The 60,948-nt window shown below is 43.1% G+C and overlaps 2 protein-coding genes and 1 long non-coding RNA gene across 10 annotated transcripts; 2 read left to right on the top strand and 1 right to left on the bottom strand.

Annotated features, from left to right (window-relative positions):
• The first annotated feature begins 635 nt into the window (after positions 1-635).
• Positions 636-30,428, top strand: dot1l (DOT1-like histone H3K79 methyltransferase). 4 transcript variants are annotated; one of them, XM_035779676.2, is made up of 29 exons: positions 636-1,159; positions 10,758-10,801; positions 10,921-10,995; positions 11,398-11,461; positions 11,650-11,878; positions 12,019-12,113; positions 12,221-12,283; positions 12,382-12,437; positions 12,577-12,659; positions 13,056-13,124; positions 16,249-16,355; positions 17,186-17,227; positions 17,397-17,483; positions 17,589-17,811; positions 17,951-18,064; positions 18,170-18,261; positions 18,535-18,636; positions 18,748-18,885; positions 19,017-19,142; positions 19,314-19,723; positions 21,002-21,107; positions 21,233-21,382; positions 21,737-21,779; positions 21,880-22,439; positions 23,425-23,627; positions 23,731-23,804; positions 23,927-24,598; positions 25,328-26,030; positions 26,318-30,428. In XM_035779676.2, exons 1-28 carry the CDS (start codon positions 1,079-1,081, stop codon positions 25,885-25,887), a joined length of 4,668 nt encoding a protein of 1,555 aa, XP_035635569.1. In that variant the 5' UTR covers positions 636-1,078; the 3' UTR covers positions 25,888-26,030; positions 26,318-30,428. The 4 variants fall into 4 exon arrangements, with proteins under 4 accessions (XP_035635569.1, XP_035635576.1, XP_035635601.1 ...); XM_035779683.2 differs by having other exon boundaries at positions 638-1,159; positions 12,580-12,659; XM_035779692.2 differs by lacking the exon at positions 636-1,159 and adding an exon at positions 9,827-10,653.
• A 1,480-nt stretch (positions 30,429-31,908) lies between these two features.
• amh (anti-Mullerian hormone) lies at positions 31,909-35,284 on the top strand. 2 transcript variants are annotated; one of them, XM_035779733.2, is made up of 7 exons: positions 31,909-32,103; positions 32,469-32,792; positions 32,896-33,065; positions 33,403-33,514; positions 33,602-33,710; positions 33,817-34,250; positions 34,341-35,284. In XM_035779733.2, the coding sequence occupies exons 1-7, from the start codon at positions 31,962-31,964 to the stop codon at positions 34,760-34,762; spliced, it is 1,713 nt and encodes a 570-aa protein (XP_035635626.1). In that variant the 5' UTR covers positions 31,909-31,961; the 3' UTR covers positions 34,763-35,284. The 2 variants fall into 2 exon arrangements, with proteins under 2 accessions (XP_035635626.1, XP_035635615.1); XM_035779722.2 differs by having other exon boundaries at positions 31,910-32,103; positions 32,466-32,792.
• Positions 35,192-37,089, bottom strand: LOC118389841 (uncharacterized). Of its 4 annotated transcripts, XR_004826851.2 has the most exons (7): positions 37,035-37,049; positions 36,876-36,950; positions 36,449-36,569; positions 36,017-36,058; positions 35,786-35,920; positions 35,621-35,706; positions 35,192-35,500 (listed from the first exon to the last, which is right to left on the bottom strand). It is a non-coding gene; the product is annotated as an uncharacterized LOC118389841 (long non-coding RNA). The 4 variants fall into 4 exon arrangements; XR_004826849.2 differs by having other exon boundaries at positions 36,876-37,089; XR_004826855.2 differs by lacking the exons at positions 36,876-36,950; positions 37,035-37,049 and adding an exon at positions 37,056-37,070.
• Between the last annotated feature and the right edge of the window lie 23,859 nt (positions 37,090-60,948).

Here is a 60,948-nt window from a genome sequence, read left to right as displayed (position 1 = left end):
AGAGACTTTGGTCTCAGCTTTGACTTTTAAAATAAAATATCAAATAAAATGGCAATGGTGGTAAATGGCACAGCTTAAGTTAAAAAGAAGTCAAGATTCACAGCTATGAAACTGAACATTTCTCTTGGGTAAAATGTGTAGAATTGTAATAAGTTAGCTGTTTTCCCCAACAACAACTTGTGCGTGTGTGGGGGGGGGGTCCCTGAACTACAGCATTCCCTCTCTCTACATTGGTTGGCTACACTGGTGGCAGCAGAGGGATGCCTATAGGCATTTGTGTAGAACCTTACAATGCCTAAAGTCAAGCAACATCAAGAGGTTTGGACCTCTTAGCATAATTTGCAGTGACAGCACAGATACAGTAATCTTTGGTGACAGGGACCATGGTTGAGCCTTCCCCACCACCACCACCCACCCTGAATTTGAAACACTGGTGTAAGAAGTGGGATTAGCACCCAATTGAGTGTGTCTCTTGTACAAGATCCATCACCACCTCTGAACCTGAAATAAGGAACGCAAACTACTTCGAGGTCTGCCTCTCTGCTCCATAACAAAAATATTACTTTCGAAATTCACTGTCACAGTGAGTAATCAAGTAAAATTGTATTTCCCGCCAGTTGGCCGTTATTGCTCCCGGGAAATCCCAGTCTTACATAAGACTCGTTGTTTTCGTCATGGCCACTGTTCGAAATGTAACAATCCGGTTGTACACTCCCGATAACCGTATACTTCCCCTGCTCTGAGTCCCCCCTCCCTGGCGATTGTCACTTTGGTAGAGGCCGTTTTGCCTTTTTTTCACGCCGAGCGGAGCAAGATGGCGGCTGTACTGCCGAGGACGAGGTGTAGTAGCCGCTCGGCATGAACATTTATTTTTGAAATAAATGTATTAAAACCAGACGGAAATATTTGAACGTCGGACTACAGGGGTCGTGTACTACTTCACTTCATTACAATAATCGCCATTTTTTATATTGTGTTAAGAATTTTCTGACAACATGAACACATTGTAGTAGCTAGCTCACTAAACTAGCAAGCATAGCCAGCCTACCACCGTAGCAAACGCAGGAGAAAGTGTAGAATGGGAGAAAAGCTAGAACTCAAGCTGAAGTCGCCGGTTGGAGCTGAAGCTGCTGGTTATCCGTGGCCGTTACCAGTATATGTAAGTATTTCATCAGACAACAATTTGCCAGTTAACGTATAATTTGGGCAACTAAGTCAGCACTGGAATTATTAATCTACAAACGATAATTCGCTAACGGTAGCTACTAGCTAATGATCCGCTTGCTAGCTAAGGTTACTTACGAAGCCACGGCAAGACATGCAGGTCAGACAGACGGCCCACCAGTGTACCACCACTGAGTTAGCAATACAGTGTAGATAATACATTTTCGGAGCTATCCAGAAGCGACAAATGGGCACTTGGAGTGAAAGTAGATATTGCATTACGGTATAACGTTATCCATCCACTAAGTGGGATAGGCACCTATAATGTGGCTACAGACTGAACCTAAAACCAAAAGGCTAATTAACGTTGCTGTAGTAGTGTACACAAATTAGATAGGAGGATTTCACAAGTCACACGAGAAACATTGCACACTTAGCTAACTACATCGGTTCCTCCTTTTCATAAGTCTAGCTGACATTCCACGATAGGTCATTAAGTTAGCTTTAACAGTTTTATTTGACTCGCGTTATAATTCTGTCTAACATGCTGACCAGACCCCGTACAACGCGCGAATGTTGATTTTGTCTACCCACAGACGCGATCAAGTCACGCAGGTTGAAATATCAAAACGAACTCTGAACCAACTATATTAATTTGGGGACAGGTCGAAAAGCATTAAATATTTGCCAATTTCGCTTGCTTGCTATTGCTAGCGAATTTGTCCTGAGATAAACATGTTTATTTTACCAGAAATGGTCCTCTTCCCTGACAATTAATCCACAGATAAAAGGTTAAACCAAGTTCGTTTCTAGTAAACTCTGCTGCTTATTCTTTGGACTTTATATGGCAGTAGGCAACTAACTTTAAGGTGCATTACCACTACTGACTGGAGTGTGTACCTCAATTCCTGTTTCAATCACCTATGTAGGTATATGGTCCTAAAAACCAATGAGTAGATGGCACGTGGGTATATGCTCCTAAAAACCAATGAGGTGATGGGAGAGGCGGGACTTGCAGTGTCACAAATTGAACCAAGTTCTATTTTAGCGGCTGGCGACTCGTGAGCAGTGTGGGTGCAATGATTGAATAACATGTATGTGTATATTTATTTTGCAATGCTCACGCACGCAACACGAGCGGTGTGGTCAGCATGTAACGTTAAACATTTAACAAACATTAGCTAGCTTGCAAACTTTAGCACTTGACCTACTTACTAGCACATGCATAAAAATGGGTTGGTTTACCAGCAAGTTTCTTTGCTAACTGCTTGCCATGTATTTATGTTAGCTAGCAAGTAATCTTTTTTACATGTGGGTCAGACTCTGTGGGATGTTTTTAGCGAGACCCCAAGTGGTGTAATGTTAAAGTACTTAAGTACTTTACTTTACTAGTACTTTATATTTTTGACAACTTTTAATTTTACTCCACTAGCGTTACATTCCTAAAGAAAATAATGTACTTTTTACTCTATACATTTTCCCTGACACCCAAAAGTACTTGAGGAGTACTTAAATACTGAACAGGACAGGAAAAGGGTCCAATTCACGCACTTATCAAGAAAACAACCCTGCTCATCCCTACTGCTCATCACTAAACACATGCTTCATTTGTAAATTATGTCTGAGTGTTGGAGTGTGCCCCTAACTATCCATATTTGTATTAAAAAAATTACAAATCTTGCCACCTGGTTTCTCTAATATAAGGAATATTTTTAATGTAATCTCTATTTAACTAGGCAAGTCAGTTAAGAACATATTCTTATTTACAATGGCAGCCTGGCAAAAGGCCTCCTGCAGGGATGGGGGCTGGGATTATTTTAAAAAATATATATATATAAATATAGGACAAAACGCACATCACGACAAGAGTCAACATAACTACATAAATCACAGTAATCACAACTGTGGGAAGAGGGACATTCTTCCTACCAAACCACATGACTTTTGTTTTGGAGGTGTTCAGAACAAGGTTAAGGGTAAAGAAAGATAGTTGGACACTAAGAAAGCTTTGTTGTAGAGCGTTTAACACAACATCCTAGGAGGGACTATCATCTGCCTGAGCTATGTTGTTGGTGAAAATTGAGAAGAGCATGGGGCCTAGGATTGAGCCTTTGGGTACCCCCTTGGTGACTGGCAGTGGCTGAGACAGCAGATTTTCTGACTTTATACACTGCACTCTTTGAGAGAGGTAGTTGGCAAACTAGATCCCTCAGAGACACAAATACTCCTTAGCCAGCCCACAAGAATGGAATGGACTACTGTATCAAAAGCTTTGGCCAAGTCAATAAGAATAGCAGCACAACATTGCTTAGTATCAAGGGCAATGGTGACATAATTTAGGACCTTTTAGGTTGCAGTGACACATCTATACCCTGAGTGGAAACCAGATTGCATACCAGAGAGAATACTATAGACATCAAGAAGTCCAGTCAGTTGACTAGTGGCACGTTTTTCCAACACTTTTGATAAACAGGGTAAAATAGGATTAGGCCTATAACAGTTAGGATCAGCCTCTTCTCCCTCTTTAAATAAATTATGAACATTGGCTGCCTTCCAAGCAATGGGAACCTCCCCAGAGAGGAGAGACAGGTTAAAAAGGTTGGATATAGGCTTGGCGATGATAGGGGCAGCAACCTTAAAGAAGAAATGGTCTAAACCATCTGACCCAGATGTTTTTTGGGGGTTAAGTTTCGGGAGCTCCTTTAGCACCTTGGAGTCAGTGACTGCCTGCAGGGAGAAACTTTGTTGTGGGGCAGGGGAAAAGGAGGGAGAAGCATTGGGGATAGTCTCATTAGAAGGGGTGGGAGATGAGGAAATGTTGGACGGGCAAGAAGGCATGGCTGAGTCAAATAGGAATCCTGACTTAATGAAGTGGTGAAATGGTTTATATTTTTACAATGGTTTATACTTTTACTTTTGGTATTTAAGTATATTTTTGAAATTACATTTACTTTTGATACTTAACCTGTTACTCCTACCCCCTACTTTTTTGAACATTCTGTTAAAAATCGCGCAACATTTCAGCGCCCTGCTGCTCATGCCAGGAATATAGTAATATATAATAATATATGCCATTTAGCTGACGCTTTTATCCAAAGCGACTTACAGTCATGTGTGCATACATTCTACGTATGGGTGGTCCCGGGAATCGAACCCACTACCCTGGCGTTACAAGCGCCATGCTCTACCAAGTATATGCATATGATTAGTATGTGTGGATAGAAAACACTCAGACGTTTATAAAACTGGTTAAATCACGGCTGTGACTATAACAGAACGTGCGTTTCATCGAAAAGCGCAGGAAAATCTGATCACTGAAAATGGAAATATATATATCCATCCGCCACTTCAACCCATTGATAAAGGCGAACCACAATAAATGGGGCTGAGGTTGCAATTACCTACAGCTTCCACACGATGTCAACAGTCTTGTCATTTGCCTAGGCTTTGTTTGTTGGTCAAACGAAGAAGAGACAAGCAATTTCTTTCGGTCTCCGATCGGATATTTTGGTTGAGTTTTACCCGGACATTATTTCCAGACGGACAGCTCAAGAATATACATCGCCTCGTGATCAATTTGGTCGCTTATTAACGTGTACTAATACCTAAAGTTGCATTACAAAAGTATTTCGAAGTGTTCTGTGAAAGTTTATCGTCGACTTTTTTAATTAAAAAAAATTACTTTACGCAATAAGACGCTATTTTTTTTGGTTTATCACAGTCTTCATAGATCGATATCTAGGCTATATATGGACCGATTTAATAAAAAAAAAATACCCAATAGTGATTATGGGACATCTAGGAGTGCCAACAAAGAAGGTAATGAATGTTTTATATTTTATTTGTGCGGTTTGTGTAGCGATGACTATGCTAATTATTTTGTTTACGTCCCCTGCGGGTCTTTTGGGGTGTTACATGCTATCAGATAATAGCTTCTCATGCTTTCGCCGAAAAGCATTTAAAAAATCTGACTTGTTGCCTGGATTCACAACGAGTGTAGCTTTAATTCAATACCCTGCATGTGTATTTTAAGGAACGTTTGAGTTTTAACTAGTACTATTAGCATTTAGCGTAGCGCATTTGCATTTCCAGATGTCTAGATGGTTAAATATATTTAAAATGAAATACATTTAGACTTTTACTCAAGTAGTATTTTACTGGGTGACTCCCTTTTACTTGAGTAATTTTCTATTAAGGTATCTTTACTTTTACTCAAGTATGACAATTGGGTACTTTTTCAACTTCTGGAATCTCCCCTCTCATTTGCAATATGTGGAATTCAACTCATGTATGCATTTCATTTTGCCCAAACTTTCAGTAATGTTAGCTATAAAAAGGGGGGGGGGGGGTTGTTTAGCAAAATATTGTGCAGAAAAATTACAGCCACTGTAGTAGCTAGCTGGACTATAGCTGACTAAACTCAACACAAAGGTGAAGGAAGTTTATGATGAACTCCACCAACAGAGTTGATCAGAGATCAGGCTTTGTGGAATTCAGCTCTTGACGACAAGGTCAAAAGTATTTCCTTTTACTTATGTTGGTCCTCTGTATTTACATGCCTTTCTTTATTTGCTGAAATCGTACTTTTTAATAAAATGTTAATCAAATACAACCACCTACTGTTTCATCATTGCTGTTGCTCTAAGGGGGCAACTCAGCATGAATGTACATGTGCCAAATTAATCTCAACAAGGAAACATTTAGTGGCTGTATTTGATTAACGCTTTATTAAAAAGTATGAATTCCAGCCAACAAAGGCACGCAACTACAGAGGACAAACTTAGGTACAGGGTATGCATTTCATAATATAATTTATTTAAAATATTGACCTTGGGCGAATAGATGTAGTCGGAGCTGAATTTCACAAAGATTATTAGAAACTTCCTTCACGATGGAGTTGAATTTAGTCAGCTAGCTGGAATCCAAATGCAAATGGGCCTGCATGGTGGTCACTGCCTTTAATGACGTCTACTGTTCCTGTTATTGCATAGAACGATTTTTGCACACTCTTTGGGAATCTGGGGGATAGCTGGCGACTGGGCTTGAACCGTTTTGCAACTTGTTTGGATGAATTATTACACCCCTGCACTCATGAGACAAAGCACCTTCTGTGCCAATAGGAAGAATGAGCACATCAGAAGCTATAATTTGCAACTGCATAGAAGGAACGCTACACAATTCCCCATAACTGTAGTTCCTTATATTTGTGTTTCAAAAGGCAAGTTGTGGATGGCAAAAGTCTGCACCCACTATGGTTATATTTAGCTTTTTCACTGGGTCACAAGAAAACAATGAAAATTAGGGATATACCATCCCATGTCACTCCAACATGTATCTCAAATTGTTTGATCACAAATATCCATCCCAATTTTGAAACCAGTGCAGCAAATTCAGGGAATTAGCTGAAAGAGTTGGACTTTAAACCTAGTCACGAACATAAACGTTAACATCCAATACAATATTGCAAACTGAGTTTAGTCTACTCAAACATGTTTTAGTGCAGAGGCGACTACTAACAGCCAGCAGCAAGGGTGTGTTAGACTGAATACTAATTACAACTCTTTTGGGATCCAGAAATAGCCTATATAGCTTGAAGACTATATGGAGGACTAGGCTACGTTTGGGTTGTTAGATGCAAATGCCACTGGATAAACCTGTAGGGTAGGTTGAATGTGGACAATAGTCTACTGCATTCCATGTTTTTTTAAAAAGCTTTTGCAGACTGTTGATCCTGGGTAGATTTAAAAACAGCTGATTTAAAAACAATGAATCAATGCTGAGTGTTCTTTATGATGTTAACACCATGTAGGGTTGGACGGTATACCGTATTGTACGATATACCGGTATGGATACCTGTTTGGGTTTTTACTTTACCTTCTATAATGCTATTTGAATGTTTGGTTTGTTAAATGTGATATAACTTCTGTTTTTATAGTTTACTTCGCTACTTGAGTCTAATGTAATTCGAGCAAACACAATTAGCTATACAGTCTGATAATACCAGTGATGGTATAAACCTAAATCAGTATTTTGTTTGTGCAACAGTATCTTTTTAATCAAAGAGGAATACATTAAGCATGCATGTTAGCTATATGAAGAATCTAAGAGAGAACATTAAATGTAGCCAAAAATCATAGGGTCCCCAAGTTAACACTTATCAACACTTTGGTTCCTACCCTGTCACAAAAACTCCTCCCTGGCATGTTCTTTCATTTTCATGTAAAACAACACTGTATTCAAAATGCCCACTATTTATATTCTAACTATAGAATTGGAATAAACATTCTATTTCCATGATTCCAACTGTTCACCCAAGTTTTTTGATCTAATTCGCAAGTAAATATTTGCTTAAAAATAAGGCCTATATTGTTTGCCCATATTGTGCAGCCCTCGGTAGCAATGTGGAAATGATCTCAAATGAGTGCCTAAAATGCAGAAATGTATGACAATGCTGAAAATAAATTTTGGTTGAAGTTGAATTGAACAGTATAAAACCATCAGAATGGAGAAAGACCCATTGAAATCACTTAGAATGTATGTGTTAACACCCTAGGGTCACTCACTACTTATAAAGTAAACTTTTATTAATCGAAACATAAAATACTGTCAAATACCATCAAACCGTCCAATATGTTTTTTTTTGTACCGTGATGTAGTATTTTGGCCATATCACCCAGCCCTTGGACCATTATCAAGCTTCTTTAGATTTTGCATCAATATACTTTTAAAAAATTGCACACCATGCTGCTGTAATATTTTAACCTATGTCTGACTTACTAGATAGAACATATGTTGAAAATATTTATCCTAGTTTGGGCCCTAGTACAACTCCAACAACACATTTGCTGGCAGATTTGAGTGTGTTTAGACCTTGCATGTGCAGCATGCCTTGAACATATCCTTTAGCTGAATGCTAAAGTTTAGCAGATTGTATAAGCGAGAACAGAAATGGAAGCAGATTAAATGGTTGTGGTTTCTCTGGTGGCTTCAAATGTGTTTCAGGTGTATTTCTCATTTTATAGTAAATTGTGGTAAGACTGTGCTAAAAAAAAATGAATAACCCAAAGCAGAATTTCTCAGAACAGCACGGTGGAGTGTTGTCTGTTTGGGGCCTGTAGTGTCACACTGGGTAATGCTCCTTTACGTCAGAGTACAGGAACTAGGCAATGCTGCTGCTGACGCAGTCCTCCACAGTTGGACTCGGGTGACATCATTCCATTATGCCAGAGACCGATAAGAGCACTGTTGCATGACTGGCCTTTTCTCAGGAAAAGGCATTTTGCAAACTGTTTAGAGCTGCTGGTGCCTCAGTTATTCTGTCGAAGTTGGTGTCTTGATATCATAAATATAGACTTAAATATCATAGGCTTATGTCCTGTACTGAGTAACGTGGCAGCCAGTGCTCATTATCTGTATGTGTGGAGTCTCAGCACTGTTTTCAATAAGGACCTAGACAATTCCTCAATATGCACTTTGAGGACATGAAGGGGCGTTAAATAAGAGTAGGATTACAACACACTTGATTCTACATGAGTCTCCAAATCACATGCCCTTGATGTCTCATTGTGGCTATTTTTGCACAGTTTGATCTATGGAAGAGGACTGTAATGACGCTTGAGCAGACTACTTCATTTCCATGACTATTCAGATTAAGTTGTATTAATAATGCCGCCCACTGCTCTCCACCACAAAAGAGACATCACACATATTCCAGTACTTCTGACTCCCGAAGTGCAACCCAAATCGCCCCATTCACCCACAGATAAACAACGCACACTGTGCTCTTGTGCTGTGCAGTGAACAACAACAGAGTTGTGATATATGCTGCCTGCGTGTCTCACAACATCCACGCTGTTACCACCACATGCTTGAATACTCTTTCTCTCACACACCCAGTCACCATCTGCAGATTTAAATCATCCGTAACTGCTTCCATATGAAGTACACCTCTTCTGCTGCAGAGGCCTTTGTTCATTTTTTTTCTTGGTGCTTTAACTATAGCCAGAATGCCTTTAAATAAGACACCACTTGAATCAATGTCATCTTGCCTAGTTTGTGTTGTCGATAGCCTTGCTAATGGTGTTCATGTGTTCCTCTCAAGTGTGTTTGAAGTTCAACTTTGTAACAAGCAAATCACTCCTTAGACAAACCATGTGACCTGTGTTATCAGTGAATAGGATAAGGCAGTATAAGGCAGTTCCATCTGCCTCCCTCGCCTACTGAACAACATGCGGGTGAAAACGGATACTGATAAGGACAATAAGTCACTGGACCATAGTCCAAAGCTTTAGAAGCCTGTCACCATGTTCTAGGACAGGCAGCGCTTTGAAGAAAAGGGTTTTGACGGAGTCAGTTATCTTTCTCTGTGGTAATGATATCACTGTTGCACACGGTTAGTTATTTGATTATTGGCCGTTAGTAATGCGTAGTGAAGCAGGCGTTATGCCCGGCCGGCTGTGTGTCATGGTGAGGTGAAGAGAGCGTGAGAGGGAGGGAGGGAGTGGGTGGTTGCATCAGTTCCGTCGTGTGCCCACAGCAGGGGGTCAGGAGGAGCGGAGGAGAAGAGAGAGTGTGGGATTGGCTGAGCGCTCCTATCTCACGTGCCACACGCTCTCTTTCTCTTAGCCAGAGTTTATTTTTAGCACCACAGTGGGTGTTGCTGCGTGCGTCTGTGTGAGCGGCAGGAACACCCCCCTCTCGCCGCCTCCGCACACACTGCTGTCAGTCTGGGACTAGCGCGTTAACCCTCGTTTTGGCTGCATGTATTCTGTGATGGTTGCATTACTAGGCTATTCATCATAGAAGCGTTTGCTCCTCTTGTGAAACGCTTTGCCTTCCTTGTGGCGGGAGATTTTATTTCATACCCTCTGTGGTGCTATAATCTCAGGCCTGGTGTTATTGGCAGCGGTGCCATGGCGGGAGTTGTGGCGCTGTTGAGCGGAAAGCGCTGAGCCTAGTAACTGGAGGCTGCTACTGTGCCAATACCAATCCAGCTGAAAGCAGCTGGGCCTGGCTGGCTGGAGGTTTCTCTCTACCTTCTTCCGTCACTCCCACCCTCCGTCCCTCCCAGGCCCTGTGCCGGAGCAGGACACAGAAAGTGGGTCACTGGGTCAGCTCAGGCAGCCAGTGTGACTGAAATCCTGCAGTTCCTCCCATGCTGAAGCAGTGCTCTGACAAAACCCAGCTATCCTAAGTGATAGTGCTTCACATGCTCACAGTCTCCCAGACCACATCCAGTTAGAGAATGTCAGCTTGATAACAGTGATACACTCAGTGGTGTCTCCTGAATTGTTATGCTGGCACTCGTACTAAGTGTGTCACACTAACGACTATGGTTTGCGCTGGCTGTGGATTATTAAGTAATTGAGTGCTGCTGGCCTTATCTGACCGGCTGTCTGAACTCGTGTTGGTAGCTGTTAGCATATTTGTGTACATTTTTGGGATATCCGTATTTAGTTTTTGGTTCCTGCCAGTCTGTTATATACTGCAGTAAGTCAGTCTTTTTATTGCCTGTCAAGAAATGCTTTTTGCATAAACAAATTGTACTGAGACTACTCAATCTCTCTTCTCCTGTGTTCACTTTCTGTCTCCAGGACAAACACCACGATGCTGCTCATGAAATGATTGAGACCATTCGGTAAGTAACTAGTACCTTTCTCCTAAATCTCAAAAGCATGGTGCAGTGAGTGACTGCACTTCTTCACTGAGTTAGATTAGATCAAAGTGAACTCACCATGTGTTGACCATTGTTCCCAGGTGGGTGTGTGAGGAGATCCCAGACCTTAAGCTGGCCATGGAGAACTATGTCCTCATCGACTACGACACCAAGAGGTGAGCCGAGGGTCGGCCGAGGGTCAGACGATGAGGAACAAGGATTATGATGCTGTTCTGAAGCACAGAACACCATAGTAACATAACACTTAGACATCCAGAGTATGAACCAAATGGACCTCCCCTCCACTTCACATTTGAAGGATAATTATTCCCAGAAGGTAATAAAGATATTAATGGCAGCGATGCTAATTTAGGAATATTTTTGTTTCCCGTGGCAGCAGCCCAAAAGACATGAGAAGGAGTCACGTAGAGGGATGGCAAACTGATATGCAATTAGCATTCCTGTGTCCAGGGTGCTGGACAAACTCACAAACATCAGCACAAACAAAGTCATGGGCTGTTGGTTTCTTGTCATACGATGTTGATGTTATTTATTTATTTCTATGTGTGTTGTTACAGCTTCGAGAGTATGCAGAGACTTTGTGACAAATACAATAGAGCCATTGACAGCATCCACCAGCTGGTAAGTTGGAATATCTCCAGATGACTTGCGTCAAGCTTATTTGTCCACACATTAATTCAAACAGACGTCTTTCTTGTAGACGTATTGTCACCGTGGGTTAAACCTAGCTCACTTGAGCCCAGCAATATGTTTATATCCTAGCTATGTAATATACTCATTCTAAACCTCTTGTCCCGTATGTGTCACAGTGGAAAGGCACAACTCCGCCCCTGAAGTTGAACAAGCGGCCGTCCAATGGGCTGCTCAGACACATCCTGCAGCAGGTGTACAACCACTCGGTCACGGACCCCGAGAAGCTCAACAACTATGAGCCCTTCTCCCCCGAGGTGTACGGCGAGACCTCCTTCGACCTGGTGGCCCAGATCATCAACGAGATGGAGATGATGGAGGATGACACCTTCGTAGACCTCGGCAGCGGTCTGTGTTTGTTTACGACGTCGATGTTTACTTCTGAATGAGATAACCCATCTTAATGTGTGTCTCTGTGTGTTGATGTGGGATGTGTCTAAATGAGCAGGTTGGTGCTATTTTTTACTCGCAATTATCTGTAATTGCAGGGGTGGGACAAGTGGTGCTGCAGGTTGCCGCAGCAACGAACTGTAAACACTACTTTGGTGTGGAGAAGGCAGACATTCCAGCCACTTATGCTGAGGTAAGTTCCCACATCTAGCTTAAGAGTCTTGGTTATCTTGATGATTGTCAGTCAACGGAGAAGGAACAGATTTTTAGAATGACTAGTGTTTGCGGTTTGCCTTTCAGTCTATGGATAAAGAATTTAAGAGGTGGATGAAGTGGTATGGGAAGAAGCACGGGGACTACACGGTATGTGGTATTCTGTTGTCATGACAGACGTGTGTACTCACAAATTGTCCCTGAGTAATCAATGTGCAACTCATGTTCCTCTTTATTTCATTTTAAAGCTGGAGAGGGGGGATTTCCTGTCTGAAGTGTGGAAGGACAGGATCGCCAACACAAGGTGCATTACCTCTATGTACACTGGATGATACCACTGTGTATTTACACACATCTGAACATGAAGAGAAACATCAGCACAGCTTCAACTCTAAATCTTTTTCTTCCTCTTCCCCCCTTCTTCCTGTTCCCCGTTTGTCTAGCAGTGTTATTTTTGTGAACAACTTTGCCTTTGGTCCAGAAGTGGATCACCAGCTAAAGGAGCGCTTTGCTAACATGAAGGAAGGTAGGTAGAAAATGGCCCTTTTGTTACCCACCCAGTGTCAAGGACACCCTACCGTATTGTTGTTACAGCGAATGAAGAACCTGGGATCATTTCAATATGTTATTGATTCAGCTGCTTTCATGCATGCTGTAGCATAATGGCAGCTGTGTCAACTCCACACACTTCACCTCTGACACCTCAGCTGTGTGACCTCATGACCCCGTCTTTTAAAAGACAGATATGAGAGGATGATCTATGCTACCATTGATAATGTATAGCAGACACACACAGATCAATGGTTTGATCTAGGACTCATTATAGATCAGTGTTTGTGTTGTTTTCTTTTAATCTGTCAATTTCAAACAACCTTTTGTGAAGTGTCTTCATGAAAAGTTAAACTTTGTTTCTCTCTCTTAGGTGCGAAAATTGTATCATCAAAACCTTTTGCACCTCTAAATTTTAGAATCAACAGTCGAAACTTGAGTGGTAAGTCTTCATCATGGAACAAGTTTATGTTCTGGGCAGACCCCGGAAATGGAACTGCAGAAATGTCAACAGAATTATGTAGATAATGTTATTAACATCTGTCTGTCTGATTCAAAACTAAAAGTTGCACATAAATTTTTTTCTTTTTAATCATAGTTGAAGTATTTAGCATCAATTATAGCGCATCTAGGGTCATTTCTCTTGCAACGTTCCAACGTTGCTATGTTCAACCTTGGTTACATTTGTTGCACACCGGTGTTTGTCGTTTCGCCAGCTCAAATAAGACGTTGCCTTCACAGATCGAGATGAACCCCGACATGAGGAAATACTTTTGGTCATGCAGTGTATGTACCTGCTCGTCGAACATCTCATTCCACAGTTATGGCATTAATATGGAGTTGTTCCACCTTTTGCTGCTATAGCAGCCTCCACTCTTCTTTACACCACCCACTTGGCATTGCGCATAGTGATCTTAGGCTTGTATGCGGCTACTTGGCCATGGAAACCTATTTCAAGAAGCTCCCAACGATCAGTTAATGTGCTGAAGTTGCTTCCAGAGGCAGTTTGGAACACGGTAGTGAGTGTTGCAACCGAGGACAGACGATGTTAACGAGCTTCAGCACTCTGCTGTCCCGTTCTGTAAGCTTGTGTGGCCTACCACTTTGTGGCTGAGTCGTTGTTGCTCCTAGACGTTTCCACTTCACAATAACAGCACTTAAAGTTGACCTGGACAGATCTAGCAGGGCAGAAATTTGAGGAACTGACTTGTTGGAAAGGTGGCATCCTATGACAGCGCCACGTTGAAAGCCACTGAGCTCTTCAGTAAGGCTATTCTACTGCCAATGTTTGTCTATGGAGATTGTATGGCTGTGAGCATCAAGTGTGGCTGAAATAGCCGAATCCACGCATTTGAAGGGTTTACCACATACATCAATTTAGTATTTTTCAACTTGTATTATTTGGGAATTTGTCCGGTGCATGCGTTTTCTTTCTGCAAGCATGGACAACAGAAGTGTACGTAACGAGTGTAACAATTGTATCCAAGATATAACATGACAACATCATGTTAAGGTTTACCCAAATTACCCAAAATGCTACTTTTTAAAATGTATAATATTTAATTAATGTGTAACTTTTATAAGTTGGAGAACACAAAATGATGGGTCACATATTATTTGGATATTCCGGATAGTCCTTCTGTAGATGCTCTACAGATGGTCATACCAATAACAAACTATCTGTTGATAAGCAACTGCTTGTTAAGATTAGGGTTAGTACATAGTTAGTTGAAATCTTACTGATAGTCTATCCTAATGTAGCAGGCATAAAATAAACGCTATAAACTTTACTGAACAAAAACATAAACGCAACATGTAAAGTGTTGGTCCCATGTTTCATGAGCTGAAATAAAAGATCCCAGAAGTGTTCCATACGCACAAAAAGCTTATTTCTCTGGTAACATCCCTGTTATTGAGCATTTGTCATTTGCCAAGATAATCTACCTACCTGACAGGTGAGGCTGATGAAACCGCATGGTTATTACACAGGTGCACCTTGTGCTGGGGACAATAAAAGACCACTCTAAAATGTGCAGTTTTGTCGCACAACCCACAGATCTAAAGGTTTGAGGGAGTGTGCAATTGGCGTACTGACTGCAGGACTGGCCACCGCAGCTGTTGCCAGATAATTTAATGTTCATTTTTCTACCATAAACCGCCTCCAACATTGTTTTAGAGAGTTTGGCAGTGCGTCCAGCCGGCCTCAACCTCAGACCATGTGTAACCACTCCAGCCCAGGACCTCCACATCTGGCTTGTTCACCTGCGGGATCGTCGGAGACCAGCCACCCTGACAGCGGATGAAACTGGGTTTGAAAAACCAAAGAATTTCTGCACAAATTGTCCGAATCTGTCTCAGGGAAGCTCATCTGCGTGCTCGTCTTCCTCAACAGGGTCTTGACCTGACTGCAGTTAGGCGACGTAAACAACTTCAGTTGGCAAATGCTCACCTTCGATGGCCGCTGGAGAAGTGTGCTCTTCACGATGAATCCCTGTTTCATTGTGAAGAGCAGATGGCAGACTGTGTGTATGGTGTCGTGTGGGTGAGCAGTTTACTAATGTCAACGTTGTGAGCAAAGTGCCCAATGGTGGCAGTGGGGTTATGGTATGGGCAGGCATAAGCTACGGACAACGGACAACAATTTGTTTTATCGATGTAAATTTGAATGCACAGAGATACCGTAACAAGATCCTGATGCCCATTGTCATGCCAAACATCCGCCGTCATCACCTCATGTTTCAGCTTAATAATGCATGGCCCCATGTCGCAAGGATCCGTACTAAATGTCCCACTTCTTTCATGGCCTGTACTGACCAGACATGTCACCCATTGAGCATGTTTGGGATGTTCTAGATCGACGTGTACGACAGCGTGTTCCAGGTCCCACCCATATCGAGCAACTTCTCACAGCCATTGAATAGGAGTTGGACAACATTCCACAGGCCACAATCAACAGCCTGGTCAACTCTGTCGGGCTGCATGAGTCAAATGGTGGTCACACCAGATACTGACTGGTTTTCTGATCCATGCCTCTACCTTTTAGGTAGAGGTATCTGTGACCAACTGTATTCCCAGTCATATGAAATCCATAGATTAGGGCCTAACGAATTCATTTCAATTGACTGATTTCCTTATATGAACTGTAACTCAGTCAATCGTTGAAATTGTTGCATGCTGCATTTCATACTGGTCTTGACGATAAGAAGAAAAGACTGTCTGGGGAGGTTCTCTTCTGCACCGTTCAACCAATTCAGTAAATATGGAGAAGTTAAGATGGAGTGTGGCTTAGTTAATGTCTCGCTCCATTTCCCATGAGAACCATACCATCCAGTTGTTGGGAACTCAGGAGAGGCTCCTGATAGTCTGAAGATGTAGAGAATCTACAGATGAACTGTCCAAATAAACTGTTACCAAATGATGTTGACATTTTGCATTTCCGCTTCCTACCAGGGACACAGCACCTTTTCTGAGATCTTTTTTTGGTGGGTGGCCCTTGGACAACATATCCTAGTGTGTATTTCAATGAACTAAAACATTTTGTTGATTTCCTTTGTTTCTCCCTAAAGACATTGGCACAATAATGAGAGTCGTTGAGCTGTCTCCGTTGAGGGGTTCAGTGTCCTGGACAGGGAAGCCAGTTTCCTACTACCTTCATACAATAGACCGCACCATAGTGAGTCCTGCTCTCCTCTTTTATACTCACAAAACGTCTTCTCTGTCCCACACACAATGTTGCAATGGCAGTTGCACCATTTAAAGAAGGGTAACCTTGAACTGAACGAATGGCCCACGCTTCAAAGGTCTCCATCAGTTCATCTGTCCTTATTCTGTATGTGTATCAAATAGCATGGTAAATAACAAACCCACGTGATATTTTCTGACAATGCGTACGGTAGCAGTACTCAGAACATGTTTAGTCGGCCATATCCCTGCAGGAAACAACTGCAACTGCTGGTATAGCCCTGCAGTGGACAGAGGAGATGTGGTACAGCGACAGGTGATGGAGCAACCAGCATTCCTACTACATGTTGTACCATGAGTGTTTTCGACTTGTTTAGAAACACTGAAAACAAGACTTAGTACATTTTTTGCAAACAGTTAGCCTGTGGGAGGGCATATTTTGCCAATATAACCTAGAATATGCTCTCTGTTTTGAATATGTTTCGTTTTGATACTTGTCTATACCGGCCCGTAACAGTCTGCTTAAAAACTTAGCCAGTTGTTTCACTTGCTTATTCGAGCAATGAGACGGTTCTCAGTGCTTGAATGCGCAAGTGAAACAACTGGCTATTTTGAATGTATCCATTCACTTGAGGCAGTGGAAACGGTGAGGTCATCGCTGCATTGTTTCTGTATCCCCCCAGTCACATGCACGTGTTGGAGGGCTTATGGATAGTGTCACACAAGGTGACTGCACTAAAGAGAGAGAGGGGAGATTGTGACCTCTGCTGTCTTCGCCTCTGTGTCCATGTGCAGTACTTGATACTTTCTTTTCTTTTTCAGCTTGAAAACTATTTTCATAGTCTCAAAAATCCTAAACTCAGGGTAAGCTTCTTTTTGTTCCTTTTGGTCACTGTATTATTTTATGTTGCCCACATGTGTAATGACAATCTTAGTCACGTCCGGTTTGTCTTTGCAGTTGCACCCAGTTTATATGCCCTCCTGAACTATTCACGTGGTAAAACAACACTAAGATGTTCCTATGTGTTTTTAGGAGGAGCAAGAAGCAGCTAGGCGTCGACAAGAAAAGAATAGTAAAGACAGTAAAAACAACACCCCAACCAAGGCAAAGGAGCACAAGGTAAGTCCCTTTATCGTCTTTCACGTCTCTATGCTCAGTTCTTCTCCTGATGAGATCACCACTCTATCTTTGGTTTGTTTTCACTCTGGCCTCTCCCTGTCTCAGGATTCCTGCGGGGAGGATGAGCAACCGAGGCTATTGGCAGTCGTGAAGGCGTCACCCAAACCCCGCCGCGCCAAACTCCTCAGCAAAGGCCGCAAGCTGAGCGCTCGGAAGCGCGGGCGTCCCAAAAAGGCAGCCGTGACTGCAGCCGAACGCAAGAGCAAGAAGAGCCAGAGTGCCCTGGAGCTGCTGCACGCCAAGACCATCTCTGCAGCACCCCCTCAGGGTGAGCCACCTGCTCACTCTCACACACACTCCTACCCAGGGCTGAGTCCATATACTCTTGTGCATTTCTGTTTATTTAGCCTTAAGCTCTTCATTTTGGTCTATGTTTGTTTAGTTGACTTTCTTTGTTGTTTCTACAGATGCATACAGGTCACCTCAAAGTCCCCTCTACCAGCTACCTCCCAAAGTTCAGCACTATGCGTCTGGGCAACTGCTGCTGGGCCCCACTCCTCCTGGCCTACAACAGCTTCTAGGTGAGCCTCGCTACCCTGACCCGACCCTTCCTTATCACACAGACCTGTCTATTAGTCACAGCCAGCAGAGCTGAAGGCCAGTCCTCTCTGTCTCTCCACCCACAGACAACATTAAAGTCCAGTACCTCCAGTTCATGACCTACATGAAGACACCTCAGTACCACAATCACCTGCAGCAAGTCCTGGAGCAGGAGAAGGTAAATAGAATGTCCAAATCACTCAATCCAATGCAAATAATCCATGTGAAAACAGTATCGCCACCTCGTTAAAGAGTAATAAATTAAATTACTGCATTCAGATTCACTCCCTCAGGCTCATACTTCAACTCTCAACCCTCCCTTTATCAGTCATGTTGAAGGAGACTAACCCCCTAGGAATGTTGCCTCTGCTTTAGTCTCAACCTCTAAACCTTTCCCTTTTCTCTTTTGTTCTTCCTTCCCTCTTCCTCCATCTCTCCTCCACCTCTGCAGCTAAAACACAGAGAGCTCTCTGGGCAGGCGGAGCAGCTGCAGACTGTGTGTCAGACCCACAAAGAGAAGATCAAAGGCCTCTTCCACACCAAACTGGATGAGGTAGGCAGATAACGTGGTGAATGTCTAATGAAACCAGCTGGTAATGAGAAGCCAATGTTGGGAGAGTACTCGATCGCCAAACATCTTACCCTGTCTTTGTGTTCCCCTCAGCTGGGAGTGAAGGCCCTAACTGTGGAGGACCTGCTGCAGGCCCAGAAGGAGATCTCAGCCCACAACCATCAGCTGAAGGAGCAAACCAAGCAGCTGGAGAGAGACATGATCGAGCTGAGGGACCACAGCCTGCTCCTGGTGAGACAACCTCGCTACTCCTGGGTGTCATCTCTCCCCCCCTTTTCACATTGGGGTTGATCTTCGTGTTGGGCATTCTGTCAGACATAGCCAGAGACTTGTAACTCACTAACTATAACGGCCTGTTTCAGTTGAAGTCTCGGTGTGAAGAGCTGAAGCTGGACTGGAGCTCTCTGTGTCTTGAGAGCCTGCTGAAGGAGAAGCAGGCCCTACGCAGACAGATCTCCGAAAAACAGCGGCACTGTCTCGAGCTACAGGTACACACCTCTGTGCCCCTTCCTCTCTGTTCCACCTATCTCTACCAACAAAACTTAGAAATAGTGGAGGAATCGGTCATCTACTGTTGTTGTGAAGCATAGTTTTTGTTAGCAAAGTGATGTTCCTATTCCTTACCTTGTGTAACGGCTCCCCCTGGTGTTGGTTCTCAGATCAGCATCGTGGAGCTGGAGAAGAGTCAGAGACAACAGGAGCTGCTCCAGCTCAAGTCCTACAGTCCCTGTGAGGATTCCCCTTACCGTAAGGGCCTCCCTACCCTGGACCACGACACCCCCAAACTGAGCCTGGTCGTGGCCGACCTCAGCCCCGAACTGTCCATCAACAGCACCGCCTCGCCCTGCTTCGACAGGAGGGCCACCAAGGGAGAGCTCCTCTCCCGCTACCTGCCCATCTCGCCTGACCACGAGATTGTGCCCCCCACCCCGGACGCCCGGCACAGGCAGCTGGGTCACCCCCTCCCTGACTACACACGCTTCTCCCCAGCCAAGATCGCCCTGCGCAGACACCTGAACCAGGACTCTAGTACTGCACACTTCAGAGGCTTGGGCTTCACTGGTCTCAGGTAGAGTCCTGCACGGGTCCGGTTTTTGGAGCCGCACCCGCCCCGCGCTGGCCACATCAATTCGGAGCCTCACCCGATATCCGACATCAGGACAGATTTTTCTCCGCAACCTGACCCATCCGCGTAGAATTGTTCCGAGAAGCGATCCGTGACCCGCCAAAATAACACCGACAACTAACAGAGTTGTAGACAATTCCCTTTCCCTGCATGAATTAATTTGTGTCTATTTATGTCTATTACAAATGTTTATAAAAGGAAACTATGCACAATGCGATGCGGCACATTTGACAACTCAAATCGCTTTGAAAAAGAGCTTTCTAAGTAACCTCCTTATTCCTTATCTAATGTAAGTCTATAGCCAACACAATAAAACAATACCTTTACATTGAGTATAGTTTCCATAATCAAGTAGTTGAATTGAAACTTAAATGAATATTTCCCAGAATCAAATAGGCTACATTTATTTAGTAGGCTATTGGCAACTCAAACTATTACCAGCCGCACAGGTGTAAAATTTCCTGCGTATGGTCTAAATGCACGAAAGCCTGAATTTATGTAATAATTAACTGAATTATTGTTAACAAACACCTGCCTGCACTTTTGCAGGCTGTGCATCCATCCATCTGCTGGGTTGTTGTCCTCCTTGTCCACAATGACTCCAAAAGCCTTCCAAAACCGAGGATTTCACTCGTGAAGCACCTGTTTCCACGATGGTGTATTCATCATAACCTTTCTTTTTATTTCTCCTGTTACGTTAACCATTTCCCGTGAGCTAGGAGTCCGGGAAAATAAACTTGCCAATGTATCGTTGTGTGGCAGAAGGGAACATAAGTTCTCTGCACGTGGACAAATTAGGAACGTTTCAGCACCACACAACAAATGGACAGTTCCTGCTCCACTCTCTCGCTGCGTGGCTGGTAGCCTAGGCTTTGTCTGCCTCACCACTCACATAGCCTAATTGAATTCACCGGACAAAATTTAACAGAACAAGCTCCAAAAAAGTATTATCTTGATTTAAAACGTTAAACGCAATATAATTTGTTCTGAATCGCGAGCCGACCCGCTGGTTGAAAGAATGTTTTCATTCCACCCGCCAGCTGATTTTTTTTTTTTTTTTTTCGGATCAACCGCGAGGAACCGTGGGTATCCGACCCGATGCAGGACTCTAGTCTCAGGTTAGTTATCAACAGACTGACATAGTAGATTGTCCTGACAACATGGAGATGTGTTCCATGTTTGTTGAGGACAGTATTCCTGACTGTGTTTCTACTCCTGCAGGGGGGATATGGGCGCCATCACCTCTCCACTAGGCGCTAAACTGAGCTGCCTGTCTCCCAACTCATCAGACAGTCAGCAGAACAACATACTCAGGAGTGCTGAGAGGGTAACTGTCTGTCCTCTCTGTCCACACACTGACACACAGCCTACCCTGTTGACTCACACACAGTATGTACTCAGTCTGTCTGACTGGTCCTCGTGTGTGTGATTGTGTGTGTGTGTGATGTCCAGGGGGGTAAGGAGAAGAGTCCAGCAGGGGGTCCGGGTGAAGCCATCACCAGCCTGCCCATCAGTATCCCCCTCAGCACAGTGCACCCCAGCAAACTGCCCGTTAGCATCCCCCTGGCCAGTGTGGTGCTGCCCAGCCGAGCAGAGAGACTGGTGGGTACATATGGCTCCTATAACTCTGGCTTAGAGCAGTGGTTCCCAAACTTTTTCACTCTGGACAGTTGATCTGGATATTTCTGACAAGTTATAAATACTGTAGCTCACGAAGGTCTGCAATGACTGACATGACACGAGGGAAACTGTTGATTCACTATCCAATTTCGAAGTTGCACCTTGTGCATTCTACGATTACAACTTTCCAAAGTAAGTTGAAAGGCCGACTGACTTTGGGAACCACTGGCTTAGAGAATGGCAGGGCTACAGGTAGCTTTCCGACTGGGTAGTAACGTCCTGTTTGCTGTAATAAACCACTGTGTTGATTCAAGCTCTCCGTGTTTGTTTTTGTAGAGGAGCACACCGAGTCCTGTGTCCCAGACAGGCCAGACCAACGGTAAGCAGTCCCAAATACACTCTATATCATCCATTGAATCCTGCATGTGTTGAGACATATCATGACTGACCAGTGTCCAACCCCCTCTGTCCTTCTTCAGGGTACTCCTCTAGCTTAGGGCTGATGAACGGAGGCTCTCAATCTGATGAACAGGACGGGGCTGCCCCCTCCCCTCCCCCTCATGGTGCCCCTCCAATGGGACCAACACAAGGCCACAGCCCCCCCCTCAGCACCGGAGGAGTCCTCCAGTATGCCGACGGCACCCCCAGAATCCTCCCTGAGGACAGGGCCGAGCGCCAGGGCGAGTCTGACTCTGAGCCCCAGGACAGCGAGTCCAGACGCCGCATGTTCTTCTCTTCTTCCTCTTCATCGTCTTCCTCCTCCTCTGGGGGCGCCGCTTCTCGCCTCCGCCTCGGCTCGGCCAGACAAAGCCAGCATCACCTAGGTAGCCACAGTAACCACAACAACCACCACCACTCGCCGGGCTCCCAACACACAAACTCTCACGGCCATGCGTCTCAGGAGGAACGCAAGCGTGGGAGGAGGAAGCGAAGCTCAACGGGGGCTCAACCTGCCAGTGGCTCCCCAAAGAGGAAGTCCTTTCCTGGGCTCAGCTCCACCAATCACCCATCAGGATCCCCACTCAACATCAACTCCATGGTGAGTCAAGCTACGTTCAGGTTGCTTCCCTGTTCTTTAAAACGTGGTACACGGCTTCAATGGCTAAGTTGGTTGCAGTGCAGTACTTGCTACAAGAGTTGTTTGATTCCTTAATATCTAGGCCCTACTGAATACATCTTTTAACTGTAGGCTGAAGATGCACAATGTACAAATCTCTCCACCAATTCTTGGTTTCGAAAATTCTAAGTTTGCCTAATTTCAGTTTGTGACAAAACAAGGAAGTATAGAGTAGACAGTAATTGTACCATCCAAACCACTATGAAGTATCTTTTCCATAACCAAAACTGTTTTTTCAGCTTTTTGAAGCTGGTGTACAAAACCGAAAGTAAGATGCAAAAACAAAACTTAAAAACGGAAGCATAGAGGTAGTGCACATAGAACAGATCTACCGCTTCTTAGACTTGTTTTCTTTGAGAATGACAGATCTATAACTAAAATTTTGTCAGGACGACCAAAAAGTTACATATTGTAGCTTTGGGGTTAGGGCAGGGTTTCCCGAACTCGGTCCTTGGGACTTGAATGGGGGCGCATTTAGTTTTTTGCCTTAACACACAGCTGATTCAAATGATCAAACATGGATGATTAGTTGATTATTTGAATCAGCTGTGTAGTGTTAGGGCAAAACCCAAAACGTGCCACACTTGGGGTCCCGAGGACCGAGTTTGGGAAACCCTGGGTTAGGGCTCATTTATTACTCCAGTGTTAATCTGCTAAATTGTAATTATTCGCTCCTATGGCCTATTTATTTCCTACCTCCTCATGCCTTTTGCGCACACTGTATATAGACTTTCTTTTGTTTCTACTGTGTCATTGACTTGTTTGTGTTATTGGCTGTGTCACACTGCGTTGCTTTATCTTGTCCAGGTCGCAGTTAAATGAGAACTTGTTCTCAACTAGCCTACCTGGTTAAATAAAGGTGGGGGGTGGAAAGGGCTAACCCTGTTTTCTGTGTTTGTCGTGTCAGGTGAACAACATTAACCAGCCTCTGGAGATCGCTGCCATCTCTTCCCCGGAGCAGTCTGGATGTAGCCCCTGTGGTCCAGACATGGACCAGCCCCCTGTATTGAAGCGAGAACGCCCTCTGGAGATGAATGGCTCAGGATGCTACTCCTCCGCACCCAGCTCTGATGACGACTCTGGCTACCCCGCGGACAGCTCCAGCTCAAGGTATAGTAAACGGTGAAGCAAAAAAATAACATGTGGTTGCACACTCATTTCTACAGAAGAGTATGTTTTGAAGTTGAATTTTCTTGAATTTGTCTTGTTTTAGAATTGAAAGGAAGATTGCCACTATTTCCTTGGAGAGCAGAGATGGACCAGGCAGACCAGGGGACAGGGAGCGCGGTAAGGAACGTCCCAAAATATGACTGCTGAAGCCTGCATAATTAACATGATATCACTGTCAGCTATCTACTGTGCTTTTTCTTGTGCTCTTTTTAAAATAAAATTCTCTATTGGGTTAACAGGAAGGAAGTCAGGAGGCAGCAGCAGTAACAGCACAGGAAGTGAGGTCTCCTCTTCATCTTCCTCCTCATCCAACAGCAAGTGGAAATCCACCTTCTCCCCCATCTCCGACCTCAAGCAGCCCCTGTCCGAGGTGAGGCAGGGGGGCTCCCCCTTTGGCACAGGGAGAGAGCCGCGGGGCCTGGGCACGGGTACGGACTCAGACTCTGATCACAAACCGCAGCAGCAGAGGAGGGGGTGCGAGGGGGCCGGGGGCGAGCCCTCTGGGTTTCAGGACATCCCCCTTAAACCCTTCCTTAGCCAAGAGTTTGGGGGCCGGTCGGGGGCAGGGGCCCAGGGAGGAAGCAGCTCTGAGAGGCAGGCCATGCCCAAACAGAAGCCCCGGGGTGAGTGGGAGCTGAAGACATCCAGCAGCATGGGCAACAGCCAGAATCTCTTCATCTCTGCAGCCGTCAGCGGGGGTATCCTGAGCGGCAAGGTAGGGGGCATCCCCGTATCTTCAGCCTCAGGGGCCTCTGTTGGACATTACCTGGGGGCCCAGTTCCCCCTTGGGGGCGCCTCTGTCCTCCAGTCCCTGTTCGGAACCCAGCCGTCCGGAACCTCTGTGACCGGGGCCCCGCGCCTGGTCAATGGACACTCTTCCCTGGGGAGCTTCTCCAGCGCTGGGCTGGCAGGTGAGGCCCACTTACACACCCACTCTAACCAGTCTCCTTCCATTCAGCAGTACTATTGGGTATGGTTTGGGGTAGACTGAAATCAGAGTCCTCAGATTGGTTGTGTTAGACAGTGGTACAGAGGAAGTCAATCGGAGAGGCCTACTGATGGACACAGGTAAGTGGGAGCCCTGTCCTGCTGCCTGTCTGAATGCCCTTGCTGCTTTGCTTTGCCATGGACTGGCTGAACAGATGCTGAGTTGGACACCCTTGGAAAATGCCTAACATTTTGAAGAGAGCAGATCTTAAGAATGATATACTTGGCTACGGGCATGGATAATGCCCTTCAATCTGTATACTGTGATATAGCCTACAATTGTCTGTGTTGGTTAGCTATACTGTAATACTCTGAAGTATTTACAAATTACAGTGTTTAGTAATTAATTAAAGGAACTTGATCTGCATTTTCTTTGGGTGTTGGTGTTAATGCTGCTAGTCATGTGTGTGTAATTCAGAGACGTTTCACTATGATTAGACTTGTTTTATTTGCACAAAACATTTAGTTAATTTCAGAGGAACGGCCTTTGGTCTATAACAGATGATTCAGTCGACCCTTTTATAGTGACATGTCTCTGTCTGCTTTCTGTGTGCCTGTCTGTAAGACTCGCTTGGCGCTATACAAATCCTGGCTGAGTGTCTCTCTCTCTGTGTCCTCCCCCATCTCTCCGTCTCTCGCTGTTTAATCCACAGGCATGTTTCACCACGTGGTGCCCTCAGTGTCCTCCCATCAGTTTGGGGCTGCGCTGCCAGCCTCAGGAGGCCTCAGCTCTCTGCTCAGTCTCTCCTCCTCCCAGCAGCACCAACATCCTGCCCCCCAGTCAGGCTCCTCCTTCCTGGCCTCTGTATCCTCCTCCCTCCCCCTCTCCCATTCCCAGCACAGCCGCACCCAAACAGTGCTGCACACCCCTCCAACCCCCACGCTCTCCCTGCCCCCTCCACCACCACATATCAACGTCTCCTCCTCCTCAGTCTCGTCCTCTGACCCAAGTCCCTCGTCTCGCTCTGAGGCCTTCCCCTCTTCTCTCCAGCAACAGAGAGTCCAGTCCTCCTCTATCTCGGTCTCCTCCTCTGCTTCTGTCTCCCCCTCTTCTTCACCTTCCTCTCGTAGCTTCACAGTGCACTACCCCCCTCATCTGCCCCCTCCAACCCAGACCAGTAGCTCAGGAGGTGGGGTCAGCATGTGGAGGACTCTGGGCTTGCCTACTTCCTACACGTCGTCCTCTCAGCACCCTGGCTCCTGGCCTAGATAGGGCATAGGGTGAGGGGCGGGTGGGGGATGTGGTATAGGGGGTGTGGGTCAATCAGAGGGATAAGAGGAAGAGACTGGTAGGGAGAGACACACAGACAACCTGGTTTTCCTGTGCTTCCAAAGCTGCTATTCAGTTATAACAAGGTGAGTTATACTCCTCTTTCCCGCTGGGGCCACCCATATGAAAAATGTATGATGCATGACGCTTTGGCTAAAAGTAGCTTTGGAGAAAAGCGTCTGCTAAATGGCATTTATCATTATTGTAGGTTTGTGAATAAATCACAACAATACCTGTTATAATCTAAACATTTATTTTTGGTGCTTTTTAACTCTGATAAATCCACTCTTCAGGAGCAGTCTCCTGTCCTGCTTTTATATATGCTAATTGCCAGCATTTGGTTTTGACCCTGGCTCTTTCCTCTGCCTGGCAGGTAACTGAAGAATATCTACCTCAACCCAACGTAACCTATGCAAATGGACAGGTGTGGACCAATGGACAATACTATTTCACTCGTGCTCCTAAGCCTGCTAAACCGCCACTGTACTGGGACTCAACACACACACACACACACACACACACACACACACACACACACACACACACACACACACACAGAGCTGAGCACACATACACACACTGCTTCGGCAACTCACGCTGACACATACTCGCAGCATGGCGTCCTGAGCAGAGTTGAGCGGTCACGGGGGTGTTTGTGTTGTGGGTTGAGGCTGATAGTAATCACTGGGTTGTGTTCATCCCATCCTTAATGAATTGGTATGCTGCCTACTCTTAACATTATAGTGACACATGAAACGCACTGTTTCCATGGCAGTAACTTGTAAAGGTACATCACTGTCACCATGTAACGTGGTGCTAATAAGACTTACTAAATATACATAGTTATTTGTTAAAGACTCAATTCACACAGTTGACTACAGAAGAAGTCAGTCAGCAGTGTAGTTTTACATATCACTGATGCCGTTATATTAGTAAAGGCAGACAGTGTGTACAGTGGGAGATTCGTGTGGGTCTGTCATTCTAGTAGACGGCACTCTCCTCTTCTCTTCATTATCTGACCACCGGGTGCTATGTTAGACCTCACGCTCCACGCACACCATCACACACACGCTAGACCAGTCTAACCCAGCTCTGATCGGGACTAGGGACCATGCAGCTGTGCCTCACTGCATCTCTAGCACCCTGCTACCTAACCTTGAACCCTGATCATTTGTTCAGTGAATGAAATGTCATTTGAACACATTAGCTTTTGGCTAATGTTAGCTTTTGGCTAATGTTAGCTTTTGGCTAAGTATAAAACAGGGGGAAGCTGTTTGTTCAAATGCACTGGGTAACATATCTGTGTACCCTGTGACAATGTCCCTGGTGCAGGGACAGCACTATAGTCAGCCGTCAGCCCAGAGTAAAAGGTTCTTAGTTATATTGGTGTAATTATTGTCCGTGTCAAGTCAAAGGATAATTTATGTGAATCACGGTTCTCATTCACTTAAGTGCTGCCGGCTGAGCTGTGCGTCAACACATGCATGATGTGAACAGCAGAAGGACTGGAGGATAGAAAGTGGAAACAGGATTCAGTTACTGAGACAGTCCGGTTATAATCACTACTTATAGAGCCAGCTGGAGTGCTAGGGGCGTAGGGACCCGCAACGCAATGTGCATTCTTCACAAGTAGGAATCTCAACTACTCTTAATCTAAGCTTCTTTGTTATGTTTTTATATCCCTGCCGAAACACTGATATGATGAAAATGCAGGTGTAATTTTGGGACTCAAATGTTGTTTGTGTTGTATTCAGGCAAGTCTCTGGAGTCACATCTCACTGAGTTCACAGGGTAGAAATGCTGTCTGTACGTGTCACCTTTTGTCCACTAACACTGTAGTGGCGCTTTCTGCAGCCACTTCAACCTGCACACACTGATATACAAACACCGCTCACACACTGGGAAATGCATGACTAACAAAAACTACTGGGCCATTTTCACAGCTTTTCATTGGATTTTCTATTTCATTTTTGTAAACAGTATTGTACTGTGAATAAGAGACATTCTCTGACTGTATAATTGTGTATAATTTAGATTATTATATTTATGCTGTCAAGTTGTGTTTTTGTTTTCCTGAAACATGTGTAACAGTGTAGAATGCAATAGGTTTAAGTGTGTACTTGACTCACAGTCTGAAAACAATGGTGCTACAATCTGTATAACTCTGGACTGTGCCTCATATTATTTATACAATATTAAGAACATCAATAACTGTCAATACTTGGTGCTTGTCCACAGGGACATTTTAAATGCTATTTTCTGGCATTCTTTCTCGTATTTAAAATGCAATTATCCAATTGAATTGTTTTAAGCCTAGTGTACAACTGTTGACACTGCACGATTTGATAAAGCTATCTTCAACCTACGGCTGACTCCGAGTTATGAAAACAGGTAACGCTCTCATTAGATGTGATTTTTCACAGTATTTTTTGGCATACTGCGAAACACCCTTTTGCTTTCAGAAACTTGCAAATTGTTCAGGACTATTTGTAAATGCATGTGACGCTGTGTTTTGTACAGATAAGTTTGTGTTAAGAATGGTGTGTAGGTGAATAAGAAATGCCTAGATTGATTTTGGGGTATTATATTTGTATGTTTTTTTTATTTTTTCATTTGGTGCTGATGTGTGACCCACATCTACAAGCCTGTCAAACAGGTTGGGCTTGGAAACAAGGGAAACAGCAGTGCGGAGTTGTTTAAATCAGGGCCTTAATAGAGTGAGTGAAACACCATGACTGTTCAGTGTCAATGAGGGCATGCCAGTCACATGGCACAGTCTCCTCTGATATACACAGGGAAACTCTATGCTTGTACTATTATGTGGTTAACACATACAGAGGGAGAGATTTGTGCTGCAACTAGACTGTCTTGATTTGTTCTGGATTGTAAATCAGATTTACTTCATGCTTTTTAAAGAGAAACCTCTACTCTGTGAAACAACATGTCTTTCAGTCATTGTAAAATAATATATTCTAAACTAGAAAAGGTGCTGTTTCAACCATACAAACTGATTTCAGGTAAGGTTCTGGGTGCATTCAAAAGCCTCCTTCCCATAGTATGAGCATAATACATCTGTTGTAATTACAAGTTAATTGTTCCAATATAACTGTTCGTAGAATAACTAGTATGCGTTACGTGGGTTTGCAACAACCAGGCTCCATTTTGATCTGATTGTCATTTGCCAGTCCTTACTAATTGAGGATGTGAAGCAGGATATTAATTTATCTTCATTGTTTTGTTTGTTTCATCTGTATCTTTGAGGAGAAATAAGACATCACAGCTTTATAGTCACAATGTTGTCCAGTAGACAACAGTGCTTTGCAATCAGGAATGAGGACAATGATTTGCTCATGTCGGTCATGACCAGAGAAGCTAGTCCCCTGTTATCAGCACTGACAGGTCTTTTGTAATTACTGTTATTGTTGATGTTTTCATTATTATTTTTTGTTTGATATAATTGCAGTTGGTATCAATTATGCTTTTATTATGACATAAGATTCAGATCAAATTGGAATACTCTTAGACAGACAGTACGGTGCTCTCCTACACTTAAAACAAGGAAAATGCAGCTACTGATTAATACACTTCCTCTCCTGTTGTGCTAGAGGAGGGAAAAGATTTAATAAAATTCAACACAAGCTCGCTTGTTGACTTATTATTAATGTCCCATCTGAAAATATACTTCCTAGTTGGCTGGAGTGGCAATGTGTGTGGGAGAGAGAATAATATTGTGTAGTGAATATTGTTACTTCGACGTACCCCATTTTAAATATGTCCCCTAAAGAAGTACACATGATCTCTGGCAAATTTGGATACATATTTAATACCGTAGTGCAGTATACTGCTCTATTAACTTTACAATTAAGACTTTCACATAGCAAGACTCTGAATCCTGCCAAAGGTCTCACTCAGGAACATAGCAGATATCTTGAAACGATATAACACTATACGTCACACTTATCTATAAACTGTGACTTCATTATCTCTTTCCCTAACTCAGGACCAGGGACCTCTCTTATATTTTGATGTAACTTGAAAAATCATATTGGTGCTTGGAGTTGACAAACTTCCTCGAAGATGTATGTTTGTCTCCTCAATTTCTCACTGTCGCACACATCCAGCCACTCCAGCAAAAGATTGCAGCTTTGTGTTCGACTGGTCTGACAATGTCGTGGAAAATCCTCTTCTTACACTCTCACAAATGCCTCGTCTCACTCCCTCTCTCTGAAAAGGAATTAATGTCCTACATAGGGAGAACGCTGTGTAGTTGGACTGAATTTGAACTCTATGTGGATCAGTAGAACTAAGGGCAGGTTTGAGGTGCAATAACAGCAAACCCACGTTTCAAAACGCCTTGGGCTGTCATGGGAACTCTTGTCTGGTGTTGGTGCTATTATCTTAGATGTGTAATGACAAATTGAAATTTGCTTTTGTTTATTTGCCTTTTTATGATAATTATTAATAAAATGGTTTCTTATAAAGTATTTAATTTGCATCTCTGCTTATTGGTGATGTTCTGCATGTTGAAAAGGTGATTTTATTTATGCTTTTTATTCAAAAAAATTGTAGGATTTGTATATGGTGCATGATATTTTAGTTTGTTTTCAATGAAGGATTCAGACTATGTAGGGGTGGAATGAGTGTCATTTTTCTACTATCATTATAGTAGTTCTGGTACATTCTGTAATAAAGCTAGGCATATCATGGTTTTGACCAAAGATGGACAGTAGTGTTTTGATAATTGTTCTTCAGTTCTGTCTTTAGTGGGGAATACATATTTATGTCCAAAATGTCCACTATTGGGGAATAATTCAACATTCAATGTCATCTTTATGAATACTCTCTGAAATAGTGTTATGTGATGTTACGTGCATGTTTTCAAGCCATTTAGAAATGATAAACAATTCTTGTAATTTTTAGTGGATGATTTGTGAATCCTTGACTTTATCACTTGGCGCTGTTGTCCACCAAGCAGGACAGACTGAACTGAACGACCTTGATCGTGTGCAAAACAAAGCTGCAGCTGTTGGATTTCTCCATGAAACCAAGGCCGTGAGGCACTTTTCAACCCGAGAAGTCTCAACAGCAGCATCTCATAGTCTGTCCATAGATCCTTTAATCCGTCAAGAACTCTTATTTAGCCAACACTTCTTCTGTATCTATCTGGCATGCAGCACATCCATATTCCAGCCACTGTACTTAGTCCAATAACTGCTGAGAGAACTTTTTAAAGCCAACGTGTCTGTAATCAATCGTCAATTTGCAATCGCATCCTTAGAATTGCATCACAAATGGCTACTTTTATGAAGAACACTCCAATATCTGTTTGTGTATTGGGGGGTGAATTAGGCCCCCAAGTTTCCTAAGAATTTTCTTGTATTTATTATTTTGAAAATCTGTAAAGTATTCCTACGCAAGGTGCGAAATTAGCATGTTTTAGTCAAATATACCTGTTTGGGCTTCTTGCGGTCAATTTGCAGTCTACAAATGATTTTGTCATTTGTGTATATTCTGTTTTGCCGCTGAATCTAGTTGATCATCCCTGAAGAAGAACTGTATGTAAGAAATGGCAGGACACAGAAGCAATGATAGTGTTGATTGATATGCTGTAATGGACCAGACATTACCTACGAAAGGCCTTTATAGAATTGTCATTACACGCATTGTTTTTCTGTCTCCTTCAAACATCCCCCCTTCCTTTTTGGAGGTGCTTAAATCGCCAGTCTTTTCTCACCCACAGGGAGGGCAGGTGTCTGTCTGCCACACACAAAACACTCCATTGTCTGTCTTGTGCTTCCTTTCCCTAGCGTTATCTCAACCCACCGTAGTATTCACTGTCCCTCCACATCTTACAACATAGGATAGTTTCTCAAGGACACATCACATAGTATGAGCTGTGTATTTGGCAGCCTGTCCTCCTTAGCTGAAAGAGGGGCGGTACATAAAACCCATCTCCCTCGCTGACCTGACCCAAAACAAGTGTTCCATCCAGACGTGACTGGACAGACAGGGTTACCATGAGGCTATGGTGCATATTCTGCTTGATACTGCTGCTGCCCAGCACAATGGTCACTTTGCCACACCAGGGCAGACTGAGTGACAGCCTGCTAGGCCGGTGTCAGGAGGACCCCACGCCAGACCACCCAGGAACAGGGCCAGGTCAGTCACACTATTCACCATCCCAATTACACTGTCCGTACTGCTGTTTGTAACTTGTTGCATTGATATGAATCTGTATGCCTGGGACCTGGCCATAGCTGTGACCAAACATGGATTCATTAGCATTTGCAAGAAAATATTGTATGCATTGTAATGCACAGTTTTTTACTTTGTGCTCTATTTGTTAATTACATTACATAACTGCTTCTTAGAATTGTCTGTAACTTAATTTATCACATTGTGAATGATGCAATATCATCTGAATAAGGTCATCTTTTGGCCATCAAATTATACATTTGTCAAAATATTGTTATGGTAATACAGACTTCTGTGACTACATTTAGTCTGTTCTTTCATCCAAGGAGACAACCGTTCAGTGGAGGTTGGAAAAGGTTTGGGAGAGAATGCCTTAACAGTGAAGGAGACCATAAACTCCCATCCCAGCGCTTCTCACCTACCTGGGGACACTCCATGTTTCGGAAGGATACCGTCTCATGGAGAGGTTATTGAGGATATGTTTTCAGCACTTCGTGAAGGTTGGGGCCAGGAAAGCGACCTGAGAAAGGAGGATTTGACTCGATTTGGCGTTTGCTCACACTCTGATGGTGCTCCAGTACCTGCCTTATCCACACTAGCTGAAGAAGCCAAAAAAGAGAAACATGGGCTACATGTTTGGCACCCAACCAAAGGTACATTTTTGTCTCTTTCCAGATTTCAGCTTTGTAGGTAATGGCACAGATATGGATCTGATTCTGAATGTACTGAAATGGGATGTTATGTCTTGTCTATCAGAGCTCATGGAGGGTGAAGTGGAGGGAGGGGGTCTTGTGTTGACCTTCCACCTCCCCCGGCCTCCCCTCTCCAATATCAAGCCCATACTGCTCCTTGCCTTTAGAAACCCCAGAACAGGAGCGCTCGGTGCCATCACTTTCACCAGTCACTCTCTGCAGCCTTACAAACAGGTTTGAATTCATTACCTGCTCAAGAACAACATTCCTGAACTTCTTACTTGTCTCTCACATTTTATAAGTGTTGTCTTTACCATGATGTTTACAGACCATTAAAGGAAAACTCCACTCAAAAACTATTTTTTCATAAGTCCACTGTTGATACAGTCCCAAATGATTTGTATGTCAACTGTCAAGTTTTCAAGATATTGTGCTTTCGCGAAGCAGTGTCGCTGGCCTCATCATCGCGATGATGCATTTCTCACCATGACAATGTGGGAGGTGATATTTTGCTTCTTTAGTTTTTGATGTTCTGCTATTATCTGACTCAACCTTTTCCCACTTCTCCCAGACGGTATGTATTTCAGAAGGAACACAGTTCCTCATCCTAACAGGAAAGCAACCCGAGGGCAAAAGTCAACTGCAATGGAGATTCAATGTTGACACAAAAACACCAGAGACGGGTAAGAACATCTTGTACAGCTTATCGTGTTCAAGTTAATATGCTTTCCTTCCATCAACATGTCTCAAGATTATTCACCTTTCGGCAGGACAAAAGCTGTCTGAACTACGAGGTATCCTGATTGGTGACGGAACAAGAAGTGATGTCAGTGTCATTCCCCTGGTGCTTTTCTCAACAAATAGAGGAACTGATGAAAGGTCAGTTAGCATAGTCTTTTTTTCGAATGCGGTACCTATTACTGTCTTTTTCTTTAAGTGATTGAAGCCATAGAGATTCTTAAATGAGTGTAATTGTCTTCCTCAGAGTGACAGAAAAGCTGAGTCCCTCCCCTGCTCCCTCTGGGACCTACACGTTTCTGTGTGAGCTGCAGAAGTTCCTCAGTGACGTCATGCCACCACAGACGCAGTCACAACCATGGGCTGCTTCGGTACCTCTGTACTCTCTGGACTCTCTTCCCCCCCTGTCCCTTGGGGTGTCGTCCAGTGAGACCCTCCTTGCCAGGCTGCTCAACTCCTCAGCTCCCACCCTGTTCTCTTTCCCCACACAGGGCTCTGTGCTCCAAGGGCATCGTGGGGAGCTGTCCCTGCAGCCTGCCCTACTGGAGGTGCTCAGGCAGAGGCTGGAGGAGGTTCTGGTCCAGATGAGGGTGGAGGAGGTGGGCAAAGCAGGAATGGACAGACTGAGGAGACTCCAGGAACTCAGTGTCCTTCCTAAAGAGGGCGAGGAAGCACCAGCAGGTGAGCAGGCCTCAATGTAAATTCATGATCAATGTCTGGGCATTAATTGAATTGCAAAGTCATTTAAACTTTTTTCTTTCACTCACATAGGTGTTGGGAGCCCCAGTGAAACGCAGTACCGAGCCCTGCTTCTGCTGAAGGCCCTGCAGACAGTAGTGGGAGCCTGGGATGTGGAGAGGGGGCAGCGGGCCACCAGAGCAGGCCAGAACGGCCCAGGGAACCGGCACCTTTGTCGACTGCACAGTCTCACCGTGTCCCTAGAGAAATACCTACTGTCTCCTCCTGAGGCCACCATCTACAACTGCCAGGGAGTCTGCAGCTTTCCCCTGACCAACGGGAATAACCATGCTATCCTGCTTAACAGCCAGATCCAGAGTGGCCTGGCCCTGGAGCGCTCGCCCTGCTGTGTGCCTGTGGACTATGAGGACCTCAAGGTGGTGGAGTTGGATGAGCATGGAACCAATATCTGCTACAAACCAAACATGGTGGCCAAGGAGTGTGGATGCCGCTGACTCCTCCATGTGGTGCAATGATTGGTATTAAAGGGCCAGGGCACCTGGGTTGTTGCACCATTACTCAATAAAAGTCAAGTAGAATTGCATGTTTTAAATCATTGAGTGCATTTATTTTGTTTATTGTAAATACATTATCACATCTAGTTGTCTACAATATTAGCTGTTTTAATACACATTTTGTCACTTAGTTATGTAAATAGAAAACTCATTGGCTCAGTGCACATATTGGATCTTTCAAGTACAATTTGTGCATTATCAATTTGCACCACATGATCGTATTGAAGGCTGAAAGAATATATTGATCATCAAATACGAGATAGGAACCAGCTCATCTTATTGATTTCTGTATACCCTTTAAATATGAAGAACATTTATGCATGATCAGATAAGACTGTATGGTGCATTTAAGATCATTGTGATGTACTGTAAATCTTTTTTTTTTTTTTTTTTTTACAGTAGTAACATTTTAACTACAATATATCCTTATATTTCAACATAATAAACACACTTTGATTAGTCCTTCAGAAAATGTTTTCCTTTTTTGTTTCACTATCCTCCTCTTGCCCCTCATTTACCATTCTCCATAATGTATTCCCTCTATCATTCCTTTAACAGCCCTTTGTCAGACACATCTCTATTTCTGATTCTCAAGATTCCCCCTCTTCTCTTGGGATTTCCTTTTCTTCCATCGTCTGAGCCCCAACTCAGCAAGCTGTCCCACAGAGAGGCTGCAGGCTGCAGGGAGGGAACAGGATCATTACATAAGGTTCCAAAGCCCAGCACGTCATTATGTGTTATTCACTGTGTTAGTTATAAGAGGGTCACGGGAAGAAAATAAGCTATGAGCTCCAATACCTGAGCTACGCCGTCTGGTTGTAGAACCGTGCCTCCAAAGAACATCTGGGGAAGATCCTTCTCCTCTAGAAGTACATCCAGAGCATCTGAACCACAACAGACAGTGCATGAGCTAGTCTGTGTGCATTGAGGTTATGAGAAAATGACAAATGTTTCAGCACTCACCATGTATTTCATTCACCCCTGAGCTCACAAGCACAATGATGATGGCAAACACTATGCAACGGTTCAGAGTAATGCTTTTCCATGGGTTCTCAACCTCACTCAAACTTTGGATGGACAAAATGCGTTCATATGACACTAGAGGTAAACAGAGAGAGTAATAAGTCAACATGGGACAAAATATATTATTACTGAATGTAGAAATGTAAATATATTGGATAAGGATTGTATTACTCCCGAGGCTCTCAGATGATAATGTTCTGGGTCTGTTGCGTCCTGTAAAGTCAGGTAATATTGAGGTTTTGCTACTGCAAGATATTTAAAGAGGAAACTACTAACACATTGTGTATTCTGCATTCTCAGTAAAGGTTATGACTAAATCTACATTTTTCAACTGAAAATCCACTCTTAAACCACATAGGCTAAAAGGATAGAGCTGAGTACACACATGCATTGGGTTACATTGCATGTTTATGATGAGGCGGTTCAGTCCGATTTAAAGCATATGTGGCATAGACCATGTAGCATTGCTAGAAATAGACATCTTGCTGAATCAACAGAGGAAGAGTAATATACAGACAGATAGTCTTTGTCAAATAAATGATTCCCAAACTAGATTATAAATGCAAACCTTTAAAAACCCATGCATGACAGATTGAGTCTTACCTGGGTTGACCTTTTTCTCCTATGGAAAGCAATTGATTTCCGTTGACTGGGGTCGGAAAGTGTCTTATAGCCTGCCCTGCTTCAGATGACATGGTCCCTGACAGGCAGGCACAGCTGAGAGCTTATGACAAAAGTAAAAATACATCACTGGAGGGATTGCTGCTATACACCCTGTATGCTATGGACCGGCCGCCCTCATAAACACCATACCATTCTGATCCCTATCTTCGAAGTGTGTCATTGTAGGCTATGGCAAGGGGAAATCGGCAGTATAGCTACAGTTTGTATGCCAGAGACGTGATAACTATGTTTCCATTAAAGGGCATTCATTACATGTCGCTTGCATGAATTATCAGACTGGGTATTTTGTCATTAAAATCATCATAACAACAACAAATATAGTACAAAATACAATAAATGTAAGTACCTGACGATAGACACAAGGAAGTACATTAGCTGTGCAGGACAACATTATATTGATGGCTGTAGATTCGTGATTTGTCTGTTAGCATGGAAATAACTGTGAATTAGCAGTTAGAAAATGTGACCATTACAATTAGAGCATGCTACCTAACTCATCTCTTACAGCAATAACATACAAACGCACATCCCAGGATGGCCCCGATATCTAACGAGTACCGTACACGGTGGCCAGTTTATTAAGTACACCACCCCGTTCACCAAAATGGTTTGCTTCGACAGACAGTGAGTCACGTGACAGTGGCGTTGTTCACGAAAATGGTTCGCTCCTACAGACAGTGAGTCACGTGGCCGTGGCTTGCTATATAAAGCAGGCAGAAATGCATCAAGGTATTCAGTTACTGTTCATTGAACGTTAGAATGGACAAAACAAGTGACTGAAGCAACTTTGAGTGTGGTATGATCGTCGATGGCAGGCGCGCCGGTTCCAGTGTCTCAGACACGGCCAGCATCCTTGGCTTTTAACGCACAACAGTGTCAAGGGTTTACCGAGAATGGTGTGACAACCAAAATACATCCAGTCAGTGGCAGTCCTGTGGGCGAAAAATAGCTTGTTGATTAGAGAGGTCGAAGGAAAATGGCAAGATTCATGCAAGCGAACAGGCGGGCCCCACAAACAGGCAAATAACCACACAGTACACGGGCTATTGCAGCAGACGGACACACCGGGTTCCACTCCTATCAGCTAAAAACAACAAGAAGCAGCTCTAGTGGGCATGCGATCACCAACACCCCATCCTCCCTGGTGTCAACGGTACAGGCTGGTGGCGGGGGTGTAATGGTGTGAGGGATGTTTTCTGGCACACATTCGGTCCCTTGATACCAATTGGTCAACACCTTGTATAATCAATACCCCAATGAATTCAGGTTGTTCTGGAGGCAAAGGGGGGACCCAGTGTTTGTGATTATATCCTGATGAAAACAGTTTGGCTGTCGAAATGTTGGTAATTCAATTTTTGCATCTGAGCTTCTAGTGTGCGGCTCTCTTTTATTTTCAAGTTTTCTACTCCGCGAGCCAGCACCGCATTTATTTTTCTTCTAGAGGGGTCCGACCCAGTCCCTAATAAACTGTAATATGAGTGTATATAAAGTATATACACACATCCGGACATGTACATAGTGAACTCGTACACATTGTAAATGCGTAAATAGAATTCACTATTTCAGAACGTGACCTACCATGAATTATCAGACTGGGAAGAATTGATGTTCGCAATCTCCCCGTAACTGCAAGCGTAACCAATGACATAACATCTTATTGATATTTGAATGTGACCAACCAATAGGAATACATAACCTTCGAATACATATGTCTGCAGTGGCAAGTGGAAACATAACCAACCCTGTTACACAAGAAACCTCTTTGCGTAGTGCAAAACATGAATTTAATAATTCTAGGTTCTCTTTGGTTTTTGTAGAACCTCCAGCAACTGGAAACGGACATTTATAAGATAGCCTTTTTTCCTAAATCATCAACGAAGACAGTATCACCAAAAGCAGGTTAGTTGAAAAATCTGCATTTTGCATAAGCCCAACCAGTAACACCCAGTAGTGGAGACATAGTTATCACATGAATGGTGTACAAACTGCAGCTAAAGGCAGTAGCCTGTGTTAATTATAACAACAAAGTGCTCTCCAACCATCCTGGACAGTCTGTGGTGCAACGTGGCGTTGGTGGATGGAGCGAGACATGATGTCCCAGATGTGTTCAATTGGATTCAGGTCTGGGGAACGGGCCAGTCCATAGCATCAATGCCTTCCTCTTTCAGGAACTGCTGACACACTCCAGCCACAGGTCTAGCATTGTCTTGCATTAGGAGGAACCCATGGCCAACCGCACCAGCATATGGTCTCACAAGGGGTCTGAGGATCTCATCTCGGTAACTAATGGTAGTCAGGCTACCTCTGGCGAGCACATGGAGGGCTGTGCGGCCCCTCAAAGAAATGCCACCCCACACCTTGACTGACCCACCCCCAAACCGGTCATGCTGGAGGATGTTGCAGGCAGCAGAACGTTCTCCACGGCGTCTCCAGACTGTCACGCCTGTCACATGTGTTCAGTGTGAACCCGCCTTCATCTGTGAAGAGCACAGGGCGCCAGTGGCGAATTTGCCAATCTTGGTGTTCTCTGGCAAATGCCAAATGTCCTGCACGGTGTTGGGCTGTAAGCACAACCCCCACCTGTGGACGTCGGGCTCTCATACCACCCTCATGGAGTCTGTTTCTGACCGTTTGAGCAGACACATGCACATTTGTGGCCTGCTGGAGTTCATTTTGCAAGGCTCTGGCAGTGCTCCTCCTACTCCTCCTTGCACAAAGGCTGAGGTAGCGGTCCTGCTGCTGGGTTGTTGACTTCCTACGGCCTCCTCCACATCTCCTGATGTACTGGCCTGTCTCCTGGTAGCGCCTCCATGCTCTGGACACTACGCTGACAGACACAGCAAACCTTCTTGCCACAGCTTGCATTGATGTGCCATCCTGGATGAGCTGCACCACGTGAGGGTGTCTTGCTAATTGCCTATAATTTGCACCTGTTGTCTATTCCATTTGCACAACAGCATGTGAAATGTATTGTCAATCAGTGTTGCTTGGACAGTTTGATCTCACAGAAGTGTGATTGACTTGGAGTTACATTGTGTTGTTTAAGTGTTCCCTTTATTTTATTTTTTTGAGCAGTGTATATATATTTACACAGGTTGAGGTTGGAATAATACTATAAAATGGTGAGAATGCCCTTTTGGTATAAGAGCTGTTTGAAAAGACTCCCTGAAATGTCAGCCTGTTTTGGTGGGATGGAATTTTGGCCTGTCTGGTGACATCACCAGGCGGTAAATTAGTTAAAGATAGACTCATCGAAGTGACGATGCTACGAGTACTGCAGATATTGAGATGAGCTTGATGCAAGACTTTTCTCTCAGTCACACACAGTATTTGCAAGTGGAGCAGCGGTCTAATGCACTACATCTTAGTGCTAGAGGTGTCACTACAGACCCTAGTTCGAATCCAGGCTGTATCACAACCGACTTATTGGGAGTCCCATAAGGCGGCACACAATTGGTCCAGTATTGTCTGGATTTGGCCAGTGTAGGCCATCATTGTAAATAAGAATTTGTTCTTAACTGACTTGCCTAGTTAAATAAAAAAAACAGTGGAGAAGTTGAGCCTCACGTTTCAACGCTAGTAGTTGTGGAAATTAATCCACTATGCTGTTTATTTTCTACGTCATATCCTTGAGTCTACCTTTAATATAACCTAGGGAGTCTCTGTCTAGGCTTGATGTGCATTACCGTGGACTGGCTTGTACATAAAGCATCCTCCATTCAAGCTGAAAAGGCTAAACATGAAGCATGACATTATACAGAACATTAATAGACAAGAACAGCTCAAGGACAGAACTACATAAAAAAAAATGAAAGGCACACGTAGCCTAAATATCAATACATACACCATCTAGGCCATCTACGTAACATTGCAAAAATCTGAAACTTTCTGTCCAAAAATGATGCAGAAAAATTAATCCATGCTTTTGTCACTTCTAGGTTAGACTACTGCAATGCTTTACTTTCCGGCTACCCGGATAAAGCACTAAATAAACTTCAGTTGGTGCTAAATACGGCTGCTAGAATCCTGACTAGAACCAAAAAATTTCATCATATTACTCCAGTGCAAGCCTCTCTACACTGGCTTCCTGTCAAAGCAAGGGCTGATTTCAAGGTTTTACTGGTAACCTACAAAGCATTAAATGGGCTTGCTCCTACCTATCTCTCTGATTTGGTCCTGCCGTACATACCTACACGTACGCTACTGTCACAAGACGGCCTCCTAATTGTCCCTAGAATTTCTAAGCAAACAGCTGGAGGCAGGGCTTTCTCCTATAGAGCTCCATTTTTATGGAACGGTCTGCCTACCCATGTCAGAGACGCAAACTCGGTCTCAACCTTCAAGTCTTTACTGAAGACTCATCTCTTCAGTGGGTCATATGATTGAGTGTAGTCTGGCCCAGGTGTGGGAAGGTGAACGGAAAGGCTCTGGAGCAACGAACCGCCCTCGCTGTCTCTGCCTGGCCGGTTCCCTTCTTTCCACTGGGATTCTCTGCCTCTAACCCTATTACAGGGGCTGAGTCACTGGCTTACTGGGGCTCTCTCATGCCGTCCCTGGAAGGGGTGCGTCACCTGAGTGGGTTGATTCACTGATGTGGTCATCCTGTCTGGGTTGGCGCCCCCCCTTGGGTTGTGCCATGGCGGAGATCTTTGTGGGCTATACTCAGCATTGTCTCAGGATGGTAAGTTGGTGGTTGAAGATGTCCCTCTAGTGGTCTGGGGGCTGTGCTTTGGCAAAGTGGGTGGGGTTATATCCTTCCTGTTTGGCCCTGTCCGGGGGTGTCCTCGGATGTGGCCACAGTGTCTCCTGACCCCTCCTGTCTCAGCCTCCAGTATTTATGCTGCAGTAGTTTATGTGTCGGGGGGCTAGTGTCAGTTTGTTATATCTGGAGTACTTCTCCTGTCCTATTCGGTGTCCTGTGTGAATCTAAGTGTGCATTCTCTAATTCTCTCATTCTCTCTTTCTCTCTCTCGGAGGACCTGAGCCCTAGGACCATGCCCCAGGACTACCTGACATGATGACTCCTTGCTGTCCCCAGTCCACCTGGCCGTTCTGCTGCTCCAGTTTCAACTGACCTGAGCCCGAGGACCATGCCCCAGGACTACCTGACATGACGACTCCTTGCTGTCCCCAGTCCACCTGGCCGTGCTGCTGCTCCAGTTTCAACTGTTCTGCCTTATTATTATACGACCATGCTGGTCATTTATGAACATTTGAACATCTTGGCCATGTTCTGTTATAATCTCCACCCGGCACAGCCAGAAGAGGACTGGCCACCCCACATAGCCTGGTTTCTCTCTAGGTTTCTTCCTAGGTTTTGGCCTTTCTAGGGAGTTTTTCCTAGCCACCGTGCTTCTACACCTGCATTGCTTGCTGTTTGGGGTTTTAGGCTGGGTTTCTGTGCAGCACTTTGAGATATCAGCTGATGTACGAAGGGCTATATAAATACATTTGATTTGATTTGAAATAGGGGAGAGGCGTTGTGCCGTGAGGTGTTGCTTTGTCTGTTTTTTTTAAACCAGATTTGCTGTTCATTTGAGCAATATGAGATGGAACTGAATTCCATGCAATAATGGCTCTATTTAATACTGTATGCTTTCTTGAATTCGTTCGAGATTTGGGGACTGTGAACAGACCCCTGGTGGCATGTCTGATGGGCTAAGTGTGTGTGTCAGAGCTGTTTGTAAGTTTACTGTGCAAACAATGTGATTTTCTTCACATCACTGTTTCTTATAGAAAGAAGTGATGAAGTCAGTCTTTCCTCAACTCTTAGCCAAGAGAGACTAGCATGCATAGTATTTACAATGAAGAGCAAGACGTGGCGCACTGTTCGGGTCCAGCTGCAGCTTAACTAGGTATTTCCTTGCAGCACCTGACCACACGACTGGACAATAATCAAGATAAGACAAAACTAGAGGCTGCAGGACTTGCTTTTTGGAGTGTGGTGTCAAAAAATTAGAGCAGGGGGGATGGTAGGGGACGCCATGTGCGACTGACGTGTTTTCCGTTTGCTCCCGTGGTATTCTTAAAGTTTGTGAATTCTGCAGCAGAACCGTATTTCTTTTGAAATATTAATTTGGTGATCCCTTTCCGTAAAAAACAAGACTAGTTTGCTTCCGAATGTCAGCATGTCGACCAAACATAAGGCCAAAAGCATGACTTTGAGAAAACCCGGCCTACAAGACCCGCTCTCATCACCGCCCTCTCCTGAGTCTGAGGGCCCGGGGACGCACACTTTAACCGGGGGCGCGGCTTGGCCTGGCGGCGCTGAAATGAACATTCTCGAGGCCATCAAACTACTACGCTCTGAGATAGTTGAAATGAAAACACAGGTGGTTGCTACGATTGAGGCCAGAATACAGGAGGTTTCTGATACTTTAAAAGCAGATTTAACCATCCTGCGGAACGAGACTGTGCCAGCAATCACAATACTCAAAACAACAACTGCGTCACACACGACAACGATTGCTGCACTGGAGGCCTCCGCTACTAATGTCTCCGATTTAACTACATCCCTGGAGGCTGAAGTTAAACGCCTAGCTGCGGATTTGAAAAAGGTGAAGGAGAGCTGCGTGAGTCTAGAGGGATTCTCTCGCCGCTTGTATCGGTCCCAGAGTCCGCCGAAATGCATCATGCCACGGATTTCCTTTCGGGGCTGCTGAAGGATGTTCTTGCCTTAGATGAAAAGCCCCTGATTGATCGAGCCCACCGGTCGCTGCGCCCAAAGCCCCGGGATGGGGAGAGGCCCGTGACATAATTCTTTGAGTGCACTTTTTTCATGAGAAGATGGAGATCCTCCGACGAGCCCCCAATACCCTTCTGAGCTTTCAAGTACAGAGCTTTTCCATCTACCAGGACTACTCCCCCACTGTTTCCAGGCAGCACGCAGCTTTCGGACAGGCCAAACGAGTACTTCGGGACCATCCAAGTGTGCGTTTATGGATATCTCACGAGGGTAAAGACTACACATTTGAATCTCCGGATGAGGCTATGGCTCACATTCAACGTCACATCAAGAAGTCTTGAATATGCTCACAGTTCAGCAACTGTTGCTTGCGTACTGTGGATAGTAAGTAACCCACTTGTGGTACAATTATGCTTAGACATAACAGGCTAGTCTTGTATAGTTGGTGAAACTATTCAGGCTTATTTGAGGTGATCTAATGTTTTGATCGTCTAGTGTGTGTGCCTTATCTCGCTCACCTATTTAGTTTGTTTTACTGCATCCGTTTACATTGACCCAGTTAACAGTAAATGTCTCCCGAGGCTACACGGTTTTTGGGGCCTCACTTTAATTTTAAAAGTTTTGAGCGTCATTTATGCCCAGCAAACGTTCAACGTTGCGCACACGTAGTTTTTTGGTATTGGTTGTAAGCTGTCTCAGCTTCAACTAGACTACTATTATAATTACTATTATTTTTGATTGTCTTACTACGATTTCCTTACTTCAAATTAGATTTTTGTCTGAGAGCCATTATACATTTTATTTATTTTCCCTCTCAATGCCTGTTATTGGACTGGGAATACAATTATATACATCTACAAGTGGTGCTTTTGTCATTCTGTTTGCACAAGGGATTCGCCTTTTTTTTATTTGAAAAAATACATACAAATCTTTCTTTTTGCTGCTTGATCCACTAACAAATGCAACTTTAAAGAGCGTGACTGTGGGTTTAGGTTTAAGACCGCACTCTCACAGACATACTGTGCGAAGAGAACATGTTCTATTTAGGCTTGTACCTCATTTGGGGAGGTATTGTCTGGGATGGGGGGAGGGGTGGGGGGGCAGGTTGAATTGTTCAGTTCTAATGTTGTCATTCTGTCTTTTTAGTTTTTTTATCTGTTTTTTTTCTGTACTTTTTCCAAACATTTACCACCGTACATTATTACTCTGAGACAAGTTATTCTGGGGGTTTTGGGCGCTCATTGCTTTTTCATTCTATGCTCTAATGACAGGGTTGAATAACGGGAATGCCCAAAGGGGCCGAAATAATACGATCAAGTACATTTCTTGGAATACCAAAGGGGTTAACAACCCGGTGAAGCGTAAGAGGGTGTTGACACACTTAAAGGGTTTGAATGCAAATATTGCATTTCTACAAGAGACTCACTTGAGGATTGGTGAGCATTTTAGGATGCGTAAGGACTGGGTTGGTCAAGTGTTCCACTCAAACTTTCATAGTAAATCAAGAGGTGCTGCTATTCTGGTTGATAAAGCTACTCCCTTTGTAGCTTCTGAGGTTATTGCTGATCCTAAGGGACGATACGTCATAGTAACCGGTGAACTGTTTTCTACCCCTCTTGTTTCTGCTCGTGTTTATGCTCCCAATTGGGATGACACAAGTTTAATTTCTTCCTTTCTGTCTACTATTCCCAATTTAGATTCTCATTTGTTGATTTTAGGGGGGTATTTCAACTGTAAAATGTCCCCAGTTCTTGACAAGTCCTAACAAACAAATACAGGCCCATCTAAATGTGCCCTACTTATTCAATCCTTTCTTCAGAAATATGCTATGTTTGAGGCCTGGCGTTTCCTACATCCTACAGATAGACAATATTCCTTTTATTCTCATGTTCATCAAACATACTCCCGGATTGATTACTTCTTTTTGGACAAAAAACTTCTGCCTAACCTTCGGCAGTGTACTTACGAGAGTATTGTTATCTCTGACCATTCACCATTAGTGCTTGAACTAGAGTTTCCCCAGCGACCTCCTATGTGTTATCAATGGCGTCACAACCCCATTTTACTCTCAGATAAGGAGTTTGTCAATTTCAGCTCTTCTGAAATCACCTTATTCCTAGAAACTAATTCAACACCAGGTATGTCCTGCTTTACCATATGGGAGTCTCTCAAAGCATACCTACGTGGCCAAATTATTTCTTATACAGCCAACCAAAACAGAGTTCGCTCCCAGCGACTTCGGGACCTGAGCGAGTCCATAGCCAGACTGGATGAGAAGTATGCTACGGATCCTTCCTCTGATCTGCATAAAGAGCGCCAACTACTCCAATCTGAATTTGACTAGAAACTTTGTCAGGGCTAACACACCTGGATTTCCCAATAGGCCTGCGAATATAGCTATAGAGAACATCTTGGAGCTGAACAAGCTTCCTAGGGGTGCAATTTCAGAAGTATATGCAATCATTCATGACTTACAGAACCCTTCTTTGGTGCCCTTAAAGACTCGATGGGAAAAGGATTTGGGGGAGGAACTTGGGGAAGACGCCTGGGAATCTGTGCTGCACAGGGTGCACTCGTCCTCTTTTAGCACTAGACACAGCCTCATTCAATTCAAGGTGGTTCACCGTATCCACTGGTCGGGGGCCAAACTTGGAAGAATATTCTCTGATTTTGATCCTACCTGTGTCAGATGTAAAGTGGAACCAGCCACACTGTTGCATATGTTTTGGGGCTGTCATAAACTGTCAGGTTTCTGGGAATTAATATTTAAATGTTTCTCTGATATATATGACACTGTTATAGATCCGTCTCCCCTTACAGCCCTTTTTGGAGTACTGCCCATGGGTACCCCCCTATCAAGAATCCAGTCGGACACTGTTGCTTATACAACTCTTTTAGCTAGACGGCTAATACTACAGAACTGGAAGATGGCAGCTCCCCCATCTTATAAATATTGGGTGAGGGATGTGTTGTGCTCTCTGAAACTAGAAAAAATCTAATTCAATTCACGTGGGAACCCCAAACTGTTTGATGAGGCTTGGGCTCCATTCCGGTCTTACTTTAAACAGTCCATCCTCTGATCGCATTCCAATTAATACTAAAATAAGTCTGTGACTTAAGGGTTGGAGGAGCCTCTCTCTGTGTTTTTGCTGGGGGGGCATTAAGGTCCATGTGCTTATTGATTGTGATCCGCAGATGCCTTGTTCATCTTGCTCGGGCAGAGACTGAAGTGTGAGCTTGTTTTTCCCAGTTATTTTTACACTTTGTTCACGCCTACATGAATAATCATTTTATTTTTTTTATTTTAAAGCATTGTAAAAAAAAACCTGTCCAGTGGATGGTCGGTCTGTGGCCATGACTCTCTGTGAGTGGTTGCATTTCTCCGCCCTTATCCCTTGACTGTTTACAGGAACAATGGTGAGGTGTTTGCTCTGTCCCTGTACTATAGATTGCCCTTTAACCTCTGTAGTATGGTATCTTTAAAGCAATTTTTTTATTTGTATTTTTATTTGTATTTTCTTTTCTAGTTGAGTATATTATTTATATTGCTTTGTCTTGTCTATGTGTGTGTGTGTAAAACTTAATAAACAGAGTTTAACAAAAAAAAAAATAATAATAATAATATTTGAGCATCTCTTTATTACGGACAGACCTCTCCCCATCGTTACAACCATTGGATCTATAGGTTTTGACCATGACAGTTTACAATCTAAGGTAACACCAAGTATTTTAGTCTCCTCAACTTGTTCAACAGCTACACCATTCATTGCCAGATTCAGCTGAGGTCTAGAAGTTAGGGAATGATTTGTAACAAATACAATGCTCTTAGTTTTAGAGATGTTCAGGACCAGTTTATTCCCTACCACCCATTCCAAAACAGACTGCAACTCTTTGTTAAGGGTTTCACTGACTTCAGTAGCTGTGGTTGCTGATGTGTATATGGTTGAATCACCAGCATACATGGACACACATGCTTTGTTGAATACCAGTGGCAGATCATTGGTAAAAATAGAAATGAGTAGAGGGCCTAGAGAGCTGCCCTGCAGTACACCACACTTACATGTTTGACATTAGAGAAGCTTCCATTCAAGTTCTATTGGCTAGATAGCTCTGAATCCACAATATGGCTGAGGTTGAAAAGCCATAACACATTTGTTTACAGAGAAATAGCATTGTGATTGGTCAAACACAATTTTTTCCAACAGTTTGCTAAAAGCTGTCAGCAATAGGTCTGCTGTTAGAACCAATAAAGGCCGCTTTACCACTCTTGGGTAGCGTAATTACTTTGGCTTCCCTCCAGGCCTGAGGCCTGAAGACAAAGACTTTTCTCTAGGCTCAGATTAAAGATATGACAGATAGGAGTGGCTAAAGAGTCAGCTACCATCCTCAGTAGCTTTCCATCTAAGCTGTCAATGCCAGGAGGTTTGTCATTTTTGATCGATAACAATTTTCCAGCTCTTCCACACTAACTTTACAAAATCTAACTTAACATCTAACATCTTAACTAACATCTAACTTGCAATACTTTTCTTTCTTTATTTGTTTTTTGGATGCATAAATACGATGGCTCACTGTTCGTTGTTGGCATTTCCTGCCTAAGCTTGCCCACTTTGTCAATGAAGTAATCATTCAAATAATTGGCAACATCAAATGGTTTTGAGATGAATAAGCCATCTGATTCTATGAAAAATGGAGTTGAATTACCCTTTCTGCCCATAATAAAATGTATTGTACTCCAACATTTTTTCCCGTCATTCTTTATATCATTGATCTTGGCTTCATAATACAGTTTCCTCTTCTTTTTGTTGAGTTTAGTCACATAATTTCTCAATTTGCAGTAAGTCAGATGTGCAGCCAGACTTATTAGCCACTCCTTTGGCCCATCTCTTTCTACCATACAGTTCTTCAATTCCTCATCAATCCATGGAGCCTTAACAGTTCTAACAGTCAGTTTCTTAACAGGTACATGTTTATCAATAACTGGAAGAAGCAATTTCATAAACTAATCAAGTGCAGCGTCTGGATGCTCCTTATTAATCACATCAGACCAACAAATATTTCAACTTCATCCACATAAAGAGGCACAGCAAAATCTTTTGTATGATCTCTTATCAACTATTTTACCAGCTTTTGGAACTTTAGCTTTCCTGTATATAGCCGTTATATTGTGATCACTGCATCCAATGGGTATGGATACAGCTTTAGAACAAAGTTCTACAGTATTAGTGAAAATGTGATCGATACATGTGGATGATCTTGTACCTGTAGTGTTTGTAAACACCCTGGTAGGTTGATGAATAACCTGAACCAGATTACAGGCACTGGTTACAGTGAGAAGCTTCCTCTTGAGCGAACAGCTTGATGAAATCCAGTCAATATTCTGGTCCCCAAGAAAGTAGATGTCTCTGTTTACATCATATACACTATCAAGCATTTCACACATATTATTTAGATACTGACTTTTAGCACTTGGTGGCCGACATCAACACCCTAAAAGAAAGGCTTTAGATGTGACAAATGAATCTGCAACTACAACACTTCAATAACACTTGATATAAGATTGAATCTAAGTATTACAGGGATATGGCTCTGAATATGCACAGCAACACCTCCCCCATAAGCATTTCTGTCTTTTCTGTAGATTATATATATCCTTGTATTGCTACTGCTGTATCGTCAAATTAATTATCTAAGTGAGTCTCAGAAATTGCTAATATATGAATGTTATCAGATGTTAGCAAGTTATTGATTTCATGAACCTTATTTCTAAGGTGACATACAGTGCCTTCAGAAAGTATTCAGACCTCTTGACTTTTTCAAAATGTTATGTTACAGCCTTATTCTAAAATTGCTTAAATCGTTTTTCCTCCTCATCAATTTACACATAATACTCTATAAAGACAAAGCAAAAACAAGTTTTTAGAAATATTTGGTAATTTATATATATTTTAAAACTGAAATATGACATTTATATAGGTATTCAGACCCTTTACTCAGTAATTTGGTGAAGCACCTCTGGCAGCAACTACAGCCTTGAGTGATTTTGGTTACGACACTACAAGCTTGGCATATCGGTATTTGGGGAGTTTCTTCCATTCTTCTCTGCAGATCCTCAAACTCTGTCAGGTTGGATGGGGAGCGTTGCTGCACAGCTATTTTCAGGTCTCACCAGAGATGTTAGAACGGGTTCAAGTCCGGGCTCTGGCTGGGCCACTCAAGGACATTCAGAGACTTGTCCCAAAGCCACTTCTGCGTTGTCTTGTCTGTGTGCTTAGGTTTGTTGTCCTGTTGGAAGGTGAACCATCGCCCCAGTCTGAGGTCCTGAGCGCTCTGAAGCAGGTTTTCATCAAGGATCTCTCTGTACTTTGCTCCATTCATCTTTGCCTCGATCTTGACTAGTCTCCCAGTCCCTGCCACTGAAAAACATCCCCACAGCATGACGCTGCCTCCACCATGCGTCACCGTAAGGATAGTGCATGGTTTCTTCCGGACGTGATGCATGGCATTCAGGCCAAAGAGTTCAATCTTGGTTTCATCAGACCAGAGAATCTGGTTTAGGTGCCTTTTGGAAAACTCCAAGCGGACTGTCATATGCTTTTTACTGAGGAGTTGCTTCCGTTTGGCCACTCTACCATAAAGGCCTGATTGGTGGAGTGCTGCAAAGACGGTTGTAATTCTGGAAGGTTCTCCCATCTCCACATAGGAACTCTGGAGCTCTGTCAGAGTGACCATTGGGTTCTTGGTCAACTCCCTGACCAAGGCCCTTCTCCCCGATTTCTCAGTTTGGCCGGGCGGCCAGCTCTAGGAAGAGTCTTGGTGGTTCCAAACTTCTTAAATTTAAAAATGATGGAGGCCACTGTGTTCTTGGGGTCCTTCAATGCTGCAGAAATGTTTTGGTACTCTTCTCTAGATCTGTGCCTTGACACAATCCTGTCTTGGAGCTCTGCGGACAATTCCTTCAACCCTCTTGGCTTGGTTTTTGCTCTGACATGCACTGTGAACTGTGGGACCTTAAATAGACAGTTGTGTGCCTTTCCAAATAATTTCTAATCAATTGAATATACCACCGGTGGCCCGAAATCAAGTTGAAGAAACATCAAGGATGATCAATTGATAGAGGAATTCTAAATTCCTTTATGTTTTATTGCCAAAACCAATTCGCACTCATTTCTAATTCATTAATGAATTGTAAGTTCATTAATTATGCATGTGGTCCTTCTGTAGCTCAGTTGGTAGAGCATGGCGCTTGTAACGCCAGGGTAGTGGGTTCGATTCCCGGGACCACCCATACGTAGAATGTATGCACACATGACTGTAAGTCGCTTTGGATAAAAGCGTCTGCTAAATGGCATATATTATAAGTAGATTGAGACCAGTCTTAAAAGCCAAAAGTAACAGTGTTTATTACAAGAGAGTACTGAATGCTTACACACATTTCCACAGGTTATAAACTGAAAATGACGTCAGCGTTTTCCAAACGTTCCATTTCACAAACAGAGGGCCCCTCTAGCTCTTGAGCCCTCGCGTTAACAGCACGAAGTCAAGGCCAGTCAGCATAAATCGACAATCTGGAGATGGCCCGTTCCCACCACCTGGAGATTTGTACAACTGAATGAACTAAGGAACAGACCTTCATTGTTACTAACTCCTGACTACATTATATACAATTGGGAAAGGGAGCAAGAGAGAAAACTCACATGTACAGTACATTATAGCATTTGGACTAGTCAGTTTCTGATTGGAATGTATACATAATTAGTAATTTCAACCATATTTTCCTCTATCAATCCTCCCTTTGATCAAATATTATACATTCAAATCTACAAAATAAAAATATTATTATAAATGTTTACCCGACTCTTCACCCATCATTAATCAAATCTAACCTTAACTCCAACTGTTTTTAAACCTACATCAGAATCATAACTCCTCTTTCAGGATTTTTTTTTTCTTTTTACAATCTTTATTAAAAAACAGTTTAATCATTGAAACAAATTACAATCTAATTCCCCTTCATCTCAACACTATTCTCATCAAACATAAATTCCCCACAAATGACAGATTCAGATTCGTCCACTTCCTCTGTAGACATGCCTTCAGTCCTCCACAGGTCAGAACCTGGAATCAGCCCATAACGCCCCATCTGTAGTGTCATTGATCTCTCCAGAGTCCTGGAAACAAGGACTCGCACACAGGGAATTAGACAACAGCCGCATAAATTTAAAACAGTCATGCATGGTGGATGCCGCCCATAACACAGTGATTATAACATTTTTCCATTTTCCAAACGTACTATCAAACCAATTAGTCAGGGAAGTATTCACCCCAGAGTTTTCTGCCAACCCGTGAGCCAGGGTGGTCAAACCAGCTGAGGCTTCGGGCACTGATTCGTCCGGAGCTGTGCTACCCGGGATGTAAGACATGGTCCTGATTACCACGCCCACTTCCCCCTTTTATCTAATGCAATTCTATTCTGTCAGGTCTTCCAGCTGGTTACTTCAGTCTGTTCTACAAAACCTTTAATAACACTTCTGGTAACGATAATTAATCCAGTCTACATTCTTATTTGAGAGTAGACCACCAGAAAATGCTTGACTCCAATCCTGCTAATATCTGATTTCTTGCCTTGAACTCATCCGGCACACCTCGTGGAACCCCAATGTTATCAACATATACTCTGTCGTCAAAAGACCCAGATGGAGCTTCTCTTCTCTCTCGTTTGTCTAACTTCATGTCTTGGTGTTGTATGAGTGTAAAAGGCATTCCTAACCAGTCCAATCAGTCGGTAATACTGGCCACAAACTCATTCCCCCGCACAACCACCAGATGTCGCCCTGGCCCACTTCAACATATTGAAATCCCCAGAGTTCAACCAGCCTGTCAAATCAGACATGGTCTCGTCAGTGGTAATATTCCTTTACCCTGGATGATTACACTAGGAATAGCCGTTGTTTTAGAGGGATTGGTTGAACTTCGGCCAATCATATTCTCCTTATCGACTCTAACTTCTGCCACCTGGAACGGTACCATAGTATCAGTTGAAAACTGGTCGAAGCCCACATACCATAACCCGAGGTCCTGAGTATTGACCACCTTAATGTTAATTCGCACCTTTATACAATACTTCCTCTGCTCGGGAACACAGTCCAAAACGCCAACCCCTGGTCCCAAATTGAGTGTATGGGTTTACGTAGCCATCCCTTTCAGTGTGATCTATGACCTGGCTCCACGACTTACACGGTGATTTACACAAATACTTCCCATAGAGTCCCATGATTCTAGACTGCCAAGGAGTGAATGACCCCAATTGGTCTACACAAAATTCTACTGAGAGATCCTTCCCAACCTCTACTCTAACTTCCTGTCTACCCAAATCTAGGGATCTCTTATGCTTATTCTGGAACAAAATCCTCATCGTCTAAACCATGGGTCAAATTACCACTCTCCGCATACTCGAGTAGGACGTGCTGTATCAGGAATATGTCACCCACGATAAGACAGCTCAGACGAACAGCTTCCATGTGAAACCCCACCCTTTCCCCGAGAACACATCACTTAGCAAGAGCCAGACACATCTTCACTTCTATGAACAAAAACAGGGGTGACAGGACAGGGAGGGTTACTTCATTCGAGAGATGGCCCCCGGAATTCTGTTAATTCCAGTTCTCCTCTCGAACACTGTTATTGTTCTGACAGTGAAAATTGTATCTTACCCTCCCGCAGTGCGATATGAATCCGGGTGGCCCACAGGACTGGATTGAGTGTCTTCACCTGTAGTTCACCTGTAGTGCATAAACTCTTGGACATACAGGTTTGGTTAATAAAACAGTTTCTTATTCGTCAAACCAATTAGCTAAAAAAACATTTTTATTAGTTAATTATCCCGTAGGTCACATCCTATTCTAGAACACTATTTACCCATCCCCCTTTTGTTACCTGGCTCTGCCCAGGTAACAACCTTGCCTTATTCTTACACAATGACTTAGGTAAGATTTTAGTGAATTATCCTTATGTCTGACATTTTCATTTAGGATTGTCCCTTTCATTTTCCACATGTCCAATTCTCGCTTTGGTCTCCACTCAGTAACTGTTTATCTACACACTATGTTATCTTTGCTCGTCCTGTCTCCCCTTCTAAAACTTCTCTGCTCTCCAACCTTCAAGGTATCTGCAGTGCGGGGGAGGGCTCCTCTGTCTGCCTGTTCCCCTATCTGTCTATAGCTATGTTTCTCATGTTTTCCAAATTTGAACTACATGTCTCACTGTTTGGCTCCATCCAAACCCATGGACCCTCTTTTAGAAAAAAAACATGTCTATGAGCGGCTTTTCTCCAAATTCCTTAATCAATATATCTTAATCCTAACAATAATCCTAAATCATCATAGATGTCCTATATTCCTGTTAAATGTAATACTATTTAAAAACGTATAATCTAATAAATGCTAACCATATTAAAAATCCTTCCTACACTAACAAGCCCTCTCCTTTGGGACCCTCAGTATTCTATCTGACAATAACATGGATTTAATATGTGTTGCAAAGTGTGGAATAAAACTTTGGTCATGGAAAACAGAGTAAAGCAGAACAAAGCATTCTTATCACCCATCTGGTCCTCTCAGCTACTCCTATCCTGCACCAGGTGGGCACCATGCCACCCCTCACAACAGGGAGAACAAACATACATGGGTCATCCTCAGTCAGTCTCATCCTCCCCTGAAAGCATGCTTCACCTCAGCATCTCCAACTGGAGCATCAAGCAAAGGCATCATGCCTGAATCCTTCACCACATCTGTAACAGACTTCTTAACCTCATAGTCCACCCCATCCCGCATGCGGTCGCGTTACTACAGCCTCAAGCTCATTACCATAACGCAACGTTAGCGATTTCTAAAAATCGCAAATGAAATTAAATATGCCTGCTCTCAAGCTTATCCTTTTCTTAACAATCCTGTCGTCTCAGAGTTTCAAAATATGCTTTAGAACCAGAGAAAATCAATAATTTGTGTAAGAGTGGTGATAGCTAGCTTAGCATTTAGCGTTAGCATTTAGCACGCAACATATTCACAAAAACCAGCAAAGGGATCAAATAAAATAATTTACCTTTGAAGAACTTCAGATGTTTCAATGAGGAGACTCTCAGTTACATAGCAGATGTCCAGTTTTTCCTGAAAGATTCTTGTGTAGGACACAACGTTCCGTTTTGTTACTATGCATTTGGCTACCGAAACTAACCGAAAATTCAGTCACCTACACGTCAAACTTTTTTCCGAATTAACTCCATAATATCGACTGAAACATGGAAAACGTTGTTTGAATCAATCCTCAAGGTGTTTTGTCATATATCTCTTCATTGAAATGCCGTCCCTGGAAGCCTGCATTCTTCTCTGATTCGGATGGATAAATACTGGTAGCTGACTTTTGCGCACCAATTTCCACGCAGACACCGTGCGGGACACTTGGCAATTGTAGTCTCTTATGGTCAATCTTCCAATGATATGCCTACAAATACGTCACAATGCTGCAGACACCTTGGGGAAACAAGAGAAAGTGTCCGTTCATTCCTGTCGCATTCACAGCCATATAAGGCGATCATGGAAAACGTAGCCTCAGAAATCCTGTTCATTTCCTGGTCGGTCAAACATCTTGGTTTTGCCTGAAGCATTTGTTCTAGGGCACTCACAGTGAAAATCTTTGCAGTTCTGGAAACGTAAGAGTGTCTTCTTTCCAAAACTATCAATTCCAAACATAGTCGAGCATCTTTTCGTGACAAAATATTGCACTTAAAACGGGCACGTCTTTTTATCCAAAAATGAAATACTGCCCCTATAGGACTAACAGGTTAAAACACAGTATGATGCAAGCAGAATACAAGAATTAGGGTCAGAAATCCAGTAACCACCATACCAGTGTACTTACCTAACCAGGCTCCCAACTAAGAACAGTCAGACTCCTCCACCCCCCGCCATGGTCCTCATCTCAGCAGATAGTGCATCAAGCCCATTAAGGCCCTTAGATATACTACGATCTGGACTGGTGTTATTAGGGATATACGTACAACATTGTTCACCGAATATCTTGCAGACGCCCCCTTGCCTAGCAAGAAGCATATCCTAAGCAAGTCTATTCTGTATAAGACAGCCACAAATTGTCCCTACCATCAAAACCAGTCTCCGTGCCTAATTGATCAATAGCTGAATAGTCTAACATAAATGACCTGAATAGGATTTTTAACACAGTGGTGGCAGGGGTGGTAGAGGAGTGTGCCTGGCCCTGGTTCGTCTGGGACCTCTGGTTTTGGCAGTACCTTAATAGAAAACACACCCATCATGTCTGTCACTGTCCTTTGTAGTCCGAGGGTGTAAGTGCCTGCATCAGAGAGCTTAATAGTTTTGATGGTTAGTAGGATTTCATCACCTTTACAAAGTTCAACAGTGCTCTCAGGTTTCCCCCATATCATGGAAAACCTATCCACCTTTCTGGGATTCCCTATGCTATAAGGATATCCTCTTCTCCAATCCCAGAACTGTCCCAAATTGGTTATCATGTAATCTTCCCCTATTTATTCTCAATGATAAATATGACTTTCTCTCTGTTACAATACCAAATCCCTAATAGCCCATTCAAAAAAAAAAAAACTTCACAGCTAATGTTATAAGACAGAATCCTGAACCCCTTTCTCATTTGTGGCTTAAACAGTCATTCTAAGCCCTCAACCAAAACTGCTTCATTTCTAATGAATTTACCTTAAAACTAGTAACTCAATATGACCCCATTCATTATACAAATGACTCTCCCCTGAGGCTGATCAGACCTCAGAAGCCAGTCATGATAAGGTCAAAAGGTCATACCATATTAGACATAAAGAACCCTTTATCCTTACAATAGAATTATGTGTAATTATGTGTAATTAAAACCCATAAAATAACATCTCATAAGGTTCCATATGTGAGCGTGCCTCTTTAAAATACCCTTGCACTAAAACAAACAGTTCTAACAGTTGTTCCATGTGTATAATTTGCAGACCTTTTTCAAGTTGGTCGTTTAAAGCTGCTCTCTCCCCCACTCTCCCCAAAGTTATAATCCCAGGAGGCCTCTAAAAGTGAGACACCACACCCCTAACTATCATTCACTAATGCTACCTCGAATCAGAAACTCAATAAGTGAACTATAACTAAAACCTAATGATAATTCCCCTTTGACTCAAATCATTAATCATAAGTTTTAAACATCGTCTACGGATATGTTTACTTAAATTACAATGCTACCTTTAGATACAATTAACCCGATAACATTATTATCCAATGCATTACTTTTTCTCTCTGCCGCAAATGTCGTACATTTCATAGTGTAAGGAATCCGTAATTTAATCCCCGATATTTAATAAATATGCATTCGCATTCTCTCATGGCTCCTTTAATTTACTTACTTTTGGGTAACTCTCATCCGTTCCGGAACAAAGAGTTCTATCTAAAACCGCCAGGACACACTGTTCAAGTTTAATCAACCCCTAAAATTGACCATAACCAGTAAACAAATAACCAAAACATTTTTATATCAAATTCTTAAAAGTTACTCGAAACCCCGATACACACACTAACAGCCATACATTTTGCTCCGTTATCCCCAGTCCCTGGTGACAAAAGTGTCTCGCTAGTGACGTCATCATCAAGCGCTCAACCTGCCAATTCGTAGCGACTTCAAATGAATTGTAAATAATTCTTGTTCGATTAACCAAACCTAATTTATCACATCTGTTCAAATCCTGAATTATAATTTACCACCCCAACCAACATCTCTAAATTCACCAATTTTATAAAAGCTTTTCGATGGGCATAAATCATAATTGTCTCTTTGTTATCATTTTAGAATCCATTTTGCTCTAAATACCTGTCTCGTCTTTGACTTAGTATTTTAATTACAACTCTATTCCCAATACGTTATTCACTTGTCTAATTACAAACTCAGACCAGCATTAGTGAGTGCACGCCTTAAAAATGCCTTGTCTCTGGGAACGTGGAAATCCCCTTAACCCAAACGTTTACTACAAAAACAAAACCTAATAATTATGATAATCCCCTCACATCGTTTGTTTTAAATCCCTTGAGGTATCATGTAACTTATTTTTCTATCTTCGAATTGTCGTCCCACAATATATATATATATTTTTTCCACTGTCATATACTCAAACCACTGTGATTACCGTGCACTGTCCCTTTAAGATAAGGCATTTTATTTGTTCCCCGCAATGAGAACGGAAATCAGATCATTTTTAGAATACGTTACTTTTTGTTCAATTTCACTGGCGTTACCTTAACCAAAAATCAATACTCGGAAAAACAATCACAACTTTTTACGATTAAACTATTCTTACCTAATTTATAGTCCAAAGCGTTGCACTATATAGCCCCATTGAGTGTCTAGCAATTCCGTTGCTGGCCATAGACACAAATCTGCCCGCCTTTGTAAAATATATATTCCCTATTCAGATTGAGTTCAGTTTTAAATTCTAATCATCAGAGTAAACCCAACCGAACTTCTCAATTTACTATACCCTAACATTTAAACGTACCATGTTTTTGTGTTCAACTTCTCATATTCCAAATAGCCCGAAATTATCGTATCTCTCCGTTATCCCCTATTTAACTTTAGGTAACTCTCTCTTCTATGATACATTTATTTGAATACGACTCCCATCTCAATACATTATTCCACCAGATCATTTTGGGCGAAATAGCGTTTTACATCGAAATTGTCTCGCCATTATTTTTAATGACTTCTTTTTTCAATTCTATCTAGAACACATAATATCCGTTCAGTTATAACTTTGGCAAGCACTGGCGACCGTATTTTTCAGGCAAAACATGCAAATAGGTCAATTACGATCTAAATTCAATTTTAGTTAAACGCCTCGGCCGGGAACCGAACCGTGGATTACCGTTGGTGAGACTGTTGCTCTCACCACTATACTACCCGCTCTATGAATTGGACTGAGACTCTCCGCAAATATACCCATTTTTACAGTTATTTGTAATTTTATACTCCGACATCTAGACAACCGAAAATAGCCCAAATTTAAACGCCCAAAGTTTTCCCTCAGTTAGAATTCTCGTTTTCTGCGCGTCTCTTTCTCTTTTTTGCTTCCGAAAGCCAAACTCCGGCTGTGTATAACCCCTGTTTATTCTTATCTATTCCTTTCTATATAATTGTAGCTTCTATGTGCGTGCAGTTCTATAAATTTGTAATTTACCGTTACTTAGTTACTTCTAGTTATTCTTCTGTCTTAATCTCTCATGATTAAGTTTAGCTCTTTTATGGAAATCTTACCAATAGCTTTGACTTTTGAATCAGACTTTTAGGTCTAACCTAACAACTATAAGCCCAGGGTTTGTAAGGCCCTAGTTAAAATCTTATTTTCCGGTTGTGTCAGTAAAGAACTCTAATAATCGTTATCTCACGCCACTAATTGTTAGATTTCCCTCTCGCATGGAAACATCATGTCTATAGATATGGCTTTTATCTCATTTCTTTAGATTTAAGTTTCCCTCTCCTCCTCATTTGGATATTTTCCGTAGTATTAGTTGAATCGGGATGGTGATCAATACTGCCACTATTTAAATGACCCATCCAGTTATCTTGCGCATTCTTGCCGTCTCTCTACGCCCAGTATTTGTGCAAGATCACCGTCCTATCTCCCAGTACCTATTTAATATCCCTTCTTAATCTCGGGCGGGAATGCCTCTCATGACTAAGTTTTAGTTTATTTACGGTAGTGCACATTACCACAGGTTATTTTCGAACCTGCTTCCGTGTATATCGGTTCTACAAAACCCAATGTATGATGATCATACATCCTTGTGGGGATAGCAAAGTTCTCACTATTGATGAATTCTCACAACATCAATTAAAAAACTCAAATCCCCCCAAAATCAAGAATAAAGGCTACTTTACCTGGCTGCTGGCTGGGAAGCACTGTTCATTTGAATCTAGTCACTCTCTCTGTCCTCTGTGATAATACGCAGGCCTGTTTCAATTTTAACCTCAATTCAGAGGTCAGGTCTTTAGTAAAACGAGTCAAAGACTCGTCCGTGCACGTTTTCCAGCGTACTACCTCCAGGCACAGTGAGAGATATTTAGATCCGGCTCGAAGGACCAAATTGATAGAGGAATTCTAAATTCCTTTATGTTTTATTGCCAAAACCAATTCGCACTCATTTCTAATTCATTAATGAATTGTAAGTTCATTAATTATGCATGAAGTAGATTGAGTAGCTTATCAGAGATAGACATAATATGCAAACAAAGCAAGAGGAAAAAAATATACATTCAGCACTCCATTAATCAATTGGTGTGTATGCTGTGGGGTTGAAGCTATGTCACCCATAGGCTTGGTGCTCTCATCCCTGCCAGGCTTCTGGGAGGAAGGGGGGGACAATGAGCCTGTCATAGCAGATGTAAGCAATGTCCCCAACAGTTTGCTAAAAGCTTGCTCTGGCAGCTTTCATGGCTGGGATAAGTTCTTTCCTACTCTGGCACACAGCTTCAGGATAGTCCTCGTTGAGGAAGATAAACGTTCCTCTCAAGTTCTTGGCTCTTTCCAGAACAGTTATCTTGTCCTTTAACCTCAGGAACTTGACCACTATCGGCCTGGGCATGTCACCTGGGCTGGGGATGGATTTTCCAATCTTCCTGTGGTCCATCTTCAATTTCTCAGAGATCATTCCCTTCATTCAGACTCGGACCAGGTCTCATGTGGAGATTCTGCAATTCCATCCACAACCATGTTGTTCCACCTTGATTGTCCCCCGAAAATAATCTGATTTCTCTGTCATTGTTATCACGGATTCAAACACAGAACTGATGTCCTCTCTCAAAGACTTACAGATTGCTCTCATCTTGCCGTTCTCCTGTTTCAACTCATCGACCTGACCCTGGGAGAACTGCAAACTGTTCTTCAGGTCCTGGACCTCTCTAGTCAGGTCGTCCATTCTTTTATTAACTGACTCCACTAATGTTTGGACAAAACACTTGAAGCTATTTTCTTGTTGTTGCAACAACTGCTTGTAGAACTATTTTTGTTAGTTTAAAATAACCTTCACCTGTGATAGAGAGACACCACTGTCCTCAACATTACTACCGCCAGCTTAGGTCTTTGTCATGGTAGCTAGCAACGTAGGTTACGCTGTTACTTCTCGTAGTACCAGACAGGGCAGGTTACAGAATGAAAAAAACAACAGCAGAGATTTTGACAGCCACAAATCTGGGACAATCCTCGCTTCCAGCCACAATGGCTAACCTCACCGCATGCTGCGTTCAAGCCCTCAAGAAAACCCTGCTATCTTGATAGGCAGCTAGCTAGCAGCTATGTTAGCTGCTACGCCAAATAGCTCCTCAGACCCGGCCTTGGTCGGCAGCATCACTTAACAGAGAGTAGCAGTCCCAGCAACTGATACCAACTGCGTTGCGGAATTGACAACCCCCCCATTTTTTTTTTTTTTTTACAATGCTGCTACGGGCGGTCTTATCTATGCATAGTCACTTTACCACATACCTACATGTACAGTGGGGAAAACAAGTATTTGATACACTGCCGATTTTGCAGGTTTTCCTACCTACAAAGCATGTAGAGGTCTGTAATTTTTATCATAGGTACACTTCAACTGTGAGAGACGGAATCTAAAACAAAAATCCAGAAAATCACATTGTATGATTTTTAAGTAATTAATTAGCATTTTAT

Source organism: Oncorhynchus keta, chromosome 1 (assembly GCF_023373465.1).
Source record: "Oncorhynchus keta strain PuntledgeMale-10-30-2019 chromosome 1, Oket_V2, whole genome shotgun sequence".
NCBI lineage: Eukaryota > Metazoa > Chordata > Actinopteri > Salmoniformes > Salmonidae > Oncorhynchus > Oncorhynchus keta.
This window is presented reverse-complemented; position numbering and strand designations above follow the sequence as displayed.

What these genes read in the sequence shown, in the direction of transcription:
- dot1l (XM_035779676.2), top strand. Translation starts at nt 1,079, where the DNA reads ATGGGAGAAAAGCTAGAACTCAAGCTGAAGTCGCCGGTTGGAGCTGAA. An exon ending in CAACAGTCGAAACTTGAGTG is followed by an intron (nt 13,125 to 16,248) that starts GTAAGTCTTCAT and finishes TTCTCCCTAAAG; the next exon opens with ACATTGGCACAATAATGAGA. An exon ending in ATACAATAGACCGCACCATA is followed by an intron (nt 16,356 to 17,185) that starts GTGAGTCCTGCT and finishes TTTCTTTTTCAG; the next exon opens with CTTGAAAACTATTTTCATAG.
- amh (XM_035779722.2), top strand. Translation starts at nt 31,962, where the DNA reads ATGAGGCTATGGTGCATATTCTGCTTGATACTGCTGCTGCCCAGCACA. An exon ending in TGTTTGGCACCCAACCAAAG is followed by an intron (nt 32,793 to 32,895) that starts GTACATTTTTGT and finishes CTTGTCTATCAG; the next exon opens with AGCTCATGGAGGGTGAAGTG. An exon ending in AATAGAGGAACTGATGAAAG is followed by an intron (nt 33,711 to 33,816) that starts GTCAGTTAGCAT and finishes TGTCTTCCTCAG; the next exon opens with AGTGACAGAAAAGCTGAGTC.